Genomic DNA, 68,699 nt, shown 5'->3' on the forward strand with positions numbered 1-68,699 from the left:
TGTTCCTCCCATCGTCCCCTCCCCTGCCCTGCCCTGCCCTTCTCTCCCCAGTACACTCAGAGAGTGCATGCCCTGCCGGCCAGGCACTTTGAAGATGAAACATGCTGAGTCTCCCTCAGGCCCAGAGATTGGCATCCTTTATGCAGAAGAGGGTGCGGGCCACTCCACCATTAAAGCACATTCTAGAGAGGGGTGAACCCAGCTAACCGCCCAAGCCCATAAAGCATAAATTGCCCCAACTCCATCTGCATAGCCAAGCCCCTTCCCATCGGACCATAAATAGGACTGGGGCACCTGGAGGAGCACATTGGAGTTTCCACCAAGACTCCAGACCTCACATCCTCTACTCCACAGCCCAACCTCCAGAAGCACCATGACGTGCGGATCAGGATTCTGCGGCCAGGCCTTCAGCTGCGCCTCCGCCTGCGGGCCCCGGCCCGGCCGCTGCTGCATCAGCGCCGCCCCCTACCGCGGGGTCTCCTGCTACCGCGGCCTCACAGGGGGCTTTGGCAGCCAGAGCGTCTGCGGCGCCTTCCGCTCCGGCTCCTGTGGACGCAGCTTTGGGTACCGCTCAGGCGGCGTGTGCGGGCCCAGCCCGCCCTGCATCACCACCGTGTCCGTCAATGAGAGCCTCCTCACGCCCCTCAACCTGGAGATTGACCCCAACGCGCAGTGCGTGAAGCATGAGGAGAAGGAGCAGATCAAGTGTCTCAACAGCAGGTTCGCTGCCTTCATCGACAAGGTGGGTGTCCTGGACCAGCCCTTTCCTGGACCTTCAGTCGCTGGGCTGGGCACTGAAGCGGAGTCAGGGGCAGGAGGGATGTGGCCCAGGTGAGCTCCCAGTCTGATGGAGGAGATGGACCGCATCCAGGGCACAGACAGACACAGAGAGATGGAGAGATGCATATAGGGGAGGCAGAGACTCCTGGTTTGATAGCACTGTTATTACATATACACAACCTCTGTCCACACAGGCAGGGAAACCACAGAGAGACAAGGGCAAGGCTTGGAACTGTATCAGAGGAAGGAAGCCCTACATGCACACAAGACACAAGAAATGTGCATAAGAAATAGGAGCTGGGCCACAGGGACCTCCCTTTGAACGGTGTCCTTGATCACACCTTTCCTGAAACCTCCTCATGCTCACAACTCAGGCTAGCCACGGTGCGCAAAACACTCAGCTCCTGACTACATGCCACCTAGACTCACCAGAATCGAAAACTATTCACCTCCGAGCAGGAGCTGACCTTTCCCATACCCTAGGTCCCATCACTAAAATGGAAAATCCAGATATGGGTAATAGTCAAGAAAACAGAAGTTGCCTTGTCTCTCAATGTTCAACTCTAAGCTCTGCTGAGCTCTAGCTTTGTGGGTTTACATAAAGCAAGGCTCCAAATTGGTTTGGGGGTATCAAGAGCCATCTCACAGCTCCTCCCCTCCTCCCCCCCCCCCAAATGGCAGGTGCGCTTCCTGGAGCAGCAGAACAAGCTGCTGGAGACCAAGTGGCAGTACTACCAGAACCGCAAGTGCTGCGAGAGCAACCTGGAGCCGCTGTTTGAGGGCTACATCGAGACGCTGAGGAGGGAGGCCGAGTGTGTGGAGGCCGACAGCGGGAGGCTGGCCTCCGAGCTCAACCACGTGCAGGAGGTGATGGAGGGCTACAAGAAGAAGTGAGTGTGGCTGGGTTTGACGTGGAACACGGGGAAGGACTTAGGTTAAAGGCCATTGGATTAGACATGAGAAGAATTTCCAAGCAGGGTGAGCAGCCATGCAGGCAGGGTGGCAGGATGTAGTAGCATCTTTTCACCTGTTCAATTGTTGCCCGGATGCCTGCCTGAGAGTAGGGCCGTGATTCCCCCAGGACATCTCTCCCCTGCTTTAGTCTTCTTTTCTTGGAGTCTGACCACCCAGCAGCTGCTGCCTGTGCTCTGTGGGGAGAAGGCTTCTGGCATCTTCCAGGCCTTCTCCTCCTGACCTCCCACCTATAGCACATGGCACATGGATGAGATATGAATGCTACAGGTCCTGGGCTCTGGGTGTCCCACAGCTCAGGGCTCTGAGTGCTGATGGCCTCTGGGCTCATAGACCCCACACCTGGGCGAGGATGCACCCTCAGCTGAGGGGTGGCTGGCTGCTGAGCCTCAGAGGGGATGCTGGCCACTGCCAGCATGGGGCTGGTGCTGAGGCCATATTTGCCTCCTGAGGTGACCTCAGAGCAGCTATGAGGTCCCAGAAGATAAGACCCAGGGACCCCTCAATTCAAGGTGGAGACATCCCAAATCCAACCAAAAAGACCTAACACAACTGCCAGATGGTCCGGCTGTGGTGGGAGGTTCCTAACATTGACCCCTGCCCTGGTGTGAAGTGGGAGGGGTTCATGGGAGACCTGCCCTTCCATGACCTCCCTCTCTGCCTCTTCTGCCTCAGGTATGAGGAGGAAGTTTCTCTGAGAGCAACAGCTGAGAATGAGTTTGTGGCTCTGAAGAAGGTGAGTCATGTGGTATTGGGGAGCACAGACATGAGGCATCCTAGAATGACAGACTCTTCCTGGGGAGACCCCGAGGGTCTCAACCTCAGTGTGGGGTGCAGTGACCTTGTCAAATCACATGGGTAATTCCCAGAGATCGGGTCATGGAAGGCACATCCAGAGCTTTGACAAAGGTCAATACCCTTGGAATATCCACTGTGTCCTGGGGCACGGGGATGGCCGGGTTGACCTCTGGATGTCCTGCTCGGCTTCGGAGGTGTGGTCTGGGGCTTGGGTCCCACAGAGGCCTGGGATCTTCAGTCTCTGTTGAGGGACAATGTCCTGTCTAGAGCTGTGGGATGTCTGAATAAAAGGGAGGGCAGAGACCCAGAATGTGGGGAAAGATGGAACAGAACCAGGAGTGGCCAGGTGGAGTCTGGAAGGAGTGCTGGGTGACAGGGAGGGGCCAAGATGTCTGAGTGGGGAGTGAGTCTGGGCAGGGTCCTGGAACAGGGTGAGTAAAAGAGGAGAAATGGGAGGGTAAGCTGCCTCAGGTGGGAGGGGGAAAGGATGGTGGCTAATCTCCAAGACAGAAAGGGGTTTGTTCTCAGAAGGGGAGGAGGTTGTGAGGCCCATCCCAGGAAGTTCAGAAAGTATGGAGATGGGATGGGAATGGGAACCCTGGGGATCCTTCCCCGCCACCCGGCCTCCATGAATGGGTGAGAAGAGGGCATTGGGGTGACAATCACCAGGGTTCTGAGCTCAAAGACTGCCCACCTTTCCAGGATGTGGACTGCGCCTACCTCCGCAAGTCGGACCTGGAGGCCAACGCAGAGGCCCTGACCGAGGAGATTGACTTCCTGCGGCGACTGTATGAGGAGGTGAGGGCTCGTGGTCCAGGCAAGAAACTGGCCGCCCGCCTCGAGGGATTTGGGCATCAGTCTGCCATCCATGAGGGGGTGGGGGCTGGAGATCAGGGAGGGCTGAGAAGATTAGGTAGATGCCATGGTGGGTGAGGCTGTGGCATTAACAAGATCCTTCCTCCTCCCATACCCACAGGAGATCCGTGTCCTCCACGCCCACATCTCAGACACCTCAGTCGTCGTCAAGATGGACAACAGCCGGGACCTGAACATGGACTGCGTCATTGCCGAGATCAAGGCTCAGTATGACGACATCGCCAGCCGCAGCCGGGCCGAGGCCGAGTCCTGGTACCGCAGCAAGGTGAGTGGCACAGGACACCTGCCACCTAGACATGGCAGTGGGAGGGATGTGAGGTGTATATCAGAAAAGGCTGCTTTTGTCTGGGGATTCTGATCCTAGGGATGGTAACAGAGGCCAGGCAGCTCTCAGGGTGAGGGGGCAGGGCAGGGCTGCCATGGGTGGTTGCTCGGACTGAGCACTGTACAGCCTGCACTCTCATCTGCGGTGACCTGAATGGGTGGCAGGTCCCATCCTGAATCTCTGCTTCCCCCCAGTGCGAGGAGATGAAGGCCACCGTGATCCGCCACGGGGAGACCCTGCGCCGCACCAAGGAGGAGATCAATGAGCTGAACCGCATGATCCAGAGGCTGACCGCCGAGGTTGAGAATGCCAAGTGCCAGGTATGGGGCATGTGCACCCTAGACCACCAGAGAGGCTGAGGGCCTGGCCTGGCTTCCACAGGCCATGTGGACTTCATCATTCATTCCCCAGCCCATTTGCATGACTAGAGTCCTGGGTGTGATTACCAGGGAGACCCAGGTCATGAAGGTGAGGGGCCTATTTTGGGAGTGTTCCCAGCTGGGTGTGAGTGACTGGACACATGCAGGAAATGGACAGAGAGACCTGGGTCCATAACCTGCCTTGTCCTCTTGTGGCCCCCAGAACACCAAGCTGGAGACTGCAGTGAAGCAGTCGGAGGAGCAGGGCGAGACAGCCGTCAGCGATGCCCGCTGCAAGCTGGCCGAGCTGGAAGCCGCCCTGCAGAAGGCCAAGCAGGACATGGCCTGCCTGCTCAAGGAGTACCAGGAGGTGATGAACTCCAAGCTGGGCCTGGACATTGAGATCGCCACCTACAGGCGCCTGCTGGAGGGCGAGGAGCAGAGGTGAGACCCTAGCTGGCTAAGCTGCCATTTCAGCCCCACAAAGGGCCAAGAGTCTGGGATAAACCTGTCATTTATCACTTTGGGGTAGTGGTCAATTTGGGAGGGCTCTTTCCTCAGACCTCTGCTCCTCCCCTCTTGACTTGTGGACCCAACCCCCAAATTTGTGGAGCTCTGTCTGCCCCTCTGGCCAAGTCACTAATCCTGCTCTTTTTCTTCTTTCCTCTCAGGCTGTGTGAAGGCGTTGGGGCAGTGAATGTTTGTAAGTAGCATGGGCCCTGTGTGGGTAGATTTACTCTCTTGCTGTAAAGGATGGCAGAGTCTGGAAGGAGGGATTTCACGGGGACCTAAATCTAAAAGGGCTGGCATTCCAACAGAAGGGTTTGGGGTCAGACAGCAGGATAGACCACAGCTGTGGGACCTGTTGGACCTGAAGTTGTCAAGTAGAGATACTTGGGGAGGGGCATCGCTGCGATGGGATAACTCGCCATCAGAATTTTGACTCAGGCTTTGGGGTCCCCAGGTGTCAGCAGCTCCCGGGGTGGAGTCGTCTGTGGGGACCTCTGTGTGTCGGGCTCTAGGCCCGTGACAGGCAGTGCCTGCAACGCCCCCTGCAGTGGTAACCTGGCGGTGAGCACCGGAATGTGTGCGCCCTGCGCCCCCTGCGCGCCCTGCGGCCCCTGCGGCCCCTGCAATTCCATCACATCTTGTGGACTGGGCACTGGAGGAGTGGGCTCCTGCGGCATCAGTTCCTGCGGCGTAGGCTCCTGTGTCAGCAGCTGCCGCAAGTGCTAGGTGCCCCAGCTCAAGCCCCGACCAGCACCTCTCCTGCCCAGCAGGGCCTGGTCCAGCCCTGGGGGGAGCAAGCAGTGGGTTACTTCTCCCGCACTTTGAAAGGCCCATCCTGCTCCTAGACTCTTCTGTGTATCTGTGATCACCTCTTCCTACGCTCTGCCCCCACCCCATTCCTCGCTGGGAAAGGCTACCCCAGAAAGAAGTCCCCTTGGTGCCCACAGGAAGGGGGCTCCAGGGCAGGAAGGACCAGAACCAGGACCCTCCCCAGGGCTGCCATGGGACCAGTGGCCAGGGTCCCCCAGCTTCTCCCCTTCCTCCTCTGCTCCTCTCTGTCTTGATCTGTGTTTCCAATAAATCAATGTAGCCAACCCTGGGTCTTGTGTTCACCTCTGTTATCCTCAAAGGTTGGAGTTTGGGAGGGTCCCGAAAGTCCCATGGAGCAGAAAAGGCCTAGTCTGGGGTCTCCAATACCATCTTCTGTCCCTGGGCTCACAGCAGTCTGAGATTTAGCCAAGGGTTGAGCTGGGCCCACGCACACTGCAGTTTTATTCACAACAACCGTATTGATTTCATCCACATCACTTTTTATGATGCATCTTGCAGATGAAGCCAGGGCTCAGAGACGCTCAGTAATTGGGCCCCATGCTGAGGTCAATGGTACAGCTGGAGTTTGAACCTGTGTGCATCTCTAGAGCTCATTTCACCAAACCACAGCAAACATCCCCGTGCACCCCTATAAGCTGATGGGTAATGAAAATTAGATTCTCCAGTCACTCAAAGCTTAAGGAAACCACTATTGTTGTTGTGGTAGGGACGACTCGGGGCTGAGTAATTTATTAGAATTTTTTAAAGGATAAGTACATGGATGTAATTTAAACTCTCAAAAAGCCTTTGATATGGCGACTTTTTTTAAAAATGGAGTCCTTTGAGGCTTGGAGACCTGCCATCGCTGGTAAATTACCTCACAAACAGCACCTAACATGGAGATGATGTGGCAGAGAGGTGAGCACACACACTCTGGGGCCAGACGGCCTGGGCTCTGTTCACTGAGTGACCTTGGACAATTTACTTACCCTCCCTGTGCCTCAGTTTCCACATCTCTAGTCAGGGCTGATGGGAGGATTGAGGAACTCCGCGTGTGTGTGTGTGTGTGTGTGTGTGTGTGTGTGTCGCTTAGTGCCTGGCACAAATATATGACGATGTATGTTTATCATTAGTATTATTTTTTTGCAGAATGTAGACACCCCTCCAGGGATCTGGGCCATGACCAGCCCCTATTTACACTTTTTACACTTATATCTGTGATCAGAGATTGCAAGTACAGTGAGAATTACTCATGCCTTCCAAAGTCATTGAGCTCCTTCTTCAGGGAAATGTCCCCCCTCCACGCCCCCACTCTGACACTGATGAGGATCTTGCAAGAGGTGGCGGGAGTTGGGAGATGGCTCCTTGACTTCACTATGGGCCGAGGCGAGACCCTAAACATACATCTATACAACAGAGCGGATCTAAATTTCCAGTCCCAGGCCCAGAAAACTATAGCAGAGATGTTAACCCCCACCCCTAGCTCTCAAGGCAACAGAGATAATTATGGATATGTATTGATAGACCAGAAGCCAAAGTCTCTTTTAAGGGACAGTATCAATCCCAGGTAATTCTGAGCAGGGCAGAGCCCTGGGAGAGTTCCAGAGTGTGCGATTGTTCTAACCAGCCCTCTGAGCTGTAACACCTGTCAGGAGTCCAGACCTGCGGCTCAAAGAGAGACACTAATACAGCTAAGCTGCATCCAACATATTTGAGTGCAATTAAGTGTGAGACAGGCATCAGCAGCCAACAGAGGGCTGACACCTTGAGGTCCCCAAAGCAATGACTGCACTGGTGACAACCCTCCTCCCTTCAGAAGTCATCCCAACTCATAAAGCTTATAAATGGGAAGATGAATGACTCTCCATAAATGCACCAGGTAGTTCTCGCCCACCCCAGCCTGGAATGTGGTCCATGGCCAGGGGAGCCACTCAGAGAATCAGTCCCCAAACTGCAAACACTGCTGGTGGCCCACGTGGCCCTGGCTCAGCAAGAGATTTCAACCTTCCCCCACAGCCCCTGGAATCTCTTGGACTGACGTCAGGCTTGGCATTTAGAAAGGAAAAATGCAGGCAACAGCCAGTCCTCTGTGATGCAGGCTCATCAGAAATCCTGCCTGCAACTCCTGGGCAAAATGCCCAACCTAAAAATCTTGCAGAAGGGCAAGCTCTCTTTTCAGGAGCTGATGTGCACCGGGAGTGTTGGTAAGAATGTTTATATCATTGGTGTTAGTCAGTATGGATCAAATGGGGCTGATGCAGGAGTCCGGTGGGGCCATGTCGCCCTACCCTTTAAGAGGTGGTAGCCTGCCAGCCATGTTTCCATCCCATTCCTCTAGCATGAGATTCCTCTGTTTACCCAGGAAGGGAGCCTTTTAGGTACCTTTGGGCAGGGACCCAGGAAAACACAGCAGACACCCTAACACTGGTATACCTTACCAGGTAAAGCCAGAGCCTCGGGCCAATGACGCACCTTAGCCCTACTCAGGGACTTAGAAAGCAGAAACCTTTGTTTCCCGGACGCACTGATGATGTAAATCTTTGTGCAATAGATAAGAATGTGAGATCAATAGATGGGGCATCTCTCAGACTGTGTGCCAAGACAAGAGCTCAGAAATCCAGCCCTTCACTGGCCACCCAACCCTCCAAACTGGCCTGTCTTCTGTCCCCTAAAGTCCAGTTAGTTACCTCGTGAAAACTCAAACCAAACTACACCATAGACCTGGAGTAGAAGCAGAGCTGGAACCTCAGTCTGATTCCAAAGGCGTGCTTTCCTCCACCGTAATAAGTTGTTCCCTGCCCACCATCAGGTCACTTGTGAAAGTAGGACTCGGGCCTGAGCCTCCCAGTTGTGCTCATATCCCCCAGCCCCAATCTGCAAGGGCCATCTTCCCTGGGCCTGTCCTCAAGTGCCCCTGCCTGGGCACAGAAGGCGCGCCCTCATCCCTGGCCCACTCCATTCTCTTTTTGGTCTGTTTCTTGTTTAGGACCCCCCTCCCCACCAGAATGTCATCTCCAAGGAGCCAGGACTAGCGTGTCATCTTGCACACCAAGCACTATGCCTGACCCCCAGAGGCCACTCCGTGTCTGTAGACAGTGAGTGGATGAATGTATGCAGTTCTCAGCTCCTCTGCCAGAAAGAGCTGACTATGGACCCCAAGGTAGGGTGGTGGCTTCTGGGTAGTGTCCCGACCCCAAATCTGGCCAGCTTTTGTCTTTGTTCTGAGGAATCCAGGGGCACGGGCAGTTCAAAGGGCAAAACTGAGACTTTATGCTCCAGGGTGAGGGACACAAGGGAGAAATGAGGCGAGGGCCGAATCCATGGGAGGGGCGTCTGAGACAGAAGACCAAGTCTTTGGGGCAAAGGCTAGGGTTCTTGGAGCAGGAGAGGAAGTGTTCAACATCCGGGGAAGTCTCTGCAGCTGAATTCCCCAACACAGCCTGGGGAGCCGCAGAGCGGGCCGCTGCGGCCCGGAGTGCTCCTCTCCAGGGCGTCGGAGCCTGCTCCTGAAAGTAACAGGTGGTCAGGGCCCCAGGCCAAGCCGGGCAGGCAGGTGAGATTGCTGTCCAGGACTGAGCAGAGAGTGGCTGTTGCAGGGAGGAAACCCCCTTCCCGCCCTCCACCCCAGGAGACAGACAAACCAACAACTCCTCCAGGAAGCACTGCACAGACCCTCCTCCCTACCAGGCGTCAGACAGGCCAACTCCCCAAAGTAACAGATACACAGACCCCCTTCTCCCAAGAAACAGACTCAAGAATCCTTCCTCTCCGAAGTCGGGCACAGATTCCACCCCCCCGCCCCCCACGCCACCCACCCACCCAAGAATATGTCTTGCCCATAAGAATAAGGTCACAGAACTTCCTTCCACACCCCAGGCAAAACCAACAGAACCTCCCTCCAAAGAACAGACCCCAGGATCCTCCCCCCACTTCCCCCCAGTACACACAAACACAAAGACTCACTCCCCAGAGAAGAAACCGCCCCTGGCAAAGGGAGACCTGTCTCCCTTCCCAAGAGGATGCACAACAAAGCGGGGCAGATAAGATGTGGCCCCTCCAACCGAAGGTATACCTACTATCTACTTACTGAGGCTCTCTGCTTCCCGTCTCAGGCCAAGCCTGCAGGGAGAAGGAGGACGCAGGTAAGTGGATCTCTCTCCCAGGCGTAAGAGTCCCCCATTCTCTTCTCTACAGAAGTCATTCAGCCTGCACGCTCCGTGGTTCTCTCAGATCCCCACAGCCCTTTTGAGAGAAGGCTCCTTTGAACATTTAAATTCAACCCTTCCTGCCATAAATTTAAATAACTCACGTTTATTGATGACTTCTCGGGAGAGGGAGAAGGCAAAAAGATCTATACTTTGGGGGGCCTAAACATCTTGAAAAGGGAGACCATGGGTGGGGGGTGCGTTTTAAAGGAGACCACAGAGAAGACAGCTCAATTATCTGAAGAATATTGTTCAAGCCTCACTTAATCCCTTTCTACTTGTGCATCCTTGAGGTGGTCCTTTTGCCCTCTCTGAGACTCAGTTTCCTCATCTGATATAAGCATTCCGCCCATGGTGTTGTGGGCTTAAAAGAAATAATAAATGTAGCATGGCTGCATGGTGGATTCCCTCTCCCTCCCCTCAGGCAGGTGTCCCCCGCTGGATGGGGCTGGCAGTTTTTGAGTCCCTGCTGCTGTCTAAGAGTAAAAGCCAGTCCCTCCTGGTTCCCACAAACCCTGCCTTCTCCAGGTCCCAGGAAGATGGGCAGAATTGAGAAGAAGGCACTCCTCACTGGGACTTTATTCCCCTGGCTGGGCCTTGCAGCTGTCATGACGGACAACCTAGCCCCTGCTCTCTGGTCCTGGGGGTGAATGGATATATGAGTTGCTCCAACGCAGGTGCCATGGTGCTCATTAGCCGGGGCCTTCCGTCTAAAGGGCTGTTGAATAGTGGGAACAAACTGCCCTCAGGAAAACAAGTCCCTGGATACTCGGGTCACCTTTCCCCAGCCCATCCCCAGCTGCTGAGGCCCCCGGTGGTGACCCCCTATACCCCGTGTGCTATATCTGAAGCGCTGCCCAGCCCTTACCTTCTCTCCTCGCCCTCCAGCAGCTTGTGATAGGTGGCGATCTCAAAGTCCAGGCCCAGCTTGACGACCATGAGCTCCTGGTACTCCCGCAGCTGCCGCACCATATCCTGCCTGGCCCGTTGCAGGGCAGCCTCCAACCAGGCCAGCTTGCCCTTGACTCTGCCTGAGGCACCCTCCTCCTGCAGAGCTCCCTCTAGTTCACAGGGCTGGGGGGAAAAGGAAGACCACGGACAGAAGGACATCCTTGGTCCCCACCTCTGTCCCCTCAAGGATCTAGACCTTTCTCAGAGGCTGGGGAGCCAATGAGGATTACAGATTGTTGTGTGGAGTGAGCATGCCTGATCTGAAACGTGTGTGTGTGTGTGTGTGTGTGTGTGTGTGTGCGCGCGCGCGCGCCCTATTATGAGGATGGAGATTTGGGGCCAGCCATGTGGGACAGCTGAGAGAAAGCCCTTCACATCAGTATGGTGACACTTCTAAAATGAGCTCAGGTGGGAGAAGCAGCAAATGCTCCTTAGCAGATAATGCTGAGATTATTGTTTACCAGGGAAACTAACAAGATGGCTATTCTGTCCTCACTGAAGACTAGAATGTGTAGTCTTATTGTTTCTTGGGGAAACAATAATAACTGCTTGCCTCGGTAAGGTGCTTGCTGCTTAGGAAACCGACTGGGGGGAGGGAAGACAGGACCAGAGCTGTGGCTGATGGGGGACTGAACCCCAACATGCCTACCCTCTCATTCTGCCACCCCTGGAGCCTGAACAGCTCATCCCCCTCAGCGTCATCAGTTCCTGGAGAAGGGAGAACCTCCCTCAGAGCCTGAGACACTTGTCTCTGCAGAAAGCAAGAAAAGACCAAAGCAGAACCCCTTCCCTCCCGTGTGGAGCGTGATTTGAGAGGGCTTGACAAAGGGGGCTGGGAGAAAAGAGGAGGTTGCCAGGGAGAGAAGTAGGGGAAAGCAAGCATTCATATGGAACCTGTCCTTCCTCAGGCCTAAGCCTGAGTCGCAAATACAAATGCCTACAGAGGCCTGGCTGAGGCATCAAACGGTCAAGGCCAAACGTTAACTATGCACAACAGGACCCAGTTCCACAGAGAAATATGCATGCTCTCAGTGTCCTGAAATCACCAACACCTCTTTCACGTTTCCAGCCTTTCATTTCTCTATTTTTTAAAATATTTCTTTATTGGTTTTTGGTTTTGGGTTTTTTAAGAGAGAGAGGAAGGGAGAGGGATAGAGAAACAGAAACATCAATGATGAAAATCATCACTGATCAGCTGCCTCTTGCACGTCCCCTGCTGGGGATCAAGCCTGCAACCCAGGCATATGCCCTGACTGGGAATCAAACCACCACCTCTTGGCTCATGGGTCAATGCTCAACAACTGAGCCATCGGCAGGGCCAAAATTATTTTTTTGTTAATCGTCACCAAAGGAGACTTTTCCATTGATTTTTAGAGAAAATGGAAGGGAGGGAGGACAGAGAAAGAAACATCAATGTGAGAGAGACACATTAGTGTGAGAGAGACACATTAGTGTGAGAGGGACACATTGATTGGTTGCCTCCTGCACGCGACCCAGCCAGGGCTGGGGATTGAGCCTGCAACAGAGGGACCTGTTCTTGAGGAAACCGTTTAGTCGCAGGCCGACACTCTATCCACTGAGCTAAACCAGCTAGGGCTCATTCCTCTACTTTTAGATAGAGACACAGCCTCGGCACCTTCTCTCTCCACAGGGATGATAACAGTGCTAGCCGAGGTGACGGTAAGTGGCAAAGAACCCTCTTCCTCGATGTCAAAGGAGGCAATCTGAATGGTGGGTGCTGTGGCACACAAAGGAACATATTCCCAAGCCAAATGCTGCCATGTGGGACATAGTTAATATTACCAGATCCATATATTTTTAAACAGAAACCAAAAGACTGGATTTCTAGGTAAAATCTTGCCCATTTCTAAAGATGAGCTCAAATTTAATGCTATTAAGGGCAAACAAAACACATAGACATAAAAATGTACATACACATAAAAAATGATACAAACAAGCATACATATGCATACAAATTTACCTACATGTTAATCACTTACCCATATGAACTACAGAGAATCGTAGGCAAAGGTATGTATGATATACATATATAGCCACACTCCTATTTGCTCAGACATTCACAAAGAGAAATTCAATCTATTTCAAAGGATGGGGGGGAGGGGAATGTGTTCTAGTTGTCATAAATACCTGACACACATCCCTACCATCACCACTCTGCCACCCCCACTCCCACCCCTCACCTGACTCTCAGCTCTGTCCACATCCACAGTCAGCCGCTGGATGGCCTTGTTAAGCCTGTCCAGCTCTTCCTTGCTGTACCCCAGCCTCTGCGAGTGTCTCCGCATGGTCATCTTTATCTTCTCACACTATGGGGTGGGGGCAGCAGAGTAAGAGGGAGGATCAGGGGACGAGAAGAGTAAATAAGGACAGTTGACTGAAATTACCATGATGAGCCAAGCTGTAGTCTCCTCCAAGCCTCCCGTGAGCACTAAGCCAAGCTACAGCCCAAGGAACTCCCAGAATCCTCACCTCTAAAGACAAGGCCTCTCCTACCTGGGGGCTTTATGACCTCACCTTGTTACAATTGCAGAATTCTGACCTGGAGTAGAAGGGGCAGTTCTGTGAGCTCAGATGGGAAAGTGGAGGTCCTTGGGCTGGAATGGGCCTTGAAGGAAGATGCTTGAGCAGACCAGCCACATTGCTACCAGATAGGCTATTTAGGCAGGTCTATCTGTTAGCAATGAGGAAGACAGACATGAGGGAGAGACACTGGGACTGGGGATTCCAGTTCCCATGACCTGATAGGAAATCTGGGGTGATGACTCTAAACTGAAGAAGAAACCAGGGGACTAGAGAGTACGAGCTTCTGTTGGCATTTCTTTTTGTTTATAAATTTCTCATACAAGCCAAAGAGTATATATAACATACATTTAATAAACCAAATCCTTGTGTACCCACCAGTACCTACAAATCTCCCTTTGAAACCCTTCCTTATCATAGCATCCTTCATCCCTAATCCCATCCAATCTCTAAAGTAATCACTCTCCTGGGTTTTTGTGTTAACTGTTCTCTTGCTTTTCTTTATTTTACTAGAGGCCCAGTGCATGAAATTTGTGCACTGAAGGGGTGGGGTCCCTCAGCCCAGCCCTCTCGCAGTCCAAGACCCCTTGAGGTATGTCCACCTGCCAGCTTAGGCCCCACCCCCCCAGGGATCAGGCCTAAGCCAGCAGTCAGACATCCCTCTCGCAGTCCGAGGATCTCACAGTCCGGGACCCCTCGCTCTTTACTGCCCACCTGCAGCGGAGGCAGGAGAGGCTCCTGCCACCGCCAATGTGCTTGCCAGCTGTGAGCCCAGCTCTTGGCTGAGCAGTGCTCCTCATGGGAGCACACTGACCACCAGGGGGCAGCTCCTGTGTTGAGTGTCTGCCCCTTGGTGATCAGTGTGCGTCATAGCAACTGGTTGTTCTGCAAGTCATTCCGCCATTCAGTCATTTTGCATATTAGGGTTTTATTATATAAGATAATGTGTGAATAAATCTCTAAGTAATCATTTAGTTTTGCCTGCTTTTATGCAATGTATATATATTAGAGGCCCGGTGCATGAAAATTTGTACACTGGGGGTGTCCCCTCAGCCCAGCTTGCCCCCTCTCACAGTCCAAGAGCCCTCAGGGGATGTTCTACTGATGGCTTAGGCCCACTCCCCAGGGAGAGTGGGCCTAAGCTGCAGTCTGGTCTCCCTCTGCAGGAGTCCACCAGGATGATCAGGGGAAGGCGCCACCCCCATCACCCCACTGCTGCTGCCATTGCCACTGCCAGCCACCACAGCTGCCAGCCCTCAGCCCTCACAGCCACCAAGGTGTTTTCATCAACATAGACTCCAGTCCCTTCATCACAAAAAAAATGACAACTTTCTTTAGGTATTTTCAAGATGTCTCTTTCATAGGATATGACATTTCTTTCTTTTTTATCCTCCCTGAGGATATTTTCCCATTGATTTTTAGAGAGCATGGAAGAGAGAGGGAAAGACAAAGAGAAACATCAATGTGAGGGGGACACATCAATTGTTTGCCTCCTGCATGAGCTCTGATCTGGGACCCCAAAACAGCAGCTGCAGGGGCTGCTGATCAGGCCCTGCCTCTCCCTGTGGCCCTCACAGCAGCTTCGGCAGCTGCTGATCAGGCCCCATCTCATTTTTCCTCCTCAACATCCTAATTGTGGAATTCATCCATTTATTTCTTTTTCAGTGCTGTATAGTATTCCAATTGTATGAATAAATCTCCATTCTTCTATGGATATGCTTGTTATAACAAACAATGTTGCTATGAACTTCTTGGTACTTATCTACTGGTATACTCAGAAAGAGGATCTTTAAGGTCCCGACAACCAAACTTTATTTAACCACAACTCAAAGTAAGAAATATATTTCATGTCATGAATCAGTATCTACATACGTATTACAACACACAAAATTATTTGCCAAAGTCATTATAGTAATTTATTCTTTGACCAGCAATATATAAAAAATTTATATTCTCTCCAACACATCTTAATTTGCAACAATTTCAATGGTGTATGCAATGATGTATATTTTGACCTATGGGAAATTGGAAACCTTAGAGATGAATTCATTAATTCTTTTAACATTGCTCAGTGCCTGCTATGAGCCAGCACTGTGCCAGACACTTCCTAGCACTTGAGAATTACCTCAAGGATCCTGAGCCATCAGAGCACTCCTCCTCAATGTCCCCAGCCCTAAGCACACCAATGCATAAATGGCTGGCATAACCTTAGCAGTCCCTGCCACCTTGAAGATCCCACCCAGCCCTCCTGGAGATCCCACCCAACCCTCCAGGCCTGAAATAAGGGACAAGAGATTGACAAGGATTACAGGAATATGTGACTTTATTTTAAACACGGACAGCAAGGAGGAAATGGCGATTTTGGAAAGGAAGGGAAGAACAAGAGTGCAAGGGAAGGACAGGGACTGAGGGGCTGTCCTCTTCATGGGTCCAGGCAGCCCAGAATCCACAGAAGAAATCCACTCCGTGTGTAAATCACTCCTCCCAGCAGCCTTTCTTGGCCTGGGGGAGCCAGGAGACAAGGAGTGGGGTTCTCTCACAACCAGAAATAAGAAGTGGCCCCAGACAGTTTGGTTCAGTGGATAGAGCATTAGCCCATGGGCCAAAGGGTCCCGGGTTCCATTCCAGTCAAGGACACGTACCTTGGTTGCAGACGCGATCCCAGCCCTGGTTGGGGTGCATGTGAGAGACAACCATTCAATGTGTCTCTCTCACATCAATGTTTCTCTCTCTGTCTCTCCCCCTCCCTTCCATACACTCTAAAAATTAATGGAAAAAATATATTTGGGTAAGGATTAAAAATGGAAAACATGATGCTTTTTTTAAAAAAGGAAGAAAGAAAGAAATGAGAAGTAGACATCAGAGAAAATAGGTCAGGGTGAGATCAACCAGTTGTACCTGCCACTGGGTAGCAAGCACCTGGGTGGGTTGGGCATAAGGGCCAGCTGGGACCCTCAGGGTAGGTGAGAGGGCTGGAGGCTCAGTGTTTCTTTTTTTTAAATTTCTTTATTGATTAAGGTATCACATATTTGTCCTCATCCCCCCATTCCCATCCCAAACCCCTCCCCACAAATGCCTCCACCCCCTGTTTCCATGACCACTGGTTAGGCTTATATGCATGCATACAAGTCCTTTGGTTGATCTCTCCCACTTTCCCCCACCCTCCCCTACCTTCCCTCTGAGGTTTGACAGTCTTACCGATGCTTCCCTGTCTCCGGGTCTGTTTTTGTTCATCAGTTTATGTTGTTCATTATTTCCCCTAGATGAGTGAGATCATGTGATACAAGAAATACACTTATAAGACCCAAAAATGAGACAAGCAATAATGGTTATGCTGGGAGGCAAATGAATCAGTCTGTAGTGAGTTTCATTCTGGGCCAACAGTTCTTTTAAGTCCCAATTTCAATGTCAAACAGTTTCTTATGTGTACATGTCAGCAATGATATTTCAGTTCTGGATGGTGGACAACTGGTGGTAATGCAGGTCCGACTCTCTCTGGTTTGGTCCTGGGCAACCTGCAGTGACGCACAGCTGCTGACTGCTAGTATGGCAAGGCGTCATCAGCATCTTCCATCTCTGGACTGTTTCTCTTCTGTCTTCATGGCTGGAGCAGTCCTGTCAATTCCTCTCTGTTGCAGGGATCCACGTGGTCTTGGAGTTGTTTTCTGAAAATATACAAACATATTCTCAACCAAAAGTTAATAAAGGAATATTTTCTATAAATTTGACATGCCCTGCCAACTTAGCCCTTCTTACAGCTGTGCTACAGGCTCCCATCCCACTGTATCTGGTGCCACAGGCACAAGCGGCAGAGAGGTCCCCAGAAACAACACTGTCCTGGGAGCTGTTCACACCTGCAAAGGGACAATCAGGATAACTCAGAACCTTTGTGGGGAGCTGGTCCCAAACAGCACCCAGACCTGGAGGAGCAGGCTAGCATGGGGGAGGGGCTGGGGATGGTCACCAGAGCAGGTACCCGCAATTGAGGAGAAATAACAACAACAACAAAAATAATAGCAGTTAGAATTTACTGACCACTTACTGTGTACCAGGCATTCTACGAACGCTTTACCTGCACACCTCACTTTATCCTCACCCCATCCCTGAGCAAATTTTATGTCTTCATTCTAGATACAAAGGAAACTGAGGCTCAGAGAGGTTATATAACTTTTCACCCAGATTGTAAGTGGCAGAGCCCAGGCTTGAACCTAGTTGTATTTGATTCCAGAAACACTCTTGACCACTACACCACAGAGAAGGGGGAAAAATGTATTTCTTAAAAGGGCACATGGATATTTAAGATGTTTCATAATGATGCCTTGGGTTACCAAAACGAACACACACATACACACTTTCACACACATACACTCCATATAGTATTTTCCATCCCTTTGGCTCGCTCACCTCTAATCATGGTCCTCTCCAGGTCAAGCACCTCCAGTGCTCAGTTTGACATTCATTCTAAGCCCGCCCCATCCATCCACCATATCCACCATCTAGCCCCAGCCGGCCGCCTTTCCCCCTGCCCTCTCTTCACATCCTATTTTTCAGCTAAAGTGGACCGCCAGCTATTCCTGTCACATCAATAGCCTCTGTTACTTTGTGTCTTTGCTTACATCTTTTCCCCCTCTCTCACTCATCTCAGCACATTCAGTTCTTCACCGTTCTTCAGGTCCAATCAAACGGTGTTCTTCTCCAAGGACCCTGCCCTGACCTCTGGCCCCAAGCCCGTGAACTGGGGCTCACTCTCCCACCAAGTCCCCCTGGCATGGTGTTCCTCCATGAGAGCCAGACACCCTGAAGCTGTGTATCAGGGCCCTCTGTGCCTGCCTGACCTGCCTGGGGACTTCAGTCTCCTCCTTCATGCCCTGAGCCGGGTACCTCCTGAGTGCCCAGCATGATTTCTAGAAGATCTGGCCAAGAATGGAGCAGCCCTCCTCTTCCCCAAGGAAGCGTAACTACTAACCCTCGCTATAGGGAAATCTCTTCTTGGTGTGTCTGAACTCTCATGCTATAGCCCATCTCTTGTGCATGGGTTTCAAGAATAATAAAGGGGAGATCAGGGCGCATGTGTCCCTGAGGCTAGGTCAGAGACTGGTACTGACACTTTGGGGGACCACTGTGTTCTAGCTGTCAGACCTTCAATTCCCTCCCCTTCAGCTTGTGTTTTGAGTGGGCACAAATCAACCCGAAGCCCTCTGGTCTCTCTGGGTGTTAATGCACTTAATTATCTGTGTGGGCAAAGGCTGATTACTAATCTCATCAATTGTGATAGCACAGAAAGTCCTACCCATCTACCCACCAAAACCTAAAAGAGGTCCAAGCAAGAATCACATCAGTACCTCCATAGGACTAATTTAAGTCCTCCGTGCTCAGGGTAAGTCCATTTCCTCTCAGGAGGGCACACCAAAGGAAGATGTCACCAATACTACCATTCCCTGGAGAAATTTGGAGTAGGAATACATAATCCCCAAGTCATGAGTCACACAGCTGGAGCTGATGACTCCAGCTGCCACAGAGGACAGAACTAAGGTTGGGATGAAACTCCCGCAAAGCCAAGGCTGAACCAAAGGGGTTGGGGCCCTCAAGGATTTGGAAAGGGGGCAATGGGGCACTCCCTGGAAATGGAATGCCAGGCAGCCCAAAGGCAGGCACTGCAGCCATGATGACCTCTGACGTTCCAGGATTTAATTACCCTTTGCACAATAATAACGCATATTTAAAAACAAAGGAAGCCAAGGATGATTTACATGTTTCTGTTTAATATGGCTGCTGAGTTCACACTTTGGTTTCCTCTGCTCATAACTGGACACATAATCAACTTCCATCATGACAGGTTTGGCCTTCTGGAGTTGGTGGCCAAGCACCCGTTGAAGAAAAGGCTTTGAATGAGGCCAATTTCTCTAAAAGCCCAAAGCCTAGCAGCCCCAGCACCTGCTTCTAGAGGACCGAAACCCTCCTCAGCACCGGAAGACTCAGACCCTGGGGGGGGCCAGTGTGGGGGAGCGCTGAGAGCCACCTTTAAGCTGACCCTCCCTCTCTATGGAGTCTTCTATGCATGACCTTAAACAAGTCACCCGACCACTCTGAGTTCACCTTCCTACTCAGGTAAACCCCAGGAGGATGGAAAAATGCATTTTAAAGCCCTTACACACTGTAGGCACTCCATAAATGCAACTCCCTCCCCTCCACCTAACAGCATAGAGAGGGGCCAGGAAACAGTTTCTGGGAGGGAAAGGGGTGGTGCCATACTCACAGGGAGAGGAGCCATAGCTGAGTTCTGATAAAGAGAGAAGAGAACGTTTTGCCCAAAGGGGGAGGGGGCAGGATGAATGGCAAAGCAATAACAGAATAAACAGAACAAACAAACAAACAAACATGTACGGAGCTTTCATTAAGCGTGAGGTAGGGCCCTAACTGCTTTCCTGTCCATTATCTCATTAGGTCCTCCCAACAGCTCTCAGGCGGTACCATTAATATCCCTCTTTTGCACATGAGGAAACTCGGTTCAGAAAGGTTATTATTCACCTTCCAAGGTCGTGACAAGAAAATGTTCCACAGACTTCAGAGACCACTTCCCTTCAATTCATTCTCTCTCTCTCTCTCTCTCTCTCTCTCTCTCTCTCTCTCTCTCTCTCTCACACACACACACACACACACACACACACACACACACACACACACCATATGGAAATGCACAAACAACTAAGACCAAGGCTTCCCAGCCTGAAGGGTGGTTTCGCAGGGCTGGGACCCGAAGAGGGGCCAGGTGTGCCCAGCTGCCCAGCCTGGGGACGGAGCCCAAGATCCAGCGCTACCCAGGCCGAGTCTGGCAGAGGGGTGTCGGGCCCGCCCTGAGCCCCTGGCGCAGGGCGGGCGGAGCTGACCGGGCACTTCTGGGCCCCATAAAGCGCGGGGCGAGGGGGCGAACGCTGTTTTATGGAGGCGGCCAGGCGGCCGCCCGCTTTGATTCCGAGCGGGCCTGGGCACAAGGGCCGACCTCCAAGCTCATAAACGCGTTGGCTGCGCGCTCCCTCCCCGGGCCAGCGGGCAGCGATATAAGACTCCGCGCGGACGTCGGGGTTCAGTGCCCTTCACTGCCGCCGCCGCCGCACCATGTCCTGCCTATCCACCCGCCTGGGCGGCCCCTGCGGGGTCCGCGCCTTCAGCTGCGCCTCCGCCTGCGGGCCCCGGCCCGGCCGCTGCTGCATCAGCGCCGCCCCCTACCGCGGGGTCTCCTGCTACCGCGGCCTCACAGGGGGCTTTGGCAGCCAGAGCGTCTGCGGCGCCTTCCGCTCCGGCTCCTGCGGACGCAGCTTCGGGTACCGCTCAGGCGGCGTGTGCGGACCCAGCCCGCCCTGCATCACCACCGTGTCCGTCAATGAGAGCCTCCTCACGCCCCTCAACCTGGAGATCGACCCCAACGCGCAGTGCGTGAAGCATGAGGAGAAGGAGCAGATCAAGTGTCTCAACAGCAGGTTCGCTGCCTTCATCGACAAGGTGGGTGTCCTGGACCAGCCCTTTCCTGGACCTTCAGGCGCTGGGCTGGGCACTGAAGCGGAGTCAGGGGCAGGAGGGATGTGGCCCAGGTGAGCTCCCAGTCTGATGGAGGAGATGGACCAGGGCACAGACACTGACAGAGAGCTGTGTATTGGGCAGGGGCTCCTGATTTGATTCCAACGTTATTGTATACAACCTCTGTCCAGGCAGGCAGGGTGCCCACAGAGAAGGTTTGGGTGTTTTTGAGCACACCTTTCCTGAGCCTGGAACTCCTGGGAGGACCACGGATTCCCAAGCTGTCTCTTTAGAAATGGGTGATATATCTATTGAGAGAGAGAGAGAGAGAGAGAGAGAGAGAGAGAGAGAGAGAGAGAGAGAGAGAGAGGTGGAGAGCAGCATTGATCAGTTGCCTCTTGCACATGCCCGGATGGGGATGGAACCTAGGTATGTGCCCTGATGGGAATCAAACCCAGAACCTTTATGGTGTGCTGGATGACACTCCAACCAACGGAGCCACCCGACCAGGGCAGGAGTGCTGATCTTTTATGTGATACTTTTAGTTAATACATTAAAGCATTAAATAGCACCTGATGAGAAGATTCATCTCCTTCCATGAGTGGTTCAGTCCTTTAGGTTAAGTGGAGAAAACCTTCATTGGGTGCTAATATGTCTATAGCATCCCTCCAGGACTTGCTACTCTCCCACTTTGATAAAGAGAGCAAGCCTCGAGGTTCAGAACTGTCTAGGGCAACAGTTTCAGCTACAATTTACGTTTTATGGTTTCTTTTATGAAGGCAGAGTGATAATGGTTTTACGATGGTGGTAGTAATATAAAGTTACTCCTTTAATCTCATTTAAGTGTAAATGTTAAGAAAATTCACTTATAGATACATCCTGAATGAAACCAGACAAGGGGATGGCAAAATTTTGAAGTCAGCCAGCGAAGGGCTCATATTTGAGACCTGCTGCCACACCCAGTCCAGCCCTTTGAGTGCAAACAGAATACAAAGGAGACAGGGATATAGGGCAAGGGCCCTGCCCAAGGGCCCACCGAGTGTGGGTGGCATAGCAGGACTCCGAGCCCAGCCTCTCTCCAGCTCCCCAGGTGAGAGTCTGCCCTTCTGACCTCCCCAGCTGGGAAGGCCTCCCCACCTTGACCATCGATTCAAACAAGTGCTCAGCCAGCCCCAGGCTGCCACTGAGGACATAGCTAAAGGAGCCGTAGGCCCTGCCCTGGAGGAGCTTGGAGTGGAAGGCTTTCGTCCTCCTGTATCCCTCCAACCCCTGCTCTACCTCCCTTCCTCCAGGAAGCCTTGCTGACCTGTCACTACCCTCCCCCCCTTCCTGTCCCCCCGCCCAACCTAATCCAGCACAGCACATATGCCCTCAGCCTCTCACCCATCCCATCCAGGGCCACCTAGACAGACCCTCGCTCAGGCCTGAACAAGCAATCGTGAAACGAGGATTCTGGTGCATCCTCACCCAGGAGAGCCCAGCAGGGTCCATGGCGGTCACCTCTTGCCTCTGCACAGCGCTGCGCTGCCAGTTCTGTCTGACGCTGCCCGCTCTCTGGGGAGAACTGGGGATACCGGCTCCTCCCACTGACTTTCCTCCCACCCCGAATGGCAGGTGCGCTTCCTGGAGCAGCAGAACAAGCTGCTGGAGACCAAGTGGCAGTACTACCAGAACCGCAAGTGCTGCGAGAGCAACCTGGAGCCGCTGTTTGAGGGCTACATCGAGACGCTGAGGCGGGAGGCCGAGTGTGTGGAGGCCGACAGCGGGAGGCTGGCCTCTGAGCTCAACCACGTGCAGGAGGTGATGGAGGGCTACAAGAAGAAGTGAGTGCATCAGGGAGGAGGTTTTGGAGAAAGGAACTGGATTAAGTCGGAGCTGGGTAGATCTGGGTTAGACCACAAGAAGAACTGTCCACAAGGAAGAAGTGACAGGAAGTTTGTGGGGATTTTTTTTTTTATGGGATGGGAATTGAAACATTGGAGGGTCTGAGCTGCTCCAGTTACCTCCTTATTACGTGCTTACTTTATTAATTCATCAAGCATTTGTTGAACATCTACTCTATGTTGCAGGTGTTGTGTTGGGCCCTGAGGTGAGGTAGGGGTAAGAAAGTAAGGAATGCCGAAACTGGTTTGGCTCAGTGGAGAGAGCGTCGGCCTGTGGACTCAAGGGTCCCAGGTTCGATTCCGGTCAAGGGCATGTACCGCAAGAGGCAGCTGATCGATGTTTCTAACTCTCTATCCCTCTCTCTTCCTCTCTGTAAAAAATCAATAAAATATATTTTTAAAAAAAAGAAAGTAAGTAAGGAAGAGCAGTAAGGGGGATACCAGACGAGGGCAGGGTTCCTGCCCCCTTTGGAGTTACAATCCAGAAGCAGAGAGAAGGCCGAGGAAGATGTGCCTGGCACCCACCCTGGCCCACATCGTGAATGAGAATTCCTGAATCAGTACGAGCACTGGGTGACATGGGCTGGTTTGAGTACCAGGAGGAAAGGGATGGACAAGGTCCTTTCTGGTCCAACATTTTGATTCTATGATCACCTCCAAGTGATCCAGTTCCTGGAGTCTGTTTGTGTAGGCCCTAATTCGCTTTTTTTCTCTTCACATCCCAGCCTATTGAACTGCTAGACACTGAACCTATGCTCTTTGTCCCAGGTATGAAGAGGAGGTGGCACTCAGGGCCACTGCTGAGAATGAATTTGTAGTCCTAAAGAAGGTGAGTGACCCCAGAATGCTCGTCCCACCACTCAGAACTGAGGGCAGAGGCAGGAGGGAGCTTTCTGTAATTCAGGGAGGCTGAGCGACACCCCCAGAATCACATAGCCCAACCTCTCCTCCATTCTTTTTCCCAAATGCCCTAATGCTCCCCGGGTGGCCCTGGACACCAGGGCACTCCGCCTGCTTCAGGCAGGCCAGTCTCCTCTATCCGTGGCAACTCCCACCTGGCCAGTGGCTCCCCACCTCCTTCTGCCCTGTGCCTGGCAGAGAGGCACTCAGTAAGCATTTGTGAGTGAAAAAGCACACGAAGGCTGGAGTGAATCCTCAAACCAGCCACCTCCATATGAGGAAGGCAAGGGTCACTGTAGGGAAACTGAGGCACGGAGGTCCGGGGTCTTGCCCTGAGTCACACTGACTTTAAAGAGGCAGATCTGATCCCTGAGACCTCTTCTCTGACCACAGATCTAGATTTCTTTCCACGAGACTCCAGAGCAGAGGTGGGTAGGGCATCGGTAGAACTGAGCCATTTTACACTAGATCCTAAGTTTTAGGGAAGGTACTAGATGTAGATCCCAGAGGCATCATCCCAGTGGGTGCCAGAGGAAGTGCCAGATAACCTCAGGGTCTTCCCCCATTACCCGAACCTGCTCCTGACCTCTCTACCTCCATAAAGGGCGTCACCAAGGCCATGGGCTGAGCAGCTGAGGAGGGTCCAGGGAGTGTGCCCCCCTGGTGGGAAGAGCTCTGTGTGGTCTTCCCAGGGAGACGCTCTGCCGCTCTCTGCCCTTTAGGACGTGGACTGCGCCTACCTGCGCAAATCAGACCTGGAGGCCAACGCGGAGGCCCTGACCCAGGAGATCGACTTCCTGCGGCGACTGTATGAGGAGGTGAGAGGGAGCGCAGAACAGCGGAGCGGCAAGGCTCCTCTCAGCCGTAGCCTCTGGGTCTGAGGTGCATTTAGAGGCCCCAGGTGGAGGGGGCATCTTGGAGATTGGGCCTTCAGACAGTGAGTCTTGGAGGAAACTGAGAAAAGGAACAGGGAAGGACCATGAGGGGGACACTGCGAGCTCAGGGCTCTGGTCAAAGACGCTCTTCCCTCACTCCCGCCCCACAGGAGATCCGTGTCCTCCACGCCCACATCTCAGACACCTCCGTCGTCGTCAAGATGGACAACAGCCGGGACCTGAACATGGACTGCGTCATTGCCGAGATCAAGGCTCAGTATGACGACATCGCCAGCCGCAGCCGGGCCGAGGCCGAGTCCTGGTACCGCAGCAAGGTGAGTGGCACAGGACACCTGCCACCTAGACATGGCAGTGGGAGGGATGTGAGGTATATATCAGAAAAGGCTGCTTTTGTCTGGGGATTCTGATCCTAGGGATGGTAACAGAGGCCAGACAGCTCTCAGGGTGAGGGGGCAGGGCAGGGCTGCCATGGGTGGTTGCTCGGGCTGAGCACTGTACAGCCTGCACTCTCATCTGTGGTGGCCTGAATGGGTGGCAGATCCCCTCCTGAATCTCTGCTTCCCCGCAGTGCGAGGAGATGAAGGCCACCGTGATCCGTCACGGGGAGACCCTGCGCCGCACCAAGGAGGAGATCAATGAGCTGAACCGCATGATCCAGAGGCTGACCGCCGAGGTCGAGAACGCCAAGTGCCAGGTACGGGAGCCTGGCCTGCCCCTCAGTGTAGCAAGAGAAGGGGTTAAGCCTGCAGCAGGGCCACTCAAGGTTGACACCTTGCCAAAGTGTGGGAAAAGGAGCAAACAGCAAACATTAGATGAGTCTCTTTCATGGAAAATGCTCTCCATTCCACTGAATGGAGATGAGAGGGGACAATAGGAGGGGCGGAGGCGTGGAACAGTATGGAGGGGAATGGAATGACCAAGATTCTCTTGGTCTGGGAGTCATAAAGGGGCAGAAGAAACAGCACTGGTCTAAGGGGCAGGTAACTAGGGCTCTCAAACCAGCCCTGCTCTAATTACCACATGATTTGGGGTAAACCATTTCACCGCTGTGGCCCATTGTTCTAGGTCAGTGGTCGGCAAACTACGGCTCTCGAGCCACATGCGGCTCTTTGGGCCCCTTGAGTGTGGCTCTTCCACAAAATACCACGTGCGGGCGCGCACGTACAGTGCAATTGAAACTTCGCGGCCCATGCGCAGAAGTCGGCTTTCGGCTCTCAAAAGAAATTTCAATCGTTGTCCTGTTGATATTTGGCTCTGTTGACTAATGAGTGTGCCGACCACTGGTCTAGGTCAGTGATCACACACTCCCAGAGGTTAGTCGATGCGTGACGTAGGCTGCCTGAAGGCACCGGAGTGTAGTAAACCAGAAAGCACAAAGGACAGAGCTCATCAGATCCAGCTGAGGCAGGCCGCATGGAAATGCAGGCCAGTGGGCCCAGAGCCTTCGATAGTTTTCAAGAGAAGCCAGGAATTTGGATTTTTGTGTTAAATTTCCAAAATTAAAAGACACTGTGCCAACATTCCTGGCAGCACTAATTTGCAACCCCCAGGCTCACCAACGGGTGAGGCGCCTTCTTCCCCTGACAGTCAATGGTCATTGGATGCCTGGCCTCTGACCCCAAATCCAGAACAGGAGCCTTAGTAAACCCCCCCATCCCCACCCCACCCCCACCCTGTGCCTCCCAGAACACCAAGCTGGAGGTCGCAGTGAAGCAGTCGGAGGAGCAGGGCGAGACGGCCGTCAGCGATGCCCGCTGCAAGCTGGCCGAGCTGGAGGCCGCCCTGCAGAAGGCCAAGCAGGACATGGCCTGCCTGCTCAAGGAGTACCAGGAGGTGATGAACTCCAAGCTGGGCCTGGACATCGAGATCGCCACCTACAGGCGCCTGCTGGAGGGCGAGGAGCAGAGGTGAGAATCACACCTGTGGGAAGGATGTCTCTTCAATCCACCCAAACTGTGCTTAGAGCCAGGAACCTGTTGGCTTGTTTTCATCGAATTTGCATCAAGATTACTTGAGAAGGGAATTTGCAAACTTGGCTCTCCCCAATTCGTGTTTGTCTCTTTGCTCTCCCCGCAGGTTGTGTGAAGGGATTGGTGCTATAAATGTCTGTAAGTAATCGATACTGTGGGTTCTGAAATAAGGGCTTGGGGCTCCTATAGGGCAGACTTTTCCCTTAAAGGGCCACACAGTAAATATTTCAGACTGAGGGCCATGCAGTTTCTGTCTCAACTACTCAAATCTGTCATTATAATGTGAAAGTAACCACAGCCATAAGCAATACTTAATAGATAGGTCTGGCTGGGTTCCAATTAAACTTCATCTACAAATATACAACCACAATTTGAAGACCCTGGAAGGAAGGAGAGGAATGTGGCAGTGAATGGTTGAGATAACTTTAATAGCTATTTCTGCCGATAGCGGGGCCTGGGCTAACAGTTTATCAAGGATCCATCCTTGAGGTCAGACTGCAGGAAGGAGTGTCCAGGTGTGAGGGGGAAGCCAGGAATAAGAATGCAGGGGAGGACCTCTGAACAAGAGAAATGGGCTCTGGTCAGCAAGCAGGACTGCTGGCCACCATCTGGCACAGGGACTAAGCCCTGTCCTCCACCCGCAGGTGTCAGCAGCTCCCGGGGTGGCGTTGTCTGTGGGGACCTCTGCGTGTCGGGCTCCAGGCCCGTGACCGGCAGCGCCTGCAGCGCCCCCTGCAGCGGGAACCTAGCGGTGAACACCGGAATGTGTGCGCCCTGCGGACAGAGCTGTGGCAGCGGCCGCATGGTGCGGTTTGCCTAGTGCCTCCGTCTTTGTTCACACACCGATCTGCAAGCGAGTTGGCCCAACTCCAGCTGCCGGCCCCAGCCCAGTGCTGAGCCCAGGCTTGAGCTGGAGGGGCTTCGGGAAGCAGCCCTGCCCTGCGCACACTGCTGCCTTAATTTCTCGCCCCCCCATCCCCCTGCCCCCCTCTGCTTGTCTCTTCATTTCTTCCAAGGAGGTCGGCTCTTCGGCTCTTCGGCTCTTCGCTCTTCTTGCTGGTGTGTCTTGGTAATTCTCCCCGGCCCCAAAAGTCTGAATGACTGGTTTTCTCGAAACCCTGGGCAAAGGTCCAATCCTGACTGGGCTGCCCTGGGAACTGGGACTCCTGTGGCTTCTAAGGGACAGGTTGGCCCTGGGGCGGGGCTGGTGCTGGCCTCCCCTGCCCTCTAAACCCGTGCGCGATGGCTGAGGTGCATCTCCCAGGGAACAGCTCTCTTCGGCCGCCTGGGCTCTCGCTCCCTTTCCCTCATGCTTGGTCTCCACGTTTCCAATAAAGCTCAGGGGTCATAAGTAATGGCTGGAGACTCCCTGCGCATCTGTGCTTCCACGTGTGGGCTTCCCACCCAGTTTTCACCCCCGATGGAGGCAACAGGGAAGCTGTTCTCAGCCAGAGAGGCAGAGTGGACTGTCTCTGGGGCACCCTACCCAGGGTGCCACACTCCTACATCCTGAAGGGTGCAGGGGCATAGGCTGGCAGCCCCAAAACCCAGGCACACAGAGGAGCTGGAAGGGAAGTGAGCAGGGCAACAGGGAGGAGCTTTAGCAAGGATGGGGGTGCTGGCTCCCCTGACACCTTGCGGGGGGGACCCCATGCTGCTGAGACACCAGTGGTCCACTCCCTCCACTCCCCCACTATGCCCCCACCTCAACATGGTAAAGTTCCTGACCATGGGATCAAATACACAGACTTCCCCTTCCCCCATAAACCAACGCTCCCTGGGTAGACCCATCCCACACACATACCACCACCACCACTCCCAGAGGGTCTCAGAGAGACCTCCCACCTCCTCCCCAGTACCCATCGTATGTGCTGCTGTCCATACTGGATGGATGTCCCAAGCATCGGCCACAAAGACACCCTCACAGTCACACAGAGCCCGAGTCAGAGACCTGACACACAGGTGCCCCATCAAGCGCACAGACTTAACACAGATGCACCCTCGGGGGTTCAATACACAGACCATTCCTCAGCCCACTGACCTGGGCACAGAGCCACTACCAGGGATCCAGACTCTGGTGGCCTCTTCATCTTACCCAACCCCCCTCCTCCACACACACACATACACACACACACACACACACACACACACACACACACACAGAATTCTAGATTCAAACACACACAGTCCAGGGCCTGGCTGACAAAGCACCAGGAAGGGCTGAGGACAGCCAGTCTGAGAGTTGGCTGGTCCAGCCAGAAACCGGGGCCTGAGGAATGGCCTCTGGCAGCAAGTGCAGGGGCAGGGGGGCGGGGGTCACACAGCCCCACCCTCAGCCGTGGAGGACTCGGCTGCCCACTTCCTGGCAGAGCCAGAACTTCCCTGAGGTGCCTTTGGGCTTCAGGAGAAGAGCTGGAACTGGCCCAGCCCTGAGAGGGGGCCAAGGCCTCACACTCCATAAGAGCCAGGTTCCTTAGAGCAGCGCCCCCATTCTCCTGCACGAGAGGCTTCCAGTTACCAGAGCAGACCCCGTCCTCTCGAGGGCTCCTCCCTCCCGCCCCCTTCTCCGCCAGCCAAATGCAGCCAGGATACCAGGTGCTGGCCATGGGCTCACCCCGGCTCAGAAAGAGACTGTTTATTGGAAGCTGTTCTCATAACATTCATTAGGCGGCTTTGCAGTCTTGGGACCAGGGATGGGACCAGGGTGGGAATCTCTTCTGACTCTGGGGGGAAGGGATATGGGTGTCCCCACACCTGGGGCTCAGTTGAGGACACTCCTGCGAGTGGCAGAGGTGGTCTTCATGGAATAGGCCTTTTGGGTTCCACTGGAGAACCTCAGGGCATTGCTGCCCATGGTCCCCCCAAAGGCCAGTCCGCCGCCACCACTGGTTCCCCTGTAGGTCAGCCCGCTGCCACCACCCCCGGTGGTATTCATCACAGCTGGGAGAGAAGAGGGGAGGACTCAGTCAGCATGGGCCCGCCACCCAGGCCCCCTCCTCTCACTCCACCCACCCTCCTGCCGGGCTGCCCTTCTCCGCCCACCATCACCTCTCTTTCCCACCCTACCCACCATGGGCCAACCCAGAAGGAGCCTCAGACAGTGCGGGGTGGGGTGCCCCCTGCAAGGCTTCCCTGGGCTGCTGAGTCAGCTCCAGGGCGCCTGCTAGAAGCTACTGAAGGGGAGGAGGCAGGCTCCAGATCCCCACAAGGCCCGACGCTCAGGCCCACATGCCATCCTATAGGCCCCACCCAGTCTGGAGAGCACCAGGGGTGGGCCGAAGCCAAGGACTTACAGATATTTAGGGCTCCCACTCCATCTCCGGTCAACCTGGGGGCAGAGGAGAGACCTGTGAGAGCAGCCCTTCCCTCAGCCCTGGAGGAGATACTCCCAGGCCCCTCCGTCCAGGCCCCATACAGGACTGGTAGTCTGTCCTCTGCCCCACACTTCCAGCCTTCCTTCAACCTTGCTGCAAAATGAGCAGGGAGGAGTGGGGGGCAGGGTTCACTTAGGCCCTCCTACCTACTGGCTGCATGACCTTGGGAATGTCTTAGAGCCTCCATCTCCTCACCCACAAATAGGGCCTCACTCAGAACCAACCTCACAGGGTGGTTTGCCAGAGTTAAATGACACAATGTACCTAAAGCTCTGGGCACACAGGATTAGGTAAATGGTAGCCCCTCTTATTATTACATAGACAGCTGCCTCCCCTAACCAGACCATGAAATCCTCAAAGTGGGCTGGAGCTTACTGATTACTGTGTCTCCAGCCCCTGCATGAGGTCTGGCAGGTAGTAATTACTGTGTGCTGAAATAATTAGTGTATTGTTGACTGAGTGAATGCAGCTCCAACAGGGACTGAGGAGGGAATGGGGAGGTAGGTGGGGTGGCTTTAAGCAGCCAGTGAGGCTGAAGCACGTCTTGCACGGGAAATTAAAAATCTGCCCAAGACAGCTGGGTGTGTTTGCTCTGTGACACACAAGCATTCTCACCAAGCCCTTGGCCTTGGGAATGAGTGTACTCTGCAGGGAGGAGGGGACACCTTGCATTTGCAGAGGGAGTGAGGGAGCCACCTGGCCCCAGCAGCCCCAAGTCCGGGAGGCAGAGCAAAGGCCAAGGGCAAGAAATAGGTATGTAGGAAGCTTCCAGGCCCCTTGTTAAAATGGCCCCTGCAAGTGTGGGGCGTTACTGGCAGTGGGGCGTTACTGGAGGGGGGAGGGGGAAGCCTGGTTGAAATCAGGCAACAATTCCATATAAGAATTCAATTCCTGAAGAACTCAAAAGGGAACCTGAATATCTCGGGCTCTAGTGATCTGTGCGATTTTTCTTTTCTTCACCCTGTCACCCTTTTCTGATCCTAAATAAATATTTGTTTTGTGCCTAATTGTATATTTGTAACTTTGTATTCTTAACGAAAGGCCCCCGCCCCCAAATTGGATGAGTGGATGAGTTTCTAACCCTAGACCTGCCCCTGGGAAGGGCTGAGGGATTAAGACGGGGTGCGGAACGGCGGCCCACAGGCCATATAAGGCCTGTGAAATCACTTGGTCTGGCCCTGCCAAGGCATTGGGGTGAGTTAATTAAATGTTTGACCAATTATAGCAGACTAATTTTTAAGTTCATAATTTTGCTGGCCCACGAATGATGTTATAAATATCCAAATGGCCCTTGGCAGAAAAAGGTTCCCCACCCTGGATTAAGGAATAAAAATGAGGTGTCTATCTCCATGTCCCCAAGAGGTGGAGAGAGGACAGCCTCCTCACCTCCTTCCTCTCTACTCCATTCGTTTCCCATCTTCTCTCCCCAACCCTCCGGAATAATGCTCAGAAAAGAAAAGGGCCTTTGTAAACTCAGCATTTTACTGGTCCAAGTTACTAGTCTCTGAGTGCTTCCTTTGCAGATGTTTTGTCTCCTCTACCCCTCTGCAAGGTCCCCGAAGGCAGAAACATGTCTTACATATTATCTATCTCTGTAGGCCAAGCCATGATGAGTTCTACTTCCAGGGCTTTGCTTACACTGTCCCCTCCCACCCTCTTCAAATCCTGACCTTCCCCCAAGACATACTCTACAGCCTATCTATTGACTGAATGAATCAACCAACCCATCAAGGTGAGAAGGAAGGTCCATCTTCATGGACATATATTCCATGTCTCTCATGAAGAATTCTGTATAAGACTAACCCATCCCAGCCCAGCTGGCATGGCTCAGTGGTTGAGTATCGACCTATGAACCAGGAGGTCACGGTTCCATTACCGATCAGGGCACATGCCTGGGTTGGGGGCCTGATTCCCAGTGTGGGGCATGCAGGAGGCAGCCAATCAATGATTCTCTCTCTACCTCTCCCTTTCTCTCTGGAATAAAAATAAATAAATAAATAGGCTAACCCCTCCCAACCTCCTCTCAGGCTGCAGGTGAGTATGCAAATATCTCTGGGGACAGGGAGAAATTAACCTCCTCCAGCACATTCAGTCAATACCACATGACTTAGCACTTTACATAGTGAGAAGCAGCCTGGGGTTATAGAAGATGCTTAAACCAGGAATCAGCAGAGCTTGACTGCACACCAACCCTGTCCCCTCAATTTATAAAACTGAACCACAGTTTCTCTCTGTATTAACAATCCCTGACCTGTTTACCTGAATGTGTTCTAAGGGTCAAATAAGATGACCCTGCTAATGGCCACCCACATGAAATTATTACTTCAGCTTTTCCAATGAGCTTTACACCACATGGGAACATGGTCTTTGCTTCTAGGTCATCTCAAGGGCAAAGAAGTAGGTCTCAACTGTACCCCGCTGCACTCCCACCTCCAGTGCCCTGCATAAGAGGGTGCATAGGACATGCTTGTCAATGGATAAATGTCAAGCCCTAGGCCCTGCTGAGCTCCAGAAGGATCCCTTTCTCAGCTTCTGTGACCTCACCGGCACTCCTCGCCCTCCAGCAACTTGCGGTAGGTGGCAATCTCGATGTCCAGGGCCAGCTTGATGTTCATGAGCTCCTGGTACTCCCGGAGCTGCCGGGCCATGTCCTGCCTGGCTCGCTGCAGGGCAGCCTCCAGTTCCTCCTGCTTGGCACGTGCATCCTTGAGTGCCATCTCCCCACGGTCCTCAGCCTCAGCAATGGCAGCCTCCAACTTGGCACGCTGTGGGCAAGAGAGGAGCTGTGAGGTGGGGGCAGGTCTCACCAGTCACTGCCTTCCTGCCTCCCCATCCTGTGGCGAGCACCTGGGCAACTTGCTGACAGGGCTTCACTGGCGCCAGCCTACTTCCCCAAGCACCAGAGGATCCCACGGGTTAAAAACAGGGGTTCTGATACCCAATACCTAGGTTCTAATTCTGTCTCTGCCACTTCGTGCTATGTGAACTTGGATGAATCAACCTTTCTAAGCCAAAGTCTCCTCTTTTCTAAAATAGCAGTAATCCTGGTGTCTACCTCATAGGGACATTGTGAGCATTAAATGAAGTAATATACAAATTTGGCAGTGTCCAGCATAGAGCAAGCACTTCATAAATGCTATTAGGGTTACTATCCTATATAATAAAGAGATGATATGCAAATTGACCCTCACTCTGTCACACCATCACAAGATGGCCACGCCCACAGCAGAGGCAGGGTTCCCATAACGAGCCATAATGAGCAATCAGCAGAGACCTGAGGCTGCATGGCACCCAGCTGGGGCAGGGGACCTGAGGCTGCACCCCTGCCCCAGGCTGGCGGACCTGAGGCCGCGCCCCCAGCCCAGCAGGGCTTGACAGGGGTGGGGCCGGCCGGGTCTGAAATGGGGGTGGGGCTGGCCAGGGCTGGGTCTTGTGCGATTTTGAGGTGCACACGGGTGAGCGGGATCTTGACTCTGGGTACTATGGCGTGCCCCAGACTCTGACAAGAGAGAGATTTTCATATACATTTTACTAATTTCCTTTCATCACTGATACTTCTATTATAGAGAAAGGGCAAATAGCAATATTAAAATATTTCCTCTAATTAATTCTTTTATTTTTTTTTAAATATATTTTATTGATTTTTTACAGAGAGGAAGAGAGAGGGATAGAAAGTTAGAAACATCGATGATAGAGCAACATCGATCAGCTGCCTCTTGCACAACCCCTACCGGGGATGTGCCCACAACCAAGGTACATGCCCTTGACCGGAATCGAACCCGGGACCCTTCAGTCCGCAGGCCGACGCTCTATCCACTGAGCCAAACCGGTTTCGGCTAATTAATTCCCTTTTAATGTGTATGAATTTCTTGCACCGGGCCACTAGTTATTAATAAACTAGAGGCCCAGTGCATGAAAATTCATGCACTGGAATGGGGGTCCCTCAGCCTGGCCTGCCCCCTCTCACAGTCCGGGAGCCCTCAGGGGCTGGAGGCAACCCAGTGATCAGGGGAAGGTGACGCCCCCATCATACCTCTGCTGCTGCCACTGCTGGCGGCGCAAGCCTCAGCTGGCCCTGATTACCTGAGTCTCGGGCAGCCCTGGGTGGCTGGACAGTCGCCATCTGAGGCTTGCCTGCGCCTTGGGCAGGCCCTGGGCGGCTGGGGGGCTGAGGGGACTGGGGGACTCTGGAGGCAGGCGTGCGGAGTGGCCGGGCCCACCTGGGGGCGAGCCCGGCCGTGCCACACTGGGCGCCACCATCTTGTGGCTGTGGGCACCACCGTCTTTGAGGGTGTGGCAGTCAATTAGCATATTCCCTCCTTATTGGCTGTGGGTGCCGCCATCTTTGTGAGGGCATGATGGTCAATTAGTATATTCCTTCTTTATTAGATAGAATCCTATTATGATTTGCAAATGCCCAGCTCCCCATGGCTGGAGGGCCTCCAAAGACATGGGATCCTAGTTAAGTTCCCAAATGTCAGGCAGCAGACAGAACCAAAACCATCTTCAAAACTGGAAGCAGTTTGGAACAGGCCCGGAGCACTGCTTGGAGCCCCAGGTTCGGGAGGGGTGATCCGATTCATGATGGACCTGAGCAATAACCGCCACTTCCTGCCCAGCTATGGCGTTCCCTCTGCTTGTGGTTCACCCCCACCACCAGGGGTCTATCCTGTCAGCTAGAGGGCCACCATCCCCACCCAGGCCCTGGGCAGTGCTCCTTCTCCTTCCTTCTCACCTACCATGCCCTGTCTCCGGATCCCCTCTCCTTAGCTCATGCACTCTGTCCTCTGCCCAGCCCCCCAATCTTCCCCAGGAGGCCCTCTGACACTCTCTGCCCCTCACTCACCTGTCAGTGCCCTTCCCTGTCACACTGGTGCCCCCTTGGCAAGGCCCACCCCACTGCCTCTCGGCCTCTTGATGGTGGCAGACACCCCAACTCTGGGGCCTGGTTCTGCCCTATAGTGTGAGAGGAGACCCGGATGCAGCAGAAGCTGCAGGGTTTGGGCAGCCGCCATTCATGATGCTGTGCCTCCCCACTGGCCTGGAAGCTGGCTTGCTTCACCGGTGACTCATGGCCCTGCATCTGTGTCAGAGGCCTCCGCCCGCATGTCAACAGGCCCACAGGGCTCCGAGGGGAGGACATTTCTGGGCAAACCACCCCCACATCCCATCCTCCCAGCTCATCTGGAAGTTAGCTCTCTGAAGCTGCCACACTGGTCACCTTCCCTCCCTCCCCGCTGCAGACACCTGCTCAGGCTTAGCTGCCCCTCCCACCTCTGTGGCTGTGCCAGGTGCTGGGAAGGGAGGAGCAGTGAACCAGACAAATGGGGCCCCTGCTCTAAGGTAGCATTTTTTATATTCCAGTGGATGTGGGGGACAGTCAATATATAATTAATGAGACAGAACATTTCAGAGAGTGATGGGTGCTTCATTCAGACAGACTGCTCATAGGTAGTTGAAAAAGTCATCCCTGAGATCTTTTGTTCTAAACCCCAGGGACAGGAAAGGGGCAGCCATGTATGGAGCTGGGAGAACCACATTCCAAGTAGAGGCAACACCAAGTGCAAAGGCCCTGAAGCATGAAAACGCCTGGCAAATAAATGCAAGGTACAGGAAGCGGGCGAGTGTGGCCGGAGCATAGCAAGCGAGGGAGTGGGGGAAAGTGAGGTCAGGACTGAGACGGAGCCTTGTGAGCCACAGTAAGGGCTTCTCCTGGCCACTGTGCTCCACTCCCCACCCCCCACCACTGGGAGCTCCCAGGCACAGCTTATGGCACCAGAGCTAGGTGCAAGGAGAGTGCTCAGTACCAAGATGGTAACGAATGGTGGTTCCTCTCCGGCCGGTCAGCCCAAGGCTTCTTCCACAGGCGCTATGCCCAGCTAGGCTCCTCTCCTCCCTTGGGCCCGAGCCTAAAGCTGGCCAAGAACATTCCGTCCTGGAGCTCTCACACGTGGGCCTGAGCTGCACCAGCCTCAGCCAGGCCCGGGTTGGGCAGTGGGTGGGGGGCAGGGGCAGGCTGACACTGCCCCCGCCTCGGCCAGCCTCCTGCTCCTCACTGTCAGCTGGTTGCCCTGCACACACCCTAAGAAGTAGGGAGGAGCAAGGAGGAGGGTTTGTGCCCACCTGGTTCTTGATGTTGTCGATCTCAGCCTGCAGCCTCTGCATGGCCCGGTTCATCTCCGCAATCTCATTCCGGGTGCTCCGGAGATCCGCCCCGTGCTTCCCGGCCTGGGCCTGCAGGGTCTCTAACTGCAACGGCCACACAGAGAAGTATGGCAAGGCGTGAGCGATGATTGCAGGCGACTTGTCCCTCTTCCCAACCAAGGAAGGCCCAAGATTCTGAGTGGCAAACCCTCTCAGCTTATCTTCCCAGGGAGGGAAACTCTGACTCCCAGCAATCTTCACCCAAAGCTAAGAGGCCAGACATAGGGCAGTGGGTGGCTCAGAGGCTCAGTTTCCTCCCAGACAAGACAGAGAGGACCAGGATGGCTCCTGGGGCCCACCCCCACGGATCCTGAGGCTCTTCCCATCCCCATCACATCATAGTGCTGGAGGATCCCTGGAAGTCTGAGGTCCTCACCTATCAAGCACCCGCCTCCTCAGCACCACCCAGTTCACAGATGAGGAGAGTGAATCCCAGGGAATGAAGGCACTGCTCACCGATCACTCAGCAAATCTGAGCCCAGGTCTCCTGGTTGGCGTACCTGTATTCTCACCTGTGCTCCACGGATGACTCCCCATCCTGCAGACAGCCCTCTATGCTGCTTTAAACCCTGCCTCGGGCTCTCTCCTCCAGAACCCCGACCCTTCCCTCAGCACCTTCACAGTCAGCTGTACTGCCTCCATACAGTGCCTGGTCTGCAGCCCTAGGACCCTGCTTTTCCATCTATTTGCTGTGTGGAGTTAGGCAAATTACTGACCCTTTCTGTGCTTCAGTTTCCTCATCTGTAAAATGGGGATAATACAGTGCCTACCTGATAGGGCTGTTCTGTGGTTTAAATGAGTCAATACAGGTAAAACATCTGAAACACTGCCTAACACTATGAATACTCGCCACATTTTACCTATTACAATTATTAAATCATGTCCACTTCTTCTGCCCTGCTCCCGCATCAGGGCAGGGCCCTGTCCTTTGCAATCCTCCTTTTCACAGGACACTGGCGAGCACCACAGACTCGCCAGAACTGTGGAACCAGGCCCTAAAGGCTTGAAACCGAGTGAGGAAGGAAAACTGCCACCAAGGACCCTGCAGGAGGAGGAAATGTGTCCCCAGAGGCTACACACCTTGGTCTGGTACGCGGTCTCGGCCTCGGCCCGGCTACGGTTGGCCATCTCCTCGTACTGGGCCTTGACCTCCGCAATGATGCTGTCCAGGTCCAGGGAGCGGCTGTTGTCCATGGACAGCACCACGGACGTGTCGGAGATCTGGGACTGCAGCTCTGACAGCTCCTGTAGGGACCAGACAGAACATCGGGACCTGGGGCATGACATACCCGTGCCCATCCTGGGAGTCCCCACACACCAGGGAAAGAAAAAGGGAGGAGAGGCCAGAGTGGGCGTGAGTCACCAGGCAGGGAGAGGGTACAGGACAGCATCTGCTAAATAGTTCCACCCACCCTGGCTCCCTGAAGAGCCCCTTAGCAACTTCTCAACTAAGCGTCTGACAGGGTGTGGTGAGCTGTGACGTCTCCTGCCATGAGGTGCTGCCGGGCGTGAGCTCTACTCTGGAGGGGAGCACTAGGGGGTGAGTAAAGTAAATCATGTTCTATAACAAAACGCTCTGCAACTTTTAAGTCTGATGACATGGCTGTATTTACAAACAGGGAAATGTACCTGTGACATACTGTTATATGGAAAAGGTATGGTTCTGTTTTTATTAAAATATATATTTCTACTACAGGCCCGGTGCATGAAATTTGTGCACGGGGGGGGGGGGGGGATGTCCCTCAGCCCAGCCTGCACCCTCTCCAATCTGGGACCCCTCGGGGGATGTCCAACTGCCCATTTAGGCCCAATCCCATCCCCCTCACAATCCAGGACTGCTGGTTCCCAACCGCTCACCTGCCTGCCTGCCTGATTGCCCCTAACAGCTTCTGCCTGCCAGCCTGATCACCCCCTAACCACTCCCCTGGCAGCCTGAGCGACGCCTAACTGCTCCCCTGCCAGCCCGATCGCCCCAAACTGCCCTCTCCTGCTGACCTGGTCATCCCTAACTGCCCTCCCCTGCCAACCTGGTCACCCCTAACTGCCCTCCCCTGCCTGCCTGGTTGCCCTCAACTGCCCTCCCCTGCAGGCCCAGTCCCCCCCAACTGCCCTCCCCTGCAGGCCCGGTCACCCCCAACTGCCCTCCCCTGCAGGCCTGGTCATCCCCAACTGTCCTCCCCTGCTGGCCTGGTCACCCCCACCTGCCTTCCCCTGCAGGCCTGGTCCCCCCCCCAACTCCCCTCCCCTGTCAGCCTGGTCGCCCCCAACTGCCCTCCCCTGCAGGCCTGGTCCCCCCCCCCAACTCCCCTCCCCTGTCAGCCTGGTCGCCCCCAACTGCCCTCCCCTGCCGCCCTGGTCGCCCCAACTGCCCTCCCCTGTAGGCCTGGTTGCCCCCAACTGCCCTCCCTCCCCTACAGGCCTGGTCGCCCCCAACTGCCCTCCTCTGCTGGCCTGGTCACCCCTAACTGCCCTCCCCTGCTGGCCTGATCGCCACAACTGCCCTCCCCTGCCAGCCATCTTGTGGTGGCCATCTTGTGACCACATGGGGGCGGCCATCTTGTGTAAGGGCATGACAGTCAATTTGCATATTACCTCTTTATTATATAGGATATCTCTATGTGTATATATGCACAAAAAATGTCTGGAAAGGTAGATACGAAGATGATAAGAGCAGGTATAGGTGACCTGTTTCCAATTTTATGCTTTACTTAATTTTCTGGACTTTTTTGCAATGAGTACCTATTTCATAATGAGAAGAACATAATTATATATACATATATAATACACACACAGACATATGCATATAGTTATATATACATAGATATATAGGTAAAAATATGGCATGTGACATATATATGAAGACTTGCACTAAGATTAAAAATGCCTAAAGAAAGCCTCAAGGATCCAGCCCATGAAATTAACATGTGGAAATTCACTCTGAGGGGCTAATGGAGGCTGAATACTCAGGCACAGACTAGACTGAAATGAGAAATGAGAACTGTACGTAGGTTAATATGTAATTATGTCCCAGACCAGTCCTGCCAGATGACTGGCCACCCTATCCTCTGCCTCAGGCCAGAGCCTCACACAGATGGCAGTGGAAAGGATTTTAGGTCCCATGAGGGAAAGAGCTGGAAGCCCAGCGCAGGGCAAGAGTGAGTGGGAGAGAATGAGATGGGAAGGTGAACAGAGTGGCCAGTTGGCAGGAAGCCTCACCCAGTCCCCCTGGGTGGAAACTCTCAGGTATTCATCTCTCCTGACTCCAGCTCCCTTGCCTGCCCCACCCAGCCCACCACTGAACTCCATCACAGCCTGGGATCCCTTGACATCATCCTTGCTCCTTCAGCCCCTCCCTATCCCACTTGCAGAATAATGGTCTTTCCATGTCTCTGAAAGGCCAATCCTGATGGACCCTACCACCCTGCTCTGATAAGACCAGCTCGTCCCGAACTCCCCGTCCATTGAGATTCCTAAGGATAAAGGTACCCCCACACAGTCAACACACACCCAGACTAGCCCAGAGGTGGGGGTAGACCAGATGGCCCCCTGGTTAGGACATGTAGGACATGTATCCCACTCCTAAGGATCTCACCGTCTCGTAGAAGGTCCTGAGGAAGTCGATATCCTCATTCAGGGCATTCACCTTGGCTTCCAACTCCACTTTGTTCATGTAGGCAACATCCACGTCCTGGGAGGGGTGGTGAGAAGTACACAGACCATTTAGCAGGGATGGGAGTAAGCTAGCACTGTCCATCCTACAGAGCCAACCCCACTGCCCTACCAAGAAGCATACAGTTTCTCAGGCTGCCTGACATGCTCACGGCATGAAGTTTCCTCCACTCGATTCTCCCAGGCTGCATGATTGACATCTCCATGAAGCCCCAGGACCGGAGGTACTTTCTCCGTTCTGGCAGCCCAGAGCAGTCTAAAGCCCCAAACCCAACACTTTACCTGTTCCTAAAGGCTTTGGTGGTTTAGACACTCCCCTGGCTCTGCCACCTACTAGCTATGAGCCTCAACTTCTGATCAGTCAAATAAGAGAGCATAAAACCACTCAGACTCCAGGGCACCACTCTCAGACATGGAACATCTCAAGCCTGAGTGTTTAACTAGCAGCATGGGGGTCTGGCACAGGTGGGCCACAGATAGCACCACAGGTCCCGATGATGTCTGGATCCCTTCTAGCCACACTTTCCTGTGGTTAAACTCCTATAGGAAGTGCATCCCTGAATCTCCAAGGGCCCAGCACTTGGGGGTGGGGAGGCAGCTGCATTTATGTGGATGGTCCTGGAAAACTCAGCTGCTCAGTGAATGTGCATTGAATCAGAATCTTAAATCAAGCCCCTGTAAGATATTTCTAAGACCTTCCAGGTTCGGCTTGCACATGACCAGGGACGGGGAACTTACTCTGCCTCGAGGCAGCCCATTCCACTCATTCAGCAGGTATTTCCAGCCTGCCATGTGCCACCTTTGTCTGTAATGAAATGTTCTGACTGTGCTAGAACATTTCCTTATTTGGTGTTGGAATCTCCCCTTCTAACTTCCATCCTTTGATATTAATGCTAACCCCTCCAGGCCCAGAAACAAGTCTAGTGACTAACCAGACACACACAAATAAATAAACACACACACACACACACACACACACACACACACACACACAAAGTGCATGTGCGCACGCACACGAACACAAGACAGGCTATGCTATAACGGCCCGACTTCCAGATCTCTCCTTCTCCAAGCCCATCATTCCCTTCTCTAGTCCCTAGAGCAGACCTTGGTCACAGGTCTCTATTGGCTGCTCAGGTGAGAGGGCCATGCGGTCTCCTATCCCATGTGTTCAGACAACATCCCCCATCCCTCCTATCTGCCCCCCTCACCTTTTTCAGCACCACAAACTCATTCTCAGCAGCCGTGCGCCGGTTAATTTCCTCTTCATATCTGCAGTAGAGGAGGAGGGCATGGTGTTGGTGCAGGTTTGTCTCCACCCCCCTCAGATGCAGGTGTGAAAATCTACCCTGCATCACCCTCACCTTCTCCTTAATGACACCCCTGAGAAAACAAGTGTCAGCCATGAAAACCAATGCCCCCAACTTTCCCATAGGGTGGTTCCTAAGGCTTTGAGGCTTGGCATGGGATAGGCGGGGGCCGGGGGGGGGGGAGCGGGGGGGGGGGGCAGAGAACATGTGAACTAAAGGACGAAGGCTGCATATGCTGGGAGAAAGCAAAGAATAAAAGCCATGCTTACAGACGGCTTCATACGGGGCCTACACTGTTACATGCTAGCTATGCATTTGCTCATTGAATCCTCACAACAATCTTTTTTTAAATCTTCACCCAAGGAGATATTTTATTGATGAGAGAGAGGGGGGGGGGGGCGGGAGAGAGGGGGGAGAGAAACATCCATGGGCTGGGGATCAAACCCGCAACCTAGATTTGTGCCCTGACAGAGAACCAAACACGCAACCTTGTTGGTGTACGGGACAATGCTCAACCTACTGAGCCACCCAGCTTGGCAATCCCCACACAATCTTACCACAATGGCACGAGATTAGCAGGGCAGGGAGCAGAGGCACAGAGAGGCAGCGTGATCTGTCCAGTCACTACGCTGTTAAGTGGCAAAGCCCAGATTTGGAACCTGGCAGTCTGACTCCAGGCCCATGCCTTAACCACCACCTAACCCTATCCCCTGAGGGGGAAGAAGGGGCCTGAAAGGGAGGAACCTTGTGGAATCAGAGAGGGGGTGCATAAATTCCTGGAATAACCAGGCCCCAACGAGGTGGCCTAGTCCCCCTCCCCCCTCCCATCCCTCTTTGTCCCAAGGAGCCAGCCCCACCCATAGGAGGACATCAGCAAAGCAGGGCACAGAGCAAGAGAGCAGGTGGGCTTGCCCGAGTATTTACTGGGAAACTGAAATAAAAAGGTGTCAGAAACAGGAACAACTGTGGTGGGGAGCAGGGTGTTTGGGCAGGCAGGCAGCCTCAGGAACCGACTCTCACGGTCCCGCCCCCTCAGGCCCGATAGGGTGGTTATGGAAACATCCCTGAGGCTCTCTGTCCACCCCTGCCTGGGTGATGCACGCTGGGCCTGAGAGTGTGCAGATGGGAGCTTCTGGGCAGCTGCACCCAGAGCCCTCCCTGTGCCTCCTTCAGCCCAGCCGGGAGCTCAGCCTGACTCCACAGGAAAGCTCTGTGGGCTTTGGGGTGAGGGCAAGTATGTGTGCCCACAAATTCAAATGCACATAACAAAAGGGGCTCACTAAAAATAAAAGACAAAAGGGGCTTGCTGGTTGCCCCAGGCCTTCCCTGCCTTGCACCTGCCTGTTCCACCTGCTGTGAGGCTTAGCCTGTTGACTGTTGCCCTAGGGAAATAGGGGTGAGCACTCTCCTCAGAGGCCTTTGTTTGTTCTACCTCCAGTCAGTGCCAGTGTCCCTGCTCTGGCTTCGTCATGCACCTCCAGGCAGGGCACAGAGCTCACTCACTGCCCCGATGCCCACTGTGCAGGCATGCCAGGGTGGGGCAGCCCAAGCCTCAAGCTTCGGTTTCTATTCAGTGAGAAAACTTAGTGGACACCTCAAAGGCCTGTCCCAAAAACCCCAGCCTTCGTGGACCCTGGACTCCCCGCCCCTTCTCACAGCCCCCTTTCTGGTTCCTGCCCTGATCACAGCCCCCTTTCTGGTTCCTGCCCTGATCACACCCACCCCTCAGCCTCTGCACCCTCTCTCCTGGCTCACAATTATCATTCTCTCTCCTTACTTCTTTCCAGACCAAGTTGGTTCCATGTCTCCTCCAGGGCCCCAGAGGCCCCAGATTCTCCAGTGATCTGCTATATGATCTTGATCGAGTCCCTCAACTCTCTAGTCTCTAATTCCTCACCTGAAGGAAATGAGGGTTGTGCAAATTTGAAGAACATCTGTCATACCTTCTGCCCTACCCTCTCTTGGGGTCTTGGTCAGGCGCCCAAAAGGAAAGGGCAGGGCAGGGCAGAGATATTTTACTAATTCAGGATAAAAAGACCAGGATGACTTGGAAACAGCCCTCAGGGACAAAGAGGGACTAGGACAGGCAGGGAATGTGTTAGTCAAGACCATTCAGGGTACTGTGCAGCTTCACCCTCTGACCCCTAACCCAGAGGGGACTGGCAGAGGGCCAGCTGACTGGGTGCACATCCGAACCCTCAGACCCCACAGTTCACACTGAGAGGCAATACTTATTCTTGAAGTCTTCCACCACGTCCTGTGTGCTCCGCAGCTCCATCTCCAAGCGACTCCCATCCATCTGCAGGGCCTCGAGCTGCTTCCGCAGGCCAGCAATATAGGCTTCAAAGATGCCTGGGACACGGCTGCTCTTGACGGACTTCTGCTCCTGCAGCAGAGTCCACTTGGTCTCCAACAGCTTGTTCTGCTGCTCCAGAAACCGCACCTAGAATGGAAATGGAGGAGGAAACTGATGAGGGGCAGACCGTGCTGCCCACAGTGGGACCGGAAGGGTCCCCAGCCACCCAGCAGCACCCATACTCCCACTGGCTGTTCCCCCAGCCCTTGGCCCTCGCCTCTGGGAAAATAACCCTGAACAAGCCTCTTCTCCAGGACTCTCAGTCACGAGTGTCTTAGACTGTGACCCAGGGGTCAAGTGTACCTGGTTCACCAGTGTGTCTGGGCCTTGTGCTAAATTTAAGGTCTCTTCCCTTCTATGCACCCCATTGAATTATGGGTAATCTCCACCTCCCTCTCTGTGTCCTTCCTGTCAGTGTCCTGGGCCTCCCGGCCTCCTCCCTTCAGGCTGGGACCTGCCTGTCCTCCCTCAGTATCCTCTCTCCCCTTCCCCTTTCTTCCAACAAGGCCTCAGCACAGAGTGCTACAACCAGTCAATGTAAAATGAGCACCTATTATGTGCTCAGCCCTGGGGCCCAAAAGGGCCCTAAGGAGCACCCAGTATGACTGGGAGTGGAAAGCAAGCCTTCTCAGAACCAGCAACTCAGGGCAGCGGGACCTGGGGGTTGTGGACAGTGAGACAGAGCAGCTCAACAGCAGGGAAGGAACCTGGGCCTGGGAGGCCTGGGCCTGGGCAGAGCCGGAAGGACATGCACAGTCTGAATGGTGAAGGAGAAGAGGGCACTGGAGGCGTGGGGAGGTGGCCTGGTCTACACCTGAGGGAGGAGACCCTGGCCAGCGGGCCCAGCTGGGTTAGCTTTTAGTTCCTGGGTCCAGCCCCACTTTGCCGGACATCTAGACCCACCAGTCAAGCCTGCCCCCCTCCCTTCCACCCCCCACTCTCACTTCCCACCCCAGCCCCACCCCTCTGGAAAAACACCTCCCAAATGTCCCTTCCCCCTCCCTGTCCCCAAACGGGCTGTCTCCAAAGGCAGTTCCAACCTCACTCACTTCCTACCACCAAAGGGAAGCTAGAGGACCAGGGAGGGCGTGGTGGGCGTGGTGGGGGCCTCCCTACCGCCCTCCAGCCCTTTATTTTCAGCATCTGCCTTAGGGTAGACAGTGGGGCTAAGGGGGGGCCTCCCCAGCTGGGAACTGCGTTTCACCCCTACCCCACTACTGACTCCACACAGCCCCCTCGCAGAGAAAGGGGCCCAGAAAGAGAGACACTCCTGTCCCCGGCCTCTGGGGCTCCGGACATTGGCGGAAAGGGAGCCTAGTTCTCCCAGCGCCCGACCCGTGTGCAATCAGGGCTGAGGGCCGCGGTGGCCTGGAGCGTGGCTCACCTTGTCGATGAAGGACGCGAACTTGTTGTTGAGGATCTTGATCTGCTCGCGCTCCTCCTGGCGCACCTGCTGGATGGAGGGGTCAATGTCCACCTGCAGCGGGGCCAGCAGGCTCTGATTGATGGTGACCTGGTGGATGCCGGCGCCCCCCGGCCCCCCGTAGGCGGAGTGCACGGCCACGCGCGGCCGCAGGGCTCCCAGGCCGTAGAGGCTGCCGCTGCGGGAGCCGCCGGCGCGCACCGAGCTCAGGCGCACCTGCGCCCCGCGCCCCGGGAAGGTGGCGGAGCGCGAGCTGAAGACCTGGGAGCTGAAGTGGGTGGACATGCTGGCGGCACCGGGCTGGACTTAGCAGTGGGCGAGAGGGAGCCGAACTCGCTGACCTTCGGGCAAACCTGGCCGCTTTTATCCGCTAGGCGCCGGCCCAGCGGCTTACACAGGTAGGGGCGGGGCTGGCCGCCGGCCACCTTTCTCTGCGCCCCCCCCCCCGCCCCTCCCAGGGCCGCGCTTCCGCCTTCGCCCTCCGCACCGCCCACCCCGCAGAGGCCAGGCTTTCAGTCCGAACCAGAACAGTCCGGAGTGAGGAGGGCGGTAGTCCGAGAGAGCCGAGAGAGCCGTGGGAAACAGCGGCCCGTGCCGGACCCCGTCAGGGAAGGCTTCTTGGAGGGGCTAGGGCAGTGAGTGCAGATCCACTCCTGAGGCCAGGGCAGGGCGATCAGCGGTGAAAGATTGGCGGAAGAGGTGGTCAGAAAAGCTCCAGGCCAGGAGTCAGCCCCCACCCAGCGCACCCCCCCCCCCCCCCCCCGCACTATTGAAAACCAGAAAACCACTCCTTAACAGCCCCCTCCAGGTGCTGCTCCTCCTTGAGAGATCAGCTCAGTTCTTGAGGCATCTGACCCCAGGGTGGGCCTGGCTTAGGGTTCCCTGGCCACATGCCACTACACCTCATTTCCGTAGAGAAACTAGGCCAAGTGGGGCATGACCTCCCTTCTCCCCCCTCTCCTCCTCACTCCAGTAGGCATGTGAAGCCCAGAGAGGTAGGGGTGAGGGGTGGGGGGTGGGGGGTGGGGTGGGGGTGGGGGGGAATGGTTACTCTGGGCCTGAGTTCCCCCACCCCCACCCCTAAATCACAGCCCTGTCCACTTGTTTGTCTCTGTAGAGGGAGGGGACGCGCCTGTGTGTATTTGGGACACTTTGTGGAGGTCTGGTCACTTCCATGGGGCTTCTCTGCATGCACGCTCTAGGCATGTGCTAGGTGCATGTCTGACATTCTTACACCAGTGGGAGTCTAGGTCCAGGGGAAGGCGTGTCTGGGGAAGCACTTTTGTATCTGTGTCTGTGGGTGTGCTCGCACCTGCGCTCAGGCACTGCCCCCATCCCCCTACCCTGCCATCTTTCTGCTTAAAGGTTCCCAGGAGTTTCAAACCCAGCCCTAGAGATGGATAAACATTGGGCTACAACAGGGAACGCTGGACACGGAGACAGCTAAGCACCCGCCTCCCTTCCTGGTAGCCTCCAGCCACACAGGCCACACCCTCTGCACTGCCCTTTTCTCCAGACCCAGCTCTGAGGGGTAGAGGGGTAGCCCTGAGGGGCCTTTGGAAAAGACAGCTGAGAGCCAGTTGTCCCCTTTAGCCCACCTCCAGCCCCTCCCAATGAGCTGGCCGGGTTTTCACCTCAGACCAAGCCCTTTCCAGGCCCAGGCTCAGCCTCCCCTAGAGCAGCACTTCCCCATTCCAGGGCCTGCCCAGCGTCCGCCCTCCCTCCCCTCCCTGAAGCATTCCTGGTGCCCCAGGCCTTGCCTTTCTCCTCCAGTCTGTGAGTGCATGGGCCCACGCAGTGCCAGGCTGCACACCTAAACACCCTCTGGAGGGCTTCACAAGCAGCTATTAGCACAGAGAACAAGGACAGATTCCTGTTCCGCAAGCGTGCGCAGCCCAGTGGTTCATCTAGACCAGGGGTCCTCAAACTTTTTAAACGGGGCCAGCTCACTGTCCCTCAGACCCTTGGAGGGCCGGACTATAGTTTATAAAAAAAACTATGAACAAATTCCTATGCACACTGCACACATCTTATTTTGAAGTAAAAAAACAAAACGGCAAAAACACCCGCATGTGGCCCTCGGGCCGTAGTTTGAGGACGCCTGCTCTAGACTCAGGCTCCCACCAGCTTCGCAGAGACCGCCTTGGAGATTCCTGGCAGAATCCAGAGCCCAGTTAATCCCACAGAGGCTTTGGCCTTCCCCAAAGACTCACTCCCACCTCTGTAACGTTCTGTCACTCACACACACACCAAGCACACACTCACTTTTCCTCCCCACCTGGCTTTCCCAGGACCCTCTGGCCCCAGCTATGAACAAACACGCAACCCCAGGTCCTCAGCCCTGCTTGGCTTCTCTGAACCTGCCTGGACCTGGGGTCCCACAGCCCTCACAGGTGGAACTGGCTGCTGTTCTCTGGAGAGGAGGGGAAGACATTCTTTTTGGCTCCCTCCTGCACAGTCAGAACTGTTGCTCATTGTCCATGCCCTAATATACAGCCTCTGATTTCTAAAGAAAACAAAAGGCATGATTTTTGTTTTTATTATCTTGGCATTCAAATACTTGTAATCATAACAAAAACCCAAGGAGAAGAAGGAAGGAAGAAAATGGAGTTACTATGGTCAAGTAACTGCTAAATTATTAAAATCAAATAGGTTGAGGCATGAAGAAATTATTCTAATCTTGCTTTAAGTAGTGTGAAACTTAAACTTTTGGCTTTTCAGTGGTGTGCTAGTACCTAAATTTTATAGATAAACCTCTGAAGAACCTCAAGAATGTTCGTGTGCTGTAGGTTCATACATCTCTTACAGATAACCACTTGTCATGCTAAAGAAAGACTCTTTCATTATCCAGATCACCTGGCACCATTATGCAGTCCACCGGACATCTGGAAGATGGCCATCCTTAGCCAATCCATAGGCTCACAATGCAGGATTCACTTTTTTTTTTTCAAACATGTGCAATTTATTAAACAAACTCTCACATTTTTCTTTCTCCTTTGGAAAATTTTAGGAATTGCCTAATTGTGTTTACAATTTTCAAACATTAAGACCCTAGAATAAATCTTTGTCATTTATTTCTAGCCAAAGTCTCTGACTCTTTTGAGCTTGTTCAACAAGAGTCATTCAACATTTCTTCATGGAATGTAATACTTTTTTTAAAAAAGTCAAATGATGAAAGACAAGGAAGCAACATGTATGACAGCCAACAAGCTACTTTCCTAAATAGATGAATCCATAAGAAAAAGACAATCCTACATAATAAAAGGCTAATATGCAAATGGTCATCACACCCTCACATGTAACGACCAATCAGCAGGAGGCTGCGTGCGCAACGAGGCGTGTGCAGGTGGGCAGGGCTGCATGCTTGACCAGTCACCAGGAAACGCATGGAGTACCTCTCGGTCCCTCCCGCCCCCCAGCTCCCACAGGCAGCGGTGGCAGCTCCCTCCCACCACCCTCCCATGGAAGTGGCGCTCCCGCCGGCTCCTGCAGGCGCCCTGCGGCTGCCACCGGCTCCCACAGGAGCAGCAGGCGGCCTATTTGTGTGATTTTGCGAGCTGGGCCACTAGTATTATTATATTTAAAATCTTTTTCCTTGAAATACTAATGTTTATTGCATGTAATATTATTATACTTAAAATTATTTTTTGAAATATTAATGTTTAGTGCATATAAATGGCTAATTATTTTTATCTACAATCTGGTAATAGATTTATTTTGTATATTGTAAAAAATAAAAAAATAAATTTAAAAAAGAAAAAGACAACTGCAACAGAAAGGTTGAGAGGTTTAGCCAAGTGCAGGAGGGTCTGGGATGATTTAGGGATCTATATCTATATATCTATATATATCTATATCTATATCTATATCTATATCTATATCTATATCCATATATGTGATAATGATACAGATCATTATTAACTCTGGGAAAATCAAATGTAAGAAAGTATAGTGCATGGTTCAAAGAATGGGTGAAGTATACTGCATAGCTCAGTTGTGAATACCAATTAAAGACATATTTCTATCAGGGAGAAGGGAGATGAGAAATGTGGTGGCCGTGGGGTGGTTGTGAAAGAGGTAATTTATCACTTTCCAGAATGGGAAGTTAATATTAACACCTAAACCTGAAAAGACAAGAAAGAGTAGTATAAGTATACTATTTAGAGATATGTATATAAATTTAAAAAATAAAAGTTTAAAATTGAATGACAGCATTTTGGGAGTAGAAATTGTGTATGCCTGAGAGCTGCTATTTTTCATCATAAGCTTGTGGTTTGTCTCTTTAAACTATGTGTATGTATAACTGATAAAAATCTATCTATCTATCTATCTATCTATCTATCTATCTACCTATCCATCCATATATATTTGGGGACCATTGTGAAAATGGTGGCGGAAGTGGAGAAGGCTGACTCTTTCCCCCTTTGTTCTGTTGAGATACTCGACCAATAGGATAAAAAGCTAATCAGCTAATGAGGGTAGATGTGAAAGTTTGGTGTCTGCTAGAGCCCAGAGTAGGCACATCAGAAGCTTTGAGTTCTTAGAACCCTGGAATCAAAGGCCTGGGGAAAGCTTGTTTGTCTAGGAAATCCAAGGCTCCCTGAGACACCTGAAGGGGCAGATCCACTCCATCAGGACAAGGAAGGGACTCAGCCTTGGACCTCTGTGAAAGGTCTGGAGAGAAGTCCCCTAAACTTACTGACAGTGGCTGCCCTACAGGAACCCACCCTGTTTGCCTGAGGTGGGTTCATACCTGGAGCAGCCAAAGAGCCTAAAGCTTTCCCCATTCTTCAGACAAGAGAGTCCTGCCTACCAGCCCATTTGCTGCCAGGCTGAAGGGAGAACACGAATTTGAACCATCAGAACAAGTGCCTCTTACTGAGGAAAATTTAATGGAACAAATGAGATAGAAATTAAAAACAATGTACAACAAAAAATACTTCTATGGTGATTCAACAATATATTGATCTTGGAATAAGAAAAGAGGTTTTGGCAATTAAAAAGTACTGAATTTAAAACTCAATAAAGGAAGTAAAAAGTAGAATAAATACTACTGGATGATAGAGAAGGTCATTTAGGAGATCAGATGGAGGAACTATCTTGCAACATGGAACAAAAGTACAAGAAAATGGAAATTATGAGTGAGAAGATAAGAGTAAGGATGCTAAAGCTAGGAGACCTTGTATCTGAATAATATTTTTTCCGAAGGCAGGAGAAAAGAAAACATAGAGGAGAACCAATGAAGAAAGAAACAATAGAAGAAAAGTTTTCTGAGCTAAAGAAAGACTTGAGTATTAACATAAAAAGGGTTCTTCAAATGCCTAGCAAGATTAATAATAAAAACAAGATACACACCTAGTCACCTCTTGGTGAAATTTCAGAACTTCAAAAAAAAAAAAAAAAGTAAAAATCCTAAAAACTTCCAGACATAAAATAATCAACAACAAAAACAGGTTACCTGAAAGGGAAAGAGAATCGACTGGCACTGGAGGTCTCATTTGCAATGTGGAAAGCCCTAGGATCATTAAATGATCCCAACAGCTTCTGGGGGAAAGAACTCAGATCCAAGAATCTTGGCCAAAATGTTATTCAGTGTGAGAGTAGAAGACAGACATTTTCAGATCTCTAAGGATCCATGCACCATTTCTTAGTAAACTATTCAAGAAGGTAGTTTTAGATAAATAAAAATTAAATTTGAAAAGAAAACACATCCCAATATAGGGGAAGACAGAGAGCATATGAAACAGTGGAGAGCAATAGATCTAGTAAAATTTATAGTAAATAAATGGATGATGATAAACTGATTTTTAAACTATGTTATACATTAGAAAGGATTTTTGAAATAGAAGGCAAGGGGGATAATCCTTAGTAATAGGTTGAAATTAAAATTACAGATTATTTCAATCAAACTAGGATATGGGATGGAGAGGCTGATGTGGTTGAGAGGAAAGAGGTGATGAGGATGGGGAAATAAAAAGTGCTATAGGATTGTGCTGAGTTAAAGGGGGTCATATAACTACGTAATTTTGGTATGTTGATAGTGAAGTATCAAATAGAAATAGAAATAGAATATGAATTTAAATATCTCTATCATCCAGCAGTATTTATTCTACTTTTCACTTCCTCTATTGAGTTTTAAATTTAGTAAATATTAGTGAACTGGAGATGGATAGAAAAACTTCCAAATACCAGGAAGGGAACCATTTAATTTAAAACAGAAAAAAAACTGGAAGGATATCCATAATAGTAGAGACCTGTGGGGTCAGGTAAGGAAAGTGGGATTTAGGGAAGTGAAGGGAGAACTTTCATTTTCCCCCCTTCTTTGTTCTTCTCTAATTTTTGAATTCTTTTAAACAATTAGGATGCATTGATTCATTGCCTTATAATTATAGACAATAAAGCAAGAAACACTGAAAAGTCAACAGTGTTCAAAGATGCAAAGGTGATGCCATCTGCAATGTCTTTGGAGAAACTGCTTTCTTTCCCTGCACCCCCCCCCCCCCCCACCCAAACATTGAGTAATGACTATTATGGAGAAAAGGGCTGGAGAAAGGTGTGTGGCTAATTCCTGATGCTACTTTTATGTTCAAAGTAAAAGCTAAAGAATTATGCCATAAGTGAAGATGTCTATCTGTGTACTTACAAGTTCCCATGTATTGAGAAGAGATGTTCTGACATGCCCTACGGGGGATGCACCATCCTCAGCTTTAGAAAATCGGACTCTGTGACGGGCCAGAGGCCATCAGCGCAGTGACATGGCCTAGATCTTCTTAACCTAGGAGCGAAGGCACCCGAATTTTAGTTTTGTCCCTGCCATTTGTATGAGCTACGTGCTTTCGTACAAGTCATCTAACCTCTCTGAAGCTGACTTCTCACCACAGAAATACTGTGATCCAGCCCTTAACCAACATTCCCTAAATGTTTATTTTATGGATAATGAATAAATAAATGAATGAAGTAACTTGCCTGAGGTGACCCTTAGTGGAAGCCTACAAGTACTTAGCTTAACACACAGTGAAGATGAGTCCCTCCTACCTCCCTTCCCCCCACCTTCCTTCCCCCCACCCCTCAGCACCCTGCGCACCTCCTGGAGGATGCGCTCCTGGTTCTCCACGGAGCACAGGACCAGGGTGCACACCACCACGTCCATGGAGCCATCGGCCACCGGGTGCATGTTCTCCCCGGCAGCCACCACGAAGCGCTCAAACTGCACGTGTCGGTTCTCAGCGATGCTCTTGATCAAGAACTTCTCGAAGTTGGGGTTGGGGTCAACGCAGGTCACCCTGCACCCAGGCAGATAGAACTTGAAGTTGGCCCCGGTGCCGCAGCTCAGCTCCAGCAGGCAGAGCTTCCCCGAGGGGCTCCCAAGCTCCTGCAGGCTGCTGAAGAGCCCCCGCTTCGTGCTCGCCATCTGCTTGTTGTACACTGAGGTGAGCCTCACCAGGAGGAAGGGGAAGCATCTTTTGCACATCCCGTTCTTTTCACTTCCTTTATTGAGTTTTAAATTCAGTACTTTTTAATTGCCAAAACCTCTTTTCTTATTCCAAGATCAATATATTGTTGAATCACCATAGAAGTATTTTTTGTTGTACATTGTTTTTAATTTCTATCTCATTTGTTCCATTAAATTTTCCTCAGTAAGAGGCACTTGTTCTGACGGTTCAAATTCGTGTTCTCCCTTCAGCCTGGCAGCAAATGGGCTGGTAGGCAGGACTCTCTTATCTGAAGAATGGGGAAAGCTTTAGGCTCTTTGGCTGCTCCAGGTATGAACCCACCTCAGGCAAACAGGGTGGGTTCCTGTAGGGCAGCCACTGTCAGTAAGTTTAGGGGACTTCTCTCCAGACCTTCCACAGAGGTCCAAGGCTGAGTCCCTTCCTTGTCCTGAGGGAGTGGATCTGCCCCTTCAGGTGTCTCAGGGAGCCTTGGATTTCCTAGACAAACAAGCTTTCCCCAGGCCTTTGATCCCAGGGTTCTAAGAACTCAAAGCTTCTGATGTGCCTACTCTGGGCTCTAGCAGACACCAAACTTTCACATCTACCCTCATTAGCTGATTAGCTTTTTATCCTATTGGTCGAGTATCTCAACAGAACAAAGGGGGAAAGAGTCAGCCTTCTCCACTTCCACCACCATTTTCACAATGGTCCCCAAATATAGATGGATGGATAGGTAGGTAGATAGATGATAGATAGATGATAGATAGATAGATAGATAGATAGATAGATTTTTATCAGTTATACATACACATAGTTTAAAGAGACAAACCACAAGCTTATGATGAAAAATAGCAGCTCTCAGGCATACACAATTTCTACTCCCAAAACGCTGTCATTCAATTTTAAACTTTTATTTTTTAAATTTATATACATATCTCTAAATAGTATACTTATACTACTCTTTCTTGTCTTTTCAGGTTTAGGTGTTAATATTAACTTCCCATTCTGGAAAGTGATAAATTACCTCTTTCACAACCACCCCACGGCCACCACATTTCTCATCTCCCTTCTCCCTGATAGAACTATCTTTAATTGGTATTCACAACTGAGGTATGCAGTATACTTCACTCATTCTTTGAACCATGCACTATACTTTCTTACATTTGATTTTCCCAGAGTTAATAATGATCTGTATCATTATCACATATATGGATATAGATATAGATATAGATATAGATATAGATATAGATATAGATATAGATATATATAGATATAGATATAGATATAGATCCCTAAATCATCCCAGACCCTCCTTCACTTGCCTAAACCTCTCACTATGGTCAAACATGTCAAATATTTCTATCAATTTCATCACTTGGGGCCATTTTTCCCAGGCTCTCTCCCAGTTTCCCACCTGGACTGGGTGCTCTCTAGACCTGCTGCATTGCTTTCATCTTGGGATCTCCCTTTACCCTCTTCCAAGGAACTCCTTTCTTTTCTCTTTTGCACTGTAGTCCCTGTTTCCTGTATTCTATCTCTTCCTCTTTCTTAGTTTACTAGTTTGGGTAGAGCATAGCCTGCAGCAGCCTTCTGAGAAAGGTGAAACATATATATTGAGAAAATGCATGTCTGAATAGTCTTTATTCTCAAAACAATTGATAGTTTGCACAGCTGTAGAATTCTGAGTTGGAAAATGTTCCCCCTCTAAATTTTGAAGGTATGCATTGTCTTCTAGCTGCCAAGATTACTACTGAGAAGCCTGGGTCCACTCTGACTTTAGATCCTTTATATGAAACCTTTTTTCTCCTCTAGAAGCTCATGTAACCATCTCTATCCCCAGTGGAATGAATTAATGGCATCTGTTGGGTATTTAATGGGCCATTTCCAAGTACAAATTCATGTCCTTCAAGTCTGATAATTTTTCTGGAATTATTTATTTGAAATATCTTCTCTTTGAAAATATTAATAAAAGGAAGATTTTTTTTCTTTTAATAGTTTCATCTCTCTAGTTAGTCTTTGCTTCCTCCAGATTCTTTTTTTTTTTTTTTTTTTTTTGTGATTGTTGTCTGAGCTCCAGTTTTCATGTTGGAAATTCTTGGCTAACTACTCACATTTCCAGAGGTAACACTAAAACTGGGTTAGGAGTTCATGAACATAGATTAGGCATGTCAATGCTGGACTCACTGTAGCATGGGACAGCTGAACTGTTCACCTGGAGAAATCCCATCGTCAGCCTTTGGGTCTTTGCAGCTGGGTCTGTCTCTGGATTCTACCATTCCATTGGTCTATATGTTTATCCTTTACCAATATTATACACTCTTGATTACTGTGGCTTTATATTAAGTCTTGGGATTTGGTAGCATAGTCCTCCAATATTAAGCTCTGGTAAGGTGAGTCTAGAGTAGTCTTTACTCTGGACTAATTTAGCCCGTTCACGAGGGCATGACCCTTCTGGGGTCTCTGCTGAATTCCCCAGGTGCTCATTGGGAACTCCCTTCTATGACTGGTAGTAACTTGAATGAGCTCTGAACACTGTTCAGCTTACAACTCCCAGTCATTCTTTCCCAGTGTCACTCTACACACCTGGGACTCATTATTCAACGATGGACTCCAGGACAACCCATGCAGATTTCTGAAGCTCTCTCTGTGTGGCCCCCTTCTTTCTCATAGCTGGCTTAATAGTCAACTTCCTTAGGTCTAAATTCGTGTGTTAAAAATCCACAGTTCTCTTCCTGTGTGTCTCCTTTACTACTCACACAGAATACTCACTTCTGACACTTCTGGGTTTTCTCACCAAGCAATTCTGCAACAGCAGCTAGGCATCCTATACTTTAACTCAATTCTGACACTGTCTACCTGGATATAACCTCAGATCCCACAGGTTAAGGGCTCAGTCCCCAACTCCACTGGAAGTCCAAGCTGTCACTCGTGCTTCTGAGCAGTTAGTCATAAATCTGAGGTCCCCATAATCCCCTTCTTGGGTTCTATTAATTTGCTAGAGCAACTCATAGAATTCAGGAAACACTTACACTTATCAGTTTATTAAAGGTTATGATAACAGCCAGATGAAGAGATACATAGGGTGAGGTTGGGAAGGTCCTCAGTGCAGGAGCTTCTGTCCCTGTGGAGTTGGGGTACATCACCCTCCCACTGTGGATGTGTTCACCAACCTGGAAGCTCTCTGAACCTCATACTATTGGGATTTTATGGAGGGTTCGTCACAAAGGCATGATGAATTATTAAGTCCATTTCCAGCCCCTTTCCCCTCTCTTGAGGTTGGAGGGTGGAGCTAAAAATTTCAAGTTTCTAATCATGACTTTGTCTTTCTGGTAACCAGAACCCATCCTTGAGCACAGCCACAGTCGCCTCAATAGAACAAAAGATGATTCTAGTGCTCTTATCACTTGGGAATTTACAAGGGTTTTAGGGGCCCTGTGTCAGACACGGGGACAAAGACAAATATTAGGACAAGAGATGTTCCTAGCACTCTTGCCACTTAGGAATTTACAAGGGTTTTTAAGAGCCCTGTGCCAGGAGCGAAGGGCAGAGACCAATATATGTGTTTTCTATTATTTCACAGTTAGTTACAATTTGTCCTGCTTTCTAGCTTCAGAAGCATTCTGCAATCATCGCCCTTGTTGTTTTCTTTGTCTTAGGCTTAGTCAGTTCATCTATAACATATGCATTCCTGAAAATCACCACACTATGCAAGGCCAAAACCACAAGGCTTATGAGGGGAGGGGTGGGGGAGGGAGTTAGGGACACAACACTCAAAACTTCATCAGTGACACATTAAAAGATAGGAACCTAATAAAAACAGTAGCACAGTTTTACACATAGTACATGGTTAAGAAATACATAACAAAAATGTCTAATCACTGTTGTACACCTGGAACTAATATAATATTGTATGTCAACTGTAATTGAGATTTTTTTAAATTTTTATAAAAGGAAAGAAATACATAATGACTGCAGTAAATAAAGCATTTTACTTGGGGGAAAAAAAAGACAAAGTTTGCTTGTGGACGTGGGCATTAGGATTGCAACTTGTGAGTTATTGTGAACTGGCGGGAAGGGAGGGTTACCTGAGAGCCCACAAAAAGTTGTAACACCGGGTGTGGCTAATGAACTGAGGCCACTGGGGGATGTTTGAGTTGTGCGTTTTGTATATCCCTACGTGGCTCAGTCAGAATGGGTGCCGTTTTCTGCGTTCACCCATGTTCTGACCCTCATAGGTGCTCACTAATGCTTGTTGAATAGAGTTGAAATGAAAGTTGTTCTATGGCCCTTTAATGCCTCAAACGGACAAAGTATTTATGTGGATTTATGAAGACCAAGTATTTTGAACAGATTCCCATCTCCAGGAGATCCCTTGACTTCCTGGAACATGAAACTGCCAGGCATCTAGCTGGAATTCCTCCAGTCAACAACTCCTCGGCCCAGCGAGACACTTCCTACTCAAGACCTGGCAAGAGGCAGCCAGAATGCTCTGGAAAAGGCTGCGTTCTCTCCGCCAGCTCTGCAGCTCCCACGGGCCCACTGGCCAGGTTCCAATAGGGACACAATAGTCTCACCAGTTATTTGAACAGAGAGGATTCAAGGTAAACAATTGTTAACTAGGCATAGAGTTGTTAACTGGGACGTTGAAAGAGTAAAAAGAAAACCCTGGGATATCATGGGACGGGCAGAAGTAGCTGCCATAACTAGGGCTGAGGGAACAAAGGGAAGAGGTTGGAACTGGTAAGGCTTGGACACTGAGAGGAGGGGATCTGACCGGAAGACCTCGGAGGAGGGAGCCGGGGCTGGCTGGCACGGGGAGGCGGGGGGAGGGGGAGGACCCCGGATTAGAAGGGCACAGTGAAGCTGATACTCTGAGTGTTGAGAAAACTGCCGAATGGATTCAGCCGGTGCTACAGGAAGGCTCTGTTGGCAGGGAGAAGACCCATTGCCAGGCAGAGCTCACCAGGACAGCGAGCAGAAAGCCCACAGACAGCAAACGCCTTGCAGGCTCCCTCTGGCACCCCCTATTGGCAGATCCTAACAGAGCCAGTTGGCAAAGCCTACTCCACACCACAAAGCAGAATACGTAAGTGAGGGTTTGGCTCTAAGACACAACTTAACTGTCACACCCAACACCTGGGAATCCCATCTACCCCACATCACATTTTTCCTGAGCTGACTGAGCCAACCCACTATCTTGGCATTTGCCCCCACATCGCCCCCAGCATTTCAATCAAGGCCTCGCCAGCACAGCCCTTAAAACAGTCATCTTGGTGTTGGATTTCTGACTGAATTATACAATAAAAATAACTTTGTATCTTCCATTCCTGCCATCATCCCTGGCATACAGCAGGTAACCCTTAAATGTTTCTTGAATAAAACAGAACTTATATTCAAATATATGCTAATTAAATCAAAATACTTTTTGTATCAGTTATTTTTAAAATAATACTATGCCAACGCTGTTTGAGTGTAGCATTCAAATTAAGTCGACCTTTGCCCTGACTGGGTGGTTCAGTTGGTTGGAGCGTCATCCTGTACATCAAAAAGTTGTGGGTTCAATTCCTGGTCAGGGCACATATCTCAGTTGCAGGTTCCATCCCTGGTCAGGCCCGTATGAGAGGCAACGGATCGATGTTTCTCCTACATCAATGTTTCTCTCTCTCTCTATTTCTCTCTCAAAATCAATAAAAAACATACTCTTGGGTGAGGATTAAAAAATAAAACCAAATTAGGCCAACCCCTTGGAAAACAATTCATGAAAAAACATTTCCATGAAGATGTTCATCATGGCATTGTTTATATAGCGAGAGGAAGCTGCCCACATAGCCTACAACAGGGGCATAGTTGAAATAGTGCCAGTAAGTTATGAAACATTCTGTTCTTGGCTTAAGAGTCAGAAAATCACTGACAGCATTTCAAAATCTATGAGCATACCTTGATTTCTAAATGCCATTCTCCACTACAAGAAACTAAGTTTCCTTAGAGAAATGGTTAATTCCAGGGCTGGGACAGAGAAATCACAAGATGACTCAGGAGCATCTTGTTCCAGAAAGTTAGGAAGTGCTTAAAGAGCGGAGAGAATATATCAAACACAGAAGCTAGCTTGAAGGGACTCCCATGGCCAATACGCCTGCATTTAAAATCAGAGTTATGGAAACAGTGTTGTATTGTGGGAGATCGGTTATACCTACTAGTATCCTCAGGGAGGTCAGATAGCGAACCAGACTTCGGAGTCAGAGATACTTGGTTCCCGAACTAGCTCTACTGTTTATTGGAAGTGCCATTTTGGATAGCCTCCCTGAGCTCCCGTTTCTTTAGCTCTAATGTCAGGAAAATACCTACTTTGCAATATTATGTTAAGGTTTAAAAGAGAAAACAACCTATACAGAGCTGGGCACACACAGAGCTGGGTATTTCATAAGCAGTGAATGTTTTTATTGTTGCCTCAAGTAAATGGGCAGGTTGGAAAGGTGTAGCAACATTGCAGCTATAATTATATTTCAAAGAAAACAGATGCACTGGGGAGAGAGGACTAAAAGGAAATGCACTAAAATACTAAACAAAGGCTGTGTTCAAAGGGTAAAATTATGGATAACTTTTATCTTCCTGTGTTTTCATATATAATTTACGTGGTCTGGTATTTTAATAATAGCAGAGCATATATCATTTTTTAAGGACAAGTTTTGAGCAAAATCTTCCAAAGATCAGGAAATTATTTATTGGTCATTAAAATGTCCAAAATGTTACCTGCCTGCCTGCCTTCCTCCCTGCATAATTCAGTCCCAAATATATTACAGGGCCAAGGACAGTGGGCATCCAAGTCCGGGCACAGTGTGCGGTAGGGGTGACTTGTCCCATCACAGAAGAGGACATCTGAGCTGGGACAGTGGCTACAGGGGAGATTGGTTTTACACACAGGAATGATGGAAGGGGAACTAGAATGAACTGGGTGGTATGGGGCTTGGTATTGAAGGTAAGTGTGAACTCACAGTTTTCAACAGAGGCAGACAGAGAGATAAAATACACAGATTTAAATTATGTGTGTATAGGTTACACATATACATATACACGTATATATATATCCCCTCTTTTCACATTCATATAGATTAGATGTCTTAGATTCTAGAAAATATCATGTTTACTCAATAAATATATTATATATTTCCACTAAAATCTCATTTTCTCCATGTTGTCCACCACCTGAACAGGTTTAGAATCACTGGTCTAGAATCTTAAAGCTTAAAGGCAACATTCTGTTCCTGGCTTACCAGTCGGAAAAATCACTGACATTTCAAAAGCTATGAACATACCTAGTGCTGAGATCTTGGTTTCTAAATACCATTCTCCACTAAAAGGAACTAAGTTGCCTTGGAGAAATGACTAATTCCATGGCAGGGGCAGAGAAATCACAAGAAGAGTCATGACCCTCTTGTTCAGAAAAGTCAGGAAGTGCTTAAAGAATGGAAGGAATGTATCAAATACAGAAGCCAGCTTGAAGGGACTCCCACGGGCCAAAGTTGGGATAATCTGAGCATCAAAATAAATCTTATATAATAAAAGCCTAATATGCAAATTGTCCCTTCTGGCGGTCATTTGGGCCAGAAGTTCGACCGGGAGACCAGGAGTTCGACCATTCACTATGACGTGCGCTGACCACCAGGGGGCGGCGCAGAACATGGTGGGCATCGGCAACGCGGTGCTGGCAGCAGGTGGCAGTGGAGGTGCTGCCGGCCCCAATGGGCCCCAACGAAAGCGGGACTGCAGCAGGATGGTGGAGCAGGTGAGCGGGCAGCGCCAGGCCAAGACAGGTGCGAGCGGGGGTCTGATCGCCCCGCCGATTGCCCTGCAGACGGCAACCAGCAGCAGCGGTGGGGGCATGAGCTGGGGCTGTGAGCCTGGGGGGCATGAGCTGGGGCCCAATCTCTGCAGGCCACCCCGAGGGACCCCACCTATGTACGAATTCATGCACCGGGCCTCTAGTAATGAATAAAATAGGAGGAATCTCTGGTCTGTATAATATAAATAAATGAACAAATAAATAAAGGTGAAGATGATAAAGGGGGGTTTCCCATACAGAAGATACCGGGTAATAAATGTAGAGGTAATAATGTGTTTGGCAACCATAGGAATAATTAAGCCAAGCTACATCATCGAGGATAGAACTAGTGGAGAAAACTTGATGGGGATCCAGATATTTCCATGATCTCAAAGTGTCTCTCCACAGAACGCATTTTCATTCCAAAGAGGAAAAAACTAATTCACAGGGGAGAAACCTGACAGACATCATCTCAAATCATCAAAGGTAACATCACCAGTGATGGAACAAATTGAAACCGAGCCCTGCCTGACAGGATACACGAGGAAGAACACAGCACCGCTTCTGTGGTCTTCCTGCCAGAAATGTATAACCTGAATCTAATGATGAGGAAACATCAGATAAACTCAAGCTGAGGGGCATACTGTAAGACAACTGGCTTATCATCCTCCAAAGAGTCCAGGTCACGAAACTCAAGACTGAGGCACGGTTACAGACTAAAGGAGACAAGAAGACACGGCCACCAAAGGCGATAGCACAGGATTCTGAGCTGGGTGCTCTGGCTGTGAAGGGCATTATTGAGACAACCGGCAAAACTTGAATGGGGTCTGAGGATTAGATGGCAGTCACATGTCAGTGTTAATCTCCTGATTTTGATGACTGCAATGTGGTTGAGAGAGAGTGTGTCCTTGTTTGTAGGGAATACACATTAAAGTATCGGGGGGCGGGAAGGGGGGTTGACATCATATGGTTCCCAAAAAAGTTCTTTGTACTCTTTTTGCCACTTTTCATAAGTTAGAAATGATTCAAGAGAAAATAAAGTCCAAAAGGTTTATTTCAGCTGTGGCCAAAGCTGTGACTCTTTCTTTATCTCACTGAACACAAAGCTGCTGCCAGTTTGGTCAGCCAAACCTGTTCGTCCTGACAGTCAGGGACAGACTGCCAGGCGTGGGCTGGGCCAACAGCTCTGTCCAGGGGATCAGAGGCCAGGCCGGAGGGCTGGAGTGCAGGCTGGGGGCCACGGCTCCCACCTCAGCACTGAGCACTTGGGAGGAGTTGAAAGCTTGTGGGCCCTGGGCCCTGGGGCGGGAGGAAAAGCCAAGCAGGACTCTTCCCACAGCCCAGGAGCACCCAGAGAACCAGGAGAGGGCTGCCCTGGAAGCCGTGTCCCCAGGGCGGGTCCCTGAGGGTTTATGAGGTTTGGTTTTCTTCCCACCCAGCCAAGCTGCTGCTTCATTTTCTGCATATTTTAGCAGGCTTCATGTTTTCCCCGAGAGAGTTCTGCAAATTTCAAGCACGGAAAGGAAAGCAGTGTTTGTTGACACGTATGTCCTCTGCGCAGCTGTGAGCTGCTGCAAGGCAGGAGCCGAGCGGTGAACCTCGTGTCACGCTGTCTCACCCGCTCCTCCCAGCTCCTAATAAGGGCTGGTGGCAGCAGGTGATTTCTGAGTGTTCTGACTTTTCTGCATGTCTGGGCAGCCGAGATAAGCCCCCATCACCACATTTCCCTCCGCTTTCCCACCGGCAAAGGCCCGCTGAGGCACCTCACCCTAAATCACGTCACCTATATGAATATCCAGAATGGTGTGTTTAGTTATCTGTCCTGAGAAGCCAATACGTTCCTGGCTTCAGAGAAGCAAAGGCTCCTAGAAATAAGAAGTCAGACTTTGGAGATATGTGTGCTGTGGCTAAAATTTTGACCATTGCAAGGCACAGAGACCCTCATGCCCACCTTGGCCCACCCCAGGCGTGAGTGCTGTCCGTTGTGCTGAACAGTCACACTTTACAGCAATGCCCAGAGTCAGGGTGTGGGAGAGTTCAGAGTAGGCATTTCCATGTCTCAGATGTTCACCAAAGCCTGGAAAAGCTCATCTGAGTCTTCATTGGAGACCACTGGGATCGAGATGAATGAGAGGTTCTCAGGAACCAGACAGGTACCCGGGCCTGGCAAGCTGGCTTCAGGAGCTCTAATGAAGGAGTCCCCAAGTCAGGCCCAGGCCCAGGCCCAGGCCCAGGGCTACAGGTCCTGCCCCAGCAGCAGCAGCAGCAGCAGCAGCAAGGCCTTCTAGGACACCCTCGGGCCCTTTTCAGGCTATTCTATCTGAAAAGCATGGAGATATCGCAGAGCCTGTGTCAACAACGCTGCAACCCACAGGCCTGGGGGAGCTCAGTTCAGCATCGGAGGCTCCCCTTCCCACCTCCTGAGATCCAGCTACTGGAACAGGGTGTCATGATAAGGTGGCAACCAGGCCTGTGTCTGCTCTTACCTGGGCCCAGCATCTGACCCCAGAGTGAACACCCTCCGTTCTGACCTGGGTCTGACTCATGCTTCTAGAATGGAACCTGAGGATCCCTGCTGCCCTGCAGTAGCTGACGCACAGCTGGTCCAGGGGTGGCTGCAGAAGGGGCTCCAGGCAGCCCTTAGGGAGGAGTTATCTGTGGTTCTCTGAGAACCCACCATGTGCCAGGCATCAGGCATGCCGCCGCATTTCATTGGTACAATGACCCTGTGAGGGATTTCTGCTCTTTTCTAGAAAGAAGGAACGGGAAGTTTAGGGAGAATCATGCAGAGGCGAATTCAAAGGCCAGTCTCCCAGCACTAAGCACAGCTACCTACTCACCCTCAGGGAACCCCCTGGGCCAGACAGCACCAGGCCTGGGAATGGGCCTTTGTTCACTAATTCCTCCAGGCAGCATTTATGGGGCTTCCTGCACTCTGCTTTGTGCCTGCTTAGTCCTGGAGGGCAGCCTGCAGGAGGCCCACTCAGCTCTCCTGAAGGAGCCAGGCTTAGCTGGGAAAGGGGGCACCCAGGCCCACCAAGGCAGAGACAGGTGCCCCACTGCCTGCTGGCATGTTGCCTCAGTGGCTGGGGAGGGGTCTGTGGTTGGGACTGGGGCATCAGTTGGGCAGTGTGCCCCTGCACCCAGCAGGTGCTTCAGGGCAAGAGGTGTGCGTGCTCGCCACTGGCCTCGGCCTCAGGGGGTGGGCAGGTGAGGGAGGCAGCCTCCTCTCGTTGCTGTGGCTTCAGGTATCTGGCTGATGTCAGACCTGAGGAATGCATGGAACTCACTGGGGGTTGAGGCATTTCTTTAAAAGCTTATAAATCACTAACTACTTCCACTTTCGGCTCAGCCCCACCCCTGGCCTAGAAGGACTCCCTCTCCGCACGTACACAAAAACAGCTTCCCCCAGGCCCTCTGTGCTAGTCACGTGTGACTACGGCATTGCAGATCCAAATGGTCACCCTCCTGGGGGTCTCCTATCCCCCGCACTACAGTGAAAACACGTGTACACATGAGCCTGTCACGGCAGTGAGAGCGCCATGCACACACTCACAGCCCTTCACCCCTTCGCACACACAGCCAGCTGTCTTCATGCTACTCCCCTGCTCACTGGTGTCCCCAGGTACAGATGAGCTCCTACTTAGCAGAGCCCTCAGGCGCCTCCAGGGATCCCTAGAAACATGTGCCTTTTCACTATCACATGAGCTCTCGTGTGTACACACTCACAGGTACACAGAGGACTTACACACAGGCAAAAGCCTGGAGAGCCCACATGCCATTCACACACTCATGTGTGCACTCTACACCCACACAGACACAGACATGGATACCGGCAGGATGTACACACTCAAATCAAACACCCACACCAGACACTCACATGTGTGCATGCATGACATACTATGCCCAAGTGTCCACACACCATTCACACACTCATGCAAATAGGTGGGATCTGCAGGGTGCCTGGGGTGAGAATATGAGCAGGGAGGCAGGGACTGACAGGAGGCTGCAATCCCTAGCCTCACCTGCAGGGGCCGCTGCCCAGTCCACAGTCCCAACCTGGGCTCTGAAGGGCAGTCCTTGGGCACAGTCCTCCCACCACCTGAGGCAGTAGGTGGCACCTTGAGGCCTTGGGCTGGGCCCCTTCCTCCCCCCTCCCACCCCCCACCCCGCTGGTCTTCAGGTAGAGACTTCCTGCCTTGGGTACTGGGGGAAAACAGGCACATGTTTCTAGGGATCCCTGGAGGCGCTTGAGGGCTCTGCTAAGTAGGAGCTCATCTATACCTGGGGACACCAGTGAGCAGCCCTCGGAGCTCCCATCATTCCCTGTGCTCCCCCTCAACCCCTGTGCGCCCTCCCTCAACCCCTCCAAATGCCTGTCTGAATCCCCTCCATGCAGGCAGGACCTAGTCAATCTTTGCCAATTGATTACCCTCCGCACCTGACAACTGCTGAGCTCCTGCAGTGGGTGGGATGACCTTCTGCTCCAAGAGGGGAGAATGGGCCGCTCGAGTCTGAGTGGGGGCCAGTGAGTGAAAGAGAACCGGAGGGAAGATGAGGAGGTACTGGGGGAAAACAGAGAACATGAGAAGGAATGGGGGGAAGGAGAAGAAAGAAATGGGAGCGGGGGGGGGATGGAAAAGATGGTGCCAGAGATGGAAGGAAAGCTTTAGAGGGAAGAAGGATGGGAGAGGAGTGAGAGAGAGGAGGCAGAAGAGCAGGGGAGAGAGGGTGCACGGAGGCAGTGTGAGCCTCAGAAAGCACCTTTTCCAGTAACAGGAACCCATGGGGTAGGCAGGGGTGTGAGGGGATAACCTTTCCCTCTCTCTCCTGGGCTATCTGGACCACCCTCCACGCTGCCCCCACTGGCAACAATCCCCTGAGGGATGTCCTCGGCCTCAGCACCCTGGCCAGCCCCTACCTGACACCCACATGAGGACAACTTCCAACGAGACCCAGGTGGCAGGTGCCGGAGCAGGAGACCACTGGGGCCCGAGCATCTCTCTTCCCGCTCTCTCAGCCCCTGGGCCAATTGCTCCTGTCCAGGGCTCTGTGGCATTGGAAGATGAGCTGTGGAAGGCAAAGATGTAGAGACTCTCAGAGCTTGGTGAGTCCAGGGTTCTCACCCCTTTGTGCCTAAGCCGTCACCCACCTTCCCTTCCTTCCAGCCCTGGGGGCCCGGCCCCATTCTCACAGCATTGGGACAGGACTGGATGGTAAGCCTGGTGAGCTGAAACGTTCTGAGAGCAGATTACAGAGGAGACGAGGGGGCCGTGGGCCCAGGACCTTGTCCAGCAGCTCTTCACCCTGGACACACTCCCCAAACCCTGGCCCTCCAGCCCTCCTTCCCCCCCCCCCCCCCAGAGCACTCCCAGAGCTTGGTCATCATGCCCGCAGCCCCCTTGGGCCATTCTGCGGCAGTGGGGGCCTGTTGGGCCACAGGCTCTGCCTCTCCTGGTTTCCGGGTCCCAGAACTCAGGCCCAGATGGGGAAACAGTGAATGTCCCTTAATGGGGTCACTGAGGGCCTATCCTGTCTGGGGCCTGTGGAGCTGACCAGACTTTGAGGCCTAAAGGGAGGAGTTGGCGGAGCCAAGGCCACAGTCGAGCCCCTGGCCTGCTCTTCCTTCAGCACCGCCCTGGGCCTCGCCTCCCCCTGCAGCCCAGCGCTGACTCAGGCCTGCCCTGTATCCCACCTACATACTCCCCTGGGCTCCAAACCACCTCCCAGGGGAGTCCCAGCCCTCTCACCCGGCAGGGCCCCCTCAGCTTTCAGCTCCAGGCTCACACGCCCACTCCACAATCATCCCACCCCCTCTCCATCCCCAGAGGCATGCCAGCCCCCTCATCACTCCCTCCTCCACGAAACCTGGAGCCAGACCACGTCCTTCGTCATTCCCACAGCACTGCAGCCCTTGCATCCGGCCGCGTCTCCCCCTGCTTCACACCCTTCAGTGGTCCCCCGCCCCCTGAGACACAGTGCACACGCCTCACTGTGGCATTCAAGACCCCTATGTACTTATTGGCCTCATCTCCGCCCAACACTCCCAAAGCCGTCCACCCAGTGTCTGCTCTCCAGCACACAACTGCTTTCAGGGCCTTCAGGTCCCCACACAGGGGCTCGAGCGCAGCCCTCGGAGCTCCCATCATTCCCTGTGCTCCCCCTCAACCCCTGTGCGCCCTCCCTCAACCCCTCCAAATGCCTGTCTGAATCCCCTCCATGCAGGCGGGACCTAGTCAATCTTTGCCAATTGATTACCCTCCGCACCTGACAACTGCTGAGCTCCTAGTAGGTGTTTTATAAACATCATCTAATAATTGTTAGATTCTAACTCTTTTTTAACCCTCCCCCAGATTTTTTAAAAGAGAGGGGGAGAGAGAGAGAGAGAGAAACATCAATTCAAGAGACACATCCATCAGTTGCCTCCCGTACACATCCCAGCTGGGAATTGAACCCACAGCCTTTTGGTTATGGGATGATACTCCAACCAACACAGGCCCCTGACCAGGGTTAGACTCTAACTCTTTCGTGGATAGGGTGTCTGGCTCCCTCTCCACCAGTGCTGCCAAGGAGACCCTCAGTGGGTGGCTGGAGCTCGGTTCCCCCTCAACCCTCATTCTCTTGCTCCTTCCCTGCCCCTCTTCACGGGGTTCACAAGCAGCAGCAGGGTCACCGCAGCACCTGAGGCCCCAAGACTATCCCTGGGAGTGTTAGCTTGACAGCCCAGCTAGAAGATTGGGGGCACACGTTGTTGACACAGAGCTCCCTGCATGCCTAATCCCCTTGGACAATGTAAGACCAATGGTCAGCCAAGAAGGTCTGGACCGCGCCCCCCCCCCCCCCCCCCCCCCCCCCCGCCGCACCGCCTACCTGCAGGTCGCTAGAGCTTCTGAAGAGCCACCCAGAAACCCCAAAGCATGACATTACTCTCTTCTCAACAGCTTTCCCAACTCCTTCACTTCCTGGGACAGCTAGAGCAGGGGGAACAAGGCACGTAGGCCCTGCCCTTGGGAAGTGAGGAATGAGCCTGTCACTCAGGGCCCAGACAAACCCAGGCACAGAGAGGCCAAGAGGCAGGCAGGTGGATGTTCTTGGATGGTAGCAGTAACCCGGCAATAATGGCTACCCCTCATTAAGCACTTACTAAGTACAAGACTCCACGCTAAGCTATTTATAGACGCTTTCTCAGTTCATCCTTCCCATAAGTCCATGGGGTAGATATAGTCTTTATTTTACAAATTGAAAAAGGAAGCGCAGAGAGATGTAGCAAGCTGTGCGGCATCACACTGCTAACCAGTGGTGGAGCTGAAACGCACCACCCCATTTCCTGCCCACTCCAAACTCTGGGTGAGGGCTTATTACTTGCATTCCAAAAATGCCTTGAGGGATCCCCATTGCCAATAGCATAACGTCTCCCATCTGAGGCCCCCCACCATCTGGCCCCTGCCTGCCTTTCAGCTGTCACCCCCATCCACACCACCACGCCTCAAATTTCAATCTCACCACTTTCCAAGTCGAGCCCGCTGACTTTAGCTTCTGCTGTTCACTCAGTCTCAAGTGATGGCCCCATTTTACAGATGAGAAACACAGAGGATTAAGAATGCTAAGTAGGTAGCCCAAGGTCATGCAGCAATTGAGCCTGGTTAGAACCCAGGTCATTAGAGCATCAAGTAATAAAGCATTAATTTGTGTTACAGACAATTAGGGAATGGGAATTAGCAGAACATGCTGTTAATGGTGCAGAAGAAGGTAGAGGAGAGGAATCAGGTAGGTTCTGGAGTGGAGGAGGGCCAGGCTAGGCCTTGAGGAATGGCAAGGCCTGGATAGGTGAACTTGAGAGGGGGAAGCATGAGAAAAGTACAGAAACAAGAGAAAAAAGAGAGGGAGAGAGAGGCTTGTGGATATGTTATGATGGAAAGGGCTGTGGAACAGGGGTCAAGAGACTCACAGTGTCCCCAAAATATTGAGTGATCTTGGGCAAAGGCCTCTCCTCTCAGTGGGGCGCCTTGTCTGTAGATGAAAGGTCTGAGCCTTGATGGTCTCCGGAGTTCCCTACAGCACTGACATCCTAGGATTCCGTATGCGTTGCCACCGCATCTTGAAACACGGGGTCTGACCCCAGACCCACTGACATGGGCACTGGCTTGCACGCTAAGATCGGACAGGAGCCAGCAGTCAGCATGGCACCTGACAGGACACACCCAAGGGCTGGCCCCGGTTACATGCCAGGAGTCACCCATGCAGGCCTCGTCTCCACGCATTCTTGCTATAAGCATGCGGCGACTTGCTACCGTGGGTCCAGTCCTGCAGAAGCTGGAACACAGGGGTGAGTGAGTCAAGGTGGAAGTGTGGACTCACAGACAAGGAACAGCATATGCCCACCACTAGCTAAAATTCTAGACCCAATTCATCCTCAGAAAAGGGGAAGGAAATGGGGGTTCTTGGATAAATGGCAGAGGAAATTTCCTGTGAGTAAAAGTGGGGATGTCATGACTAGATAAGTGGTCTGTCTGCCAAATTAGGGGACATTTGGGGAACAAGAAGGGTCCCCCAATCAAGACAGCATTGCACCCAAATAGAGAGTACCTTACAGACCATCAGTAAGGGAGCCTGTGGGTGCCTATGGTACAACAACCCAGATAGATGCAGCCGGAGGGCTCAGAGCCAGCTGGGGACAGAAAGCGCATCTCAAGAGACTGGACACACGTATGTGTGCACCTGCCCACACAGGCACACACACACACACACACAACTGCATGAAGACCCCCAAATCAGGCGGTCCATCTCCCCACCGCCAGACTGAGCCCTTCAAACTACTCT

The 68,699-nt window shown here is 51.9% G+C and overlaps 5 protein-coding genes across 7 annotated transcripts; 2 read left to right on the forward strand and 3 right to left on the reverse strand.

Annotated features, from left to right (window-relative positions):
• The first annotated feature begins 373 nt into the window (after positions 1–373).
• LOC103285547 (keratin, type II cuticular Hb1) lies at positions 374–5,577 on the forward strand. Its single transcript, XM_054718451.1, has 9 exons — positions 374–742; positions 1,462–1,670; positions 2,428–2,488; positions 3,253–3,348; positions 3,527–3,691; positions 3,946–4,071; positions 4,334–4,554; positions 4,782–4,813; positions 5,075–5,577. The coding sequence occupies exons 1-9, from the start codon at positions 374–376 to the stop codon at positions 5,344–5,346; spliced, it is 1,551 nt and encodes a 516-aa protein (XP_054574426.1). The 3' UTR covers positions 5,347–5,577.
• Positions 5,578–8,676: 3,099 nt separating this feature from the next.
• LOC103285546 (keratin, type II cuticular Hb3-like) lies at positions 8,677–13,961 on the reverse strand. The gene is made up of 5 exons (XM_054718452.1): positions 13,842–13,961; positions 12,788–12,913; positions 10,504–10,709; positions 9,518–9,549; positions 8,677–8,936 (listed from the first exon to the last, which is right to left on the reverse strand). The coding sequence occupies exons 2-5, from the start codon at positions 12,896–12,898 to the stop codon at positions 8,827–8,829; spliced, it is 459 nt and encodes a 152-aa protein (XP_054574427.1). The 5' UTR covers positions 12,899–12,913; positions 13,842–13,961; the 3' UTR covers positions 8,677–8,826.
• Positions 13,962–20,243: 6,282 nt separating this feature from the next.
• Positions 20,244–27,168, forward strand: LOC103285545 (keratin, type II cuticular Hb1). Its single transcript, XM_008140922.3, has 9 exons — positions 20,244–20,627; positions 22,257–22,465; positions 23,294–23,354; positions 24,148–24,243; positions 24,471–24,635; positions 24,890–25,015; positions 26,008–26,228; positions 26,398–26,429; positions 26,936–27,168. Exons 1-9 carry the CDS (start codon positions 20,244–20,246, stop codon positions 27,109–27,111), a joined length of 1,470 nt encoding a protein of 489 aa, XP_008139144.1. The 3' UTR covers positions 27,112–27,168.
• Positions 27,169–28,887: 1,719 nt separating this feature from the next.
• KRT7 (keratin 7) lies at positions 28,888–45,183 on the reverse strand. Of its 3 annotated transcripts, none has more exons than XM_054719059.1 (10): positions 45,151–45,183; positions 44,589–44,654; positions 43,080–43,291; positions 40,750–40,810; positions 39,462–39,557; positions 36,950–37,114; positions 35,789–35,914; positions 32,210–32,430; positions 29,585–29,619; positions 28,888–29,231 (listed from the first exon to the last, which is right to left on the reverse strand). In XM_054719059.1, exons 3-10 carry the CDS (start codon positions 43,145–43,147, stop codon positions 29,053–29,055), a joined length of 951 nt encoding a protein of 316 aa, XP_054575034.1. In that variant the 5' UTR covers positions 43,148–43,291; positions 44,589–44,654; positions 45,151–45,183; the 3' UTR covers positions 28,888–29,052. The 3 variants fall into 3 exon arrangements, with proteins under 3 accessions (XP_054575034.1, XP_054575033.1, XP_008139143.1); XM_054719058.1 differs by lacking the exon at positions 45,151–45,183 and adding an exon at positions 44,969–45,008; XM_008140921.3 differs by lacking the exon at positions 45,151–45,183 and having other exon boundaries at positions 44,589–45,011.
• A 6,125-nt stretch (positions 45,184–51,308) lies between these two features.
• On the reverse strand, positions 51,309–52,098 carry LOC103285543 (putative methyltransferase-like protein 7A). Its single transcript, XM_054718605.1, has 2 exons — positions 51,678–52,098; positions 51,309–51,349 (listed from the first exon to the last, which is right to left on the reverse strand). The coding sequence occupies exons 1-2, from the start codon at positions 52,096–52,098 to the stop codon at positions 51,309–51,311; spliced, it is 462 nt and encodes a 153-aa protein (XP_054574580.1).
• Positions 52,099–68,699: the final 16,601 nt, after the last annotated feature.

The sequence above is a fragment of the Eptesicus fuscus genome, chromosome 7 (genome assembly GCF_027574615.1).
Source record: "Eptesicus fuscus isolate TK198812 chromosome 7, DD_ASM_mEF_20220401, whole genome shotgun sequence".
Classification (NCBI taxonomy): Eukaryota; Metazoa; Chordata; class Mammalia; order Chiroptera; family Vespertilionidae; genus Eptesicus; species Eptesicus fuscus.

Bases quoted from the DNA above. Each gene is read 5' to 3' on its own strand.
- LOC103285547 (XM_054718451.1), top strand. From the start codon at position 374: ATGACGTGCGGATCAGGATTCTGCGGCCAGGCCTTCAGCTGCGCCTCC. The intron at 3,692-3,945 runs GTGAGTGGCACA...GCTTCCCCCCAG, and splicing joins AGTCCTGGTACCGCAGCAAG to TGCGAGGAGATGAAGGCCAC. The intron at 4,814-5,074 runs GTAAGTAGCATG...TGGGGTCCCCAG, and splicing joins CGTTGGGGCAGTGAATGTTT to GTGTCAGCAGCTCCCGGGGT.
- LOC103285546 (XM_054718452.1), bottom strand. From the start codon at position 12,898: ATGACCATGCGGAGACACTCGCAGAGGCTGGGGTACAGCAAGGAAGAG. The intron at 10,710-12,787 runs GTGAGGGGTGGG...TTTTCCCCCCAG, and splicing joins TGGACAGAGCTGAGAGTCAG to CCCTGTGAACTAGAGGGAGC. The intron at 9,550-10,503 runs GTAAGGGCTGGG...TTCTCCCTGCAG, and splicing joins CTGGAGGGCGAGGAGAGAAG to GCTTGGCCTGAGACGGGAAG.
- LOC103285545 (XM_008140922.3), top strand. From the start codon at position 20,244: ATGTCCTGCCTATCCACCCGCCTGGGCGGCCCCTGCGGGGTCCGCGCC. The intron at 23,355-24,147 runs GTGAGTGACCCC...TCTGCCCTTTAG, and splicing joins AATTTGTAGTCCTAAAGAAG to GACGTGGACTGCGCCTACCT. The intron at 26,430-26,935 runs GTAAGTAATCGA...CTCCACCCGCAG, and splicing joins GATTGGTGCTATAAATGTCT to GTGTCAGCAGCTCCCGGGGT.
- KRT7 (XM_008140921.3), bottom strand. From the start codon at position 44,912: ATGTCCACCCACTTCAGCTCCCAGGTCTTCAGCTCGCGCTCCGCCACC. The intron at 39,558-40,749 runs GTGAGGGGGGCA...CACCCCTCCCAG, and splicing joins AGTTTGTGGTGCTGAAAAAG to GACGTGGATGTTGCCTACAT. The intron at 37,115-39,461 runs GTGAGATCCTTA...TGGTCCCTACAG, and splicing joins TCAGGACCTTCTACGAGACG to GAGCTGTCAGAGCTGCAGTC.
- LOC103285543 (XM_054718605.1), bottom strand. From the start codon at position 52,098: ATGTGCAAAAGATGCTTCCCCTTCCTCCTGGTGAGGCTCACCTCAGTG. The intron at 51,350-51,677 runs GTGGGGGGAAGG...GGCCCGTCACAG, and splicing joins GAGGGGTGGGGGGAAGGAAG to AGTCCGATTTTCTAAAGCTG.